General features: G+C 34.1%; 1 long non-coding RNA gene across 1 annotated transcript; it reads right to left on the bottom strand.

Annotated features, from left to right (window-relative positions):
- Positions 1-554: 554 nt before the first annotated feature.
- LOC143230791 (uncharacterized) lies at positions 555-47,384 on the bottom strand. Its single transcript, XR_013016631.1, has 3 exons — positions 46,979-47,384; positions 35,732-36,636; positions 555-598 (listed from the first exon to the last, which is right to left on the bottom strand). It is a non-coding gene; the product is annotated as an uncharacterized LOC143230791 (long non-coding RNA).
- Positions 47,385-60,948: the final 13,564 nt, after the last annotated feature.

Genomic DNA, 60,948 nt, shown 5'->3' with positions numbered 1-60,948 from the left:
TCCTCACTACTATGGCAGCACCAGACTGTAGATAACAATCATATTTCTCATCTCTCTAATAAGGCTTTTGTAACCCTTTTCATGACCTTGATTATGTCATTTGTAGTTAACATAAACACAAATGTTTCTCAACATCTCTCTCTTCTTAGTCAAGCTCCATTATATAATTATTTTTTATGCCTTTATGGAAATATATCACATTTTTCCTTTCTGCCTATATTTATTCAGAACTTGCCCAGAAATGCCACAAATGCTTCATTCCTATCTCCTTTAGAAATTTTTATCACCAAACCTCTCTGTTTCCACCTTTCCATTTTTACAATGGGCAATATTTACAGTATTTTCTGTGATATATTAGGTTGAGGAATAATTCTTGAGCGTTTTTAAATAATTTCATTCAAGCATTACATGCAAGACTATACAATACTTCAATGCATGAACACATTACACCCAAAACATTTATTATGATACTTTATTTCATGTAATACCTAGGTATATAGTATGCATTGTTTTAAACGAAATTGCAAGAAATTAAATGCGAAAAGCAGATGGTGTCGAAAATGCTCGATTTTGTCCACTTGACATTCCATTTAATGAGCTGAAAATGAAAGCAAAAATTAAAGACATATGAAAATAAAACACACCATCTCTTAGAGCAAAAAATTATCTACCAAATGACATGAAATATTTTGTGAAAGCGTTTCATTTATGAATATATTTTTTTAACTTGAAAAAACGCTCACGAATTATTCCTCAACCAAATACCATTTTTAACCAATCTTTAGCTGAGTAAGGAACTACTACTTTTTCTCCTTTTACCCTTCAACCATCTTCAAACTTAAATTGATCCTTATTATGCATATATACATATAATCCATTTCTACTAGCAACACTAAACATTAATCATTCATACCTTGCTTGTGATTATGTCCAACAACAGTTATCACATTCTATAATATTTAATCACAATGAGCATTATCATAATGATCAATAACATGCTTCTTTTTTCTTATATCATACATACTTTTATAATTACTTCATATAATAAACCATAAAAATTAACATCACTATCTCACAGATAGGTTACTATCATTTAACTATTACATCATATGACAATCAATCAACATAGTCCTTCTTGTAAGGTTTTTGCTAATCATATAGCTGTTCTCTGACTTATCATATGATATCATATTTTCCAAACCTCTGTCGAGTATTTACGTTGAATGAAATTTCAAATGCTACTAGTTCCTGTCATAACCGAATTAACAGTTCTGTGGGAATGGTATATCTTTGACAACTATCCATTTGTCTCCTGATAATATAGTTTCCTTCTTCAAGAAAAATCATACCCATCTTATTCTCTAGCAGAACAATACTTACATTTTTTCCAGCAATATTTCTGAACATCAATAGCACAATGATCTTGGAAAACCTTTAGATATGTCTACTATTCGTATGCATAAAAATAATTGTCTCATACACTATCTTTTCACATATTTGAGTTAACACTAACTACATCATCATGTTTAGGTCTGTGTACAATCGCTCATTTCTCTGTAGGTGTAGGAATCATTTCTCACTGACTTCGTACAGGACCACATGGTCTAAAGTTATAATCGTGGGTTGTTGTATCACCTTGTGTCATTGCTGGGGTACCTGAAACATTATCTTCAAGTACTGAAACACTAACATCATTATCAACAGTACTACTTGAGTCATCTGTTATGATAACTTCATCACATAATATGTTATTAGCATCCTCTAACTCTGGGATTTCTAGCTGCCTTAGTTATTTCTTCCTCATCACAAGATAAATCAAGCTCACTTGAATCTTCAGTTTTTATTTCTAGATTCTCATCTTGATCATCTGCCTAGGTTTCATCAGTCATACGTTCATACTAGTAAGGTTTATATCTTTTTACCTTCTTTAATGTATTAACATATATCAACTGTGTACTCTTCCCATAAGCTTTTAAATCTGGTGAATCATTTGTTTAAGAACTTTTAAAGGACCTTTTCATAATTTTCAAGTTTAGTGTTTCCTTTCTTAATAGGGGTATATAACAATACCTTATACCCTGGTTTTATGTCACTAGTTTTAGTGTTCTTATTTGTTTGTTTCTCTGTGTGCTCAGTGGCTTTTGTTAAATGTTCATTAGCTAAGTCGAATGTCAACTGCATTAACTGTAGGTCCAGCATGGACAGGTGGTTAAATCACTCGACTCATAATCTGAGGGTCGTGGGTTTGAATCCCCGTCACACCAAACATGCTTGTCCTTTCAGCCATAGGAACATTATAATGTGATGGTCAATCTCACTATTCAATGATAAAAGAGTAGCCTAAGAGTTGGTGATGGGTGGTGATGACTAGCTGCCTTCTCTCTAGTCTTAAATTGATAAATTATGGATAGCTAGTGCAGATAACCCTCGTGTGGCTTTGCGTGAAATTAAAAAAACAAACAAATCAACATTCACTGTAATAGTTCTGCCTTGTAATCATAATGTTATGCATAATTCACTTTCCTAGGAGTTAATGTAATGGAAAGAATGGTCTTTCTTGAGTAAACTTATTTTCATCTCTTCTGTATGCTAATGATGGTAAAGAAACCTGCTCATCCCACATTTTCTGATCTTTTTCACAGTATTGAGAGATCATATGTAATAAATTTCTATTGAATCTTTCCACTAACCCATTAACAGTTGGATGAAAAGCAAGTTACAAATGTCCTACAATAACTTAGAAATTAAGTTACACCTTTATCTGTCAGTAAATATTGGGGTATACTATGCCTAACTGCTATGTTATTTACAGATGCCTTAGTGATCATTTCTTCTTTTCGATCAAGCAAGCATATTGCTTCTAGAAATCTAGTTGAGTAATTTGCAACTAATGACATATATTTGTTTTCTGCATGTGATGTGTGAAACAGACCTAAAATATACATAGCTATTAATTAAAAAGGCATGGTTAAACTTAGCATTTGTTGTGTGGGGGTGTTTTTAAAGTACAGTCTTGTCTTTGACATTTATTGCACGAATTGCAATAATCTTTATTGTTATTTTGCATATTTAATCAAAATAAGCTTTTATTTATCCTACTATATGTTTTTGCAAGAGCTAAATGTGTTCCAAATGATATGAAATGTTTTCATAATTGTAAATTTTAAACTGTGGTACAGTAAAGATCTGTCATTATCAGTGCTTTTACATATCTGATTCTAATGTGTATTCTGTATCTTCTCCCTGTAATACATTGTTCCTTAAGTTATTTATTACTCGTATTTCTTTTGCTCGCTAATTGTATGATAAAAATACCAAATTACTTCTAAATTGTCCTCATTTTCTGTTTTTATTTTTCTTACTTTGTTACTAGACTGTTTTTCTTTAGTTTTTGGATTTCCTTCTCTAATTCTACTCAGAGCTTCTACATTAGAATGTTTTCTATCTGGTCTGTGTTTTATTTAAATATCATAATCCTGGAATAATAATGACAATTTGGCTAGCCTAGAGGTGGAATCTTTTAATGTCATTAACCATCTTAATATTGCCTGATCTGTAATGATGGTGAACTTCCTACCACACAGATAACAATAGAAAGTTTTACTTCCATGCATTCTTGTTCTGAGACTGAATAATTTATTTCAGCTTTCCATAACTGTCCACTCTGATATGTTATAGGATGTTCTTTTCAATTTTCATTTAATTGTGATAATACTGTACCTATAGCAAAACCTCAAGTATTTGTGCTTAGGATAAATAATTTATTTACTTAAATCTGGGTAGCTAAATTTGGTGCCTTTAATAAAGCATCTCTTAATCTCTCAAGTGCTTCCTGTGTTTTATCTGTCTAGTGAAATTCTTTTTTTCTTGATTACCTCAGTTAAGGGTTTTGCCAACAATGCAAAATGTAGTATAAACTTTCTGTCAAATACTAGAAGTGCATGAATATCTCTTACTGTTTTTGGCACTGGATATTTCTTACAAACCTCTTCACTTTTAGGACAAGGTTTTAAACCATCTGCAGCTACCAAATGACCTAGATATTCTACTGTTTTTCAAAAACTGACATTTACTTGGCTTTATCTACAAGTTTGCTTCTTGGAATCTATCAAATACATACCTTAACCATTCTAAGTGTTCTTCAGAACTTGCAGTGAACACTGTAATATCATCTGAGTAGCAAAAGGATTCTGAATCTTACAACCATGATAACAGAAAATCCATTACTCTTTTGAATGTTGAAGGAATACTATATAAACCAAAGGATATTCTATTAAACTGATACTTACCTGAAGGCAACACAAAAGCAGTTTTAACTTAATCTTCCTCTTCTGTTTCTACCTGCTAATATCCACTTTGTAAATCAATAGATAAAAAGTAGTTATTATTACATAACATATCTAGTGTCTTTTGGATACTTATAATGTATAAGTGGTCTTTGACTGTTACTCCATTTACTTTCTTAAAATCTACATGGAGCCTTATTTTTCCATCCTTCTTAGGAACTAATACAGTTGTGGATGGATATGGACTACCGCTGTCCTCTTTTACTCCATGTTTGACCATTTGTTTTACACACTTTTGTAATTCAACTCTGTGCTCCTCAGGCACTATATAGAGTCTCTGTGCTAGAGGTTTATTGTCATTCAACACAATTCTGTTTATCTTTATTTGTATGACCATTCTGTTTACCTTCTTCTACAAATGTATTTCTATGCACTTCTAACAGTGTTATAAAACCTTGTTTATGCTCTATTTACACATTTCCTAAGATAGAGTCCCAATCTATCTTAATTTTTGTGCCTGTCTGTTAGTGTTCTTAACATATGCTGTCCTTCTCTGTTGCTAATGCCAACAATAAGTGTGGAGTCATTTGGGGGGTTTGAATTGTTATTTCCCTGTTTTAAAGGTTCCATTTTTTATCATATTCTACCTTATTCTATTATCACTTACTGTACTCTTGTTTTCATACCGTTATCACTTCTTGTTAGGGTTGCATTTCTCCATGCATTCTTATTCAATGGATTTCTTTATGAATACCTCTTATCTTTACCTCTGACCTTGTCATGTATTGTTAAGTTTTAGGAATTCAGATTGTTTGTAGTTTGATGGAACACCTTTATACGTATATTAATAAATATATCCAACATCTAAGCACGTACTCTATACTCCCACACTCAATTATCCAACTGCCTTCAAGCATGTGGTCAGCTACCGGTCAGTAACCCTTTTTTTCTTTGTGAACCTGACGATGACCAAATAAGGTTGAAACGTTGTTCACTCCTCTACTAGGGCTTTCTCTGCCCATACCAGCCATTTTTAAATATATAATTTTCTTTACAAGTGGGTTTTCTCATCATTGTGGATAATTTACATGATTGCTAGCTGTATTACTAAGTAAACCTCATAATTAGATTTTACTGTATTTTGAATCATTATTTCATTTAGTTACCTGTATACTCTATGTAATCTATTTCCCAATTCTTGCAACTTGTGCCCAAATGCTTAAACTGACTTACCTTGCTATTGAGTTAAATTACTTGTGCCAAAATTGTATTTGGTGTTTTTCACTTTCTGTATTCCTCTGTTAATCTCTGTGCTAAAACCTGAAAGTCTGATTCTCACACAGTTCATCATAAGCTTTAATAAAATGTTTTGCTTCTCCTGTGGTTCTTAGTTTCAAAATATTTGGATATTCTGACAGCTACATTCAAAGCATCCTATAACTTTTGACATCCTCATCGAGCCCATTAAATGCATAGTTCCAGGTGCACTTAATTGTGCTGGTTAATCTGCTGCAGCTTTAACATTACCCTCATCTGTAGAAGTATCTACACCAGCAGTAGCCACATTCACTTATTTAAACTTACATGTTACTTAAAGTACTTATTCTACCTTAGGCTAACTTTTTTTACTTTTACTCCTTTCTTTACTCTAACCAACCTGTCATTAGTTGCTCCAAATCTGTGCCAGTTGTGATGGGCAGGCCAGGTAGGCTAGCTATTGGATTTTAAACTATTACTAGCAGTCACAAATTATTTATATTAAATTGAGGAATGTAATGGTGAATGAAGCACACAAGTACTAATTTGAGAAAATCTGCAGTTAAAGTAAAGATCTGACTCTGATACTTTATAGAGACATTTGTAGTTAGCATAAACAGGAACGTTTTTTAACATATCTCTCTTCTGAGTCAATCATTAGTGTACAGTTATTTTTATGCCCTTGTGAATGTATATCCTTATTGCCTTTATGTGCTCAATACTTGAGACACATTTGAAACACCCAGAAATACCACAGAGTTGAAACATTGACCTCCTGTCGATTACACCATGTAATACAAATTTCGTTTCTGGATAGTATATGTTATTTCTTAACTGCTTATGTTGTAAAAGTACAGAAAATGGCCATTATTCCTTTCAAACTTTGCTTTTGTGACCTGGATAATGAAATTTAAAAATTAATCTATTTTCTATGTAAAAATGAGCAAATTTGCACATTGTTTTTTACACAAGGTCTAAACAAAATAACATATGAATCAAAATTTACATGTATTTATGCTAAAGTTATACAAAAATGTTTAGAAGTGAGTAGTTTTTTGAGGTTTGCAACTGTAATGTAAATCACTTTCACATATCAGCCCCCAAATGTAGTCTCCCATCACGTTTTTCTCATATGCTCCCAGGCCACAAGCAAATTTTGAAAAGAAAAACAGGTCTTTTCCATTCACTTTAGGCATAAGCAATTGGGAAATAACACTTTCTGCCCAGGAACAAGAAAAGGTAAAAATATTGCTACATAGTGTTATGTATCTATAGGCCTTTAGCTAACTTGAGATGGATATAACCAGTTGAGATTAGAGAGTACAGAAGACCTAGCTACCATGAGAAAAATGGGAAAATCCATGAATTATATAGAGCTTAATAATAAAAACTGCAATAAAAAGTTTGAGTTTTGATCAGTAAGAATGAAATAACAGTAAATAAAAAAGGCTACTTTTGCATCTCTCCAAGTTGGTACAAACTATGAGTGTGGAAGACAACACATATCATAGGTGTGTTTGTGGGTTGTTGACATTCAAGTATTGTGTGCATTTTAGGTATAGTAGTATGTGTGAGAATTCTAATACACACCTAATTTTATTACAGCTTGTACATTACCTGGAGGCCAATGTAATGAAACTTCCCAGAAAACAAGACATAAAATTAGTTGAATATTGATGCAAAATTACCAACTAAATATTAATTGTACTTTTGAATTAATTAAATAAATAAGATACAAATATTATAAATTTCTCATAATTGGATCTTTTTTAGGGTCTTTGTACATCAATATTCTTGTAATTGAATATTTTTTTAAGGCTCATGTTTTTCTGACAAACAATACAGCCTTCTGTACAGCCTTTGATGCAGGTCAGATTGCCCTTAGGACAACCTGGAAGTTTCCTTAAAATTGAGCCCTACTTGTCAGGTATAAGAGATTGTTTAGTATAGGTGTTATTGATTTATTCTGCGAGTGAATATTTCATAAGTGTTTAGTTATTTTATAACAAGAAGGTTAAAAGCAATTTTTTTACAAGTGATAGTTATGACAAGCTTGGTTAAGTTACTCTGTAAGACTTGTACGCTGTGTTTATAATTCATTGATGTCAATGGTATAGAGATTTCAAGAAGCTCTAAGTAATAAATGTGTGAATAGAAGCAATCAGACAAAAAAAAAAAAAAAGAGTAGAGGAAGGAGAAGTTTAAATGTGAAGTTAATTGTGGAGTAAAAGTTGATATGTTAGAGTGAGAAGAATGTTATCTTGGTAGAGAATGCTCTAAAGTAACTGAACCAGACTGAGTGGACTCTGACAAAGGACAGATGATCTTTGATGTACAGGATACAACTGCGATAAATCAATGACAGTGTAAGTGAACCATATATGTAAAGTCTGGTGATAGAAATAGAGTAAATAAGTTTGACTTATCAACTGAATTCCAAAGCAACTGAATATGTCTGAGTACACTTTTGACAAAAATAAAAAACTATATGGTGTTTAAGATACAGCTATGACCTCCATAGTGTTAGGAATATTTGTACATATGTTTCACTTGTTCAAAATATGTTTACTATTTTGAAATTAAGTGAAGTGCACACTGTTGCTTATTTTTTGAATATATTGCTAACAAGTCAGAGATATCTACTTTAGAAGAATTCTTAGTCCAACACACTCGTATATTTAGCTTATATTGCTGTATTTCTACTAAAAATAAAGTTTTCTGACATTACTGAAGGACATTCTTACTTTCATCTTATATTTGTTTTCTCATTATTTTAGAGGAACTAATTGACATTTTTATTTAGGCTTGCATTATTTTTGCATTCCAAACTGTTTTGAAGAAAAAAACAGTGTATAATATTTAGAGCTGGGCGATTAGTGGTATTTTCTAATTAATTAACTGATGGCCCCATTAATTGATTAATAGTGTTCTTCAAACTATGATACATAAAAGCAATAAAAAAACTGTTTGCCTTTCAAGAGTCCAATGAAATCAAAGGCTAGCAGTGAGTACTGCCAGAAAGAGTTGTCTTTCTTTTGGTCAGCAGGTCACACACACAGACACTTTCTTTCACTGTTTGTCTGTCTGACAGTGGATGTTGCCAGCCAGGTGCTTGTCTACAGGTTAGCAACTAACAATTAGTAACAATGGTAGATAGTCTTAGTAGCTTTGCATAATAAAAACAAGGAAGGTAAGCTTGGTGGTAATATTTCAATTACTGTGTAGTTGAAATAATCAACAATAGTAATACTCAAAAACCTTTAATTGTGATTAGTTTATAATATTTGTGGCAGTCAGTTTAACCTTAGGTCTGATTAATTAAATATTGAAGTAACTGAAAATAGAAATGCTGCTTAACTGTTTGTATCACTAAGAGCTATTACCTCACGTGTAACTGCCATGGATGTACCTGCCAAAGAGTCTTGAAGAAACTCAAATGCCTATACGTGTCTGCATATATTGTGCCAGCCTGTGACATAATTGTTACAATTCTGTAGTTTTTTGCACTCTAGTATATGATCATAAACTTACTTTCTTCAGTATTGCCTGTGTTCAAACTTGTTTGTTCCCATGCTTTTTGAGTTTCTAGTCAGCTTAGTCAAATAAATACTGCTTTTTTTTTTCTTAAGTGCTATATTGCTTTTGTTACATCTACTTGTTTGCAACTTTGTTTTTGTACCATATTTCCTCTTTTTCTATATGCTAAGGTTATGAATCAGGTATGAAATATTTTATCTTTTTTTTTTTTTACCTTTATATCATGATGTTTGTTTTACATTGTGTACTTTCTTCTGTTCCAACTCTGTATTGTTCTACATTTTTCTTGTATTCATGCTTTGCTATGGCCTTAGGCCATTGTTCTTTTATATCTTGTGATTCCCAGTCTCTTTATCTTTTCTTTCTGCTCAAGATTGCCCTCTTTCTTCTTAAGTATCTGTTCATTTTTGTTTATCTTTACCATACCTTTTTCCTCTCTATATCCACCCTTCTCCTCCTCCTTGAAGCTTTCCATTATAATCCTATTACTTTTAGTGAAGATATCTATTATTTGTTTGCCACTTTGATTTCCATTTCTTCCTCTGCTATATGTTTTGTCCTGGTTTATTTATTTTGTGATCTCCTAGTGTTTGTGTCTGCATCCCTTTCTCTTATATCCAGAACCTTCATCTCTCCCAATTACTTAAGGACCTGATCTTTGTGGTGTTCATAACTTCTTGAACCTGGGCTTAGACTGCTCCTCTGCAATCTTCTGTTGATTTCTTAATTTTATGCTAATTGGTCCATGGGTGCTTCAGATTACTTCTCTCCTGTTTCTGTTTTTGCCTCCCCCCCTCATATGGCTACTTATCACGGCTGTTGGTGGTGAAATTTCTTTGGAACTGATTCCACTGCACAACAAAGGTTTTGCTTCTTGAACACTGTTGGGTGTTCCTTGTAGATTTTTGGCTGCTGATCATGAAAATCACATTCAAATTTGCCCATCACGTACCGTTTTATCGAAATCTTCAGTTTTGTCTTATATTTGTGTCAAAAATTTTCATTTCTGTAAGAGACCTATGAACAATGTTTTGTGCAGTCTGGGCATGTCCAGGCATGAAAAATCAAGCCAGGTTGGAAGCTGTTCTCTGGAAGTGTGCAGCCCAGGCAGGCCAGAGCCAGCTTGACACTGTCCCAGCAGTCTATAAAAGTGACTTTGCATATGCAGATGCTGCTCATTGGATTATTATAGACCTTATAGTATGTACATATTGTTTCAGAATATAGCATTACCTCAGTAGCACTGTAACAAGCATGTTAGATGTTATAGACGTTATACAGGATGATTGGTGTTGGTCAATATATCTTGTCAATGTCGTAACAGCCACAATACATTCTGTATTTGTGGCAAATTTTTGCTTGTTCATGAGAGATGCTTAATGCCTGCTCTTGTGAAGAAAGCATATCTTCTGTACTTTGGCAGTAAAATTGGTGATCAAGACCAGGAATGAGCACCTCACATTTGTTGTGCAACATGTGCTGTCTGTCTGAGAGCCTGGCTCAGAGGCACTCAAAAGACAATGTCGTTTGCTGTCCCAGTGATATAGTGAGAACAGAAAGACCATGTGATGGACTGTTACTTCTGTTTGACTAACGTGTCTTGTTTTTGGCAGAAGTAAATTGAATACCCTAATCTGCCTTCAGCAATGAGACCACTGCCACATGATGACAGTCTTCCAATTCCAAAACCACCAGAGGAATGGACCTTAGACAAACCAGATGAAGAAACTGCAATGCAGTGACACTGATCTGGATTTTGAACCATGCTCCTCAGGCGATCTACATCTCATTACACAGTCAGAATTAAATGATCTGGTTTGAGATTTGAGTCTGTCAAAAGCAAATGCCGAATTGTTAGGTTAGAGAATGCAGGAATGGTGTTTACTGTCACCAGGTACGAAAATTTCTGATTTTCGAAGCCGCCAAGATGATATAACCAAATTCTTTGCACAAATTAACAGTCTCTGTTTCTGTATTGACATCAAAGGATTGTTCTCTACTTTGGGTTGTGACCATGACCCGCAAGAGTGGCGTCTTTTTATTGATTCTTCATTGTTAAGCCTCATAGCTGTTCTGTTACACAATGCCAACGTTCACCCTTCAATACCTGTTGGTTATGTAGCACACATGAAAGAAACATATGAGAACATGGAAATGTTGCTGAACCACATCCAGTACAGCAAGTACAACTGTAATATCTGTGGAGATCTGAAAGTCGTTACTCTGTTACTGGGACTGCAGCTGGGCTATATACAATGTACTGTTGTTTCATCTGTGAATGGGACAGTCATGCCAGAGTCATTTTATTCTAGACAGAGCTGGCTACTCTGTAAAAAGTTAGTTCCAGGACAGAAACATGTGGCACATGAACCACTTGTCTATCCGGCAAAGATTTTTTTGCCTCCTCTTCACATAAAATTGGGACTTATGAAGAATTTTGTGAAAGCAATGAACAAAGAAGGTGAAGGTTTTCATTATTTAAGACAGATGTTCCCAAGAATAACTGAGGCCAAGATCAAAGAGGGCATTTTTGTTGGCTCTTAGATCAGACATGTTATGAGTGACAAGCGGTTCGAAGATCTGATGGTTGGGCCAGAAAAGATTGCCTGGAAAGCCTTCAAAGACGTTGTTGACAATTTTCTTGGCAATTACAGAGCCTCACATTACATTCAGCTGGTAGACAAACTTCTCAAAGCATACAAAACAATGAAGTGCAACATGTCACTCAAGATTCATTTCTTCCACTCACATTTGGATTTCTTCTCCACAAATCTCAGTTCTGTTACATTACAGTTATAATTATCCAAAATTTACTAAAATAACGCACTAAAAGCACAATTAATAATAAAACAGCATTGTACACACTATGTATTAACAATTGCAGCATTATATAATATTTTCTAGCCTTACTATAACGTAAAGGACACGGCTTGCATATCTGTGTCTATGTGACTGAAACAATAAGTACACTGCATCACTATCTATTAAATGGCACTACAAACAAAAATCTAAAAAAATTTCCACTTTGGCATTCTAAATTCAGGTAATTATAAAAATAGTTACGATACAAACAACAAGCCCTTGTTTGTCATAGAAAAAATATTAAATACTCTTTGTATAACAAGAACCCGACTTTCACTGGAACTAAACCTGACCATTTCACTATATCTTTTTTATTAATATAATTTATAAATATTGTTTTAAGAAATGAAGTTTTAAAAAATTATTTTTTCAATAAGTGGTATCATATTTAATAGATAAAAAGTTACTGTTGTATCAACACAATCAGAACACATTTACCCTGCAGTTCTTGCTGCAAAAAGAATCTTTTTTGTCCTTAGAAAATGTTCAGAAAAATGAGTATAACTTCCATATATTTATCTCTTCGATATTTGATTTACCGTAGGATCAAAACTTTAAATAGGTTTTGTTTCTCTATTCCTGAGGTTCTGTTTTTGTATAGGAAGTGTTCTGCTGGGGTTGTTAGCCATATGAATATAATGAACTAATGTGTTTTTAGATGTGTATGAAAAGGTCTTCTGGTTTCCCCTATAAGTTTCTCTGTAAGATTCATTGTCAAAAGTTAAAGTGAACTGTTTTATTTCTCAGTCACTTCACCCTAACAAAGGATTGGAGTTTTTTTTCCTATATAGTAGAGTTGAAATTTATTTTTTCAAATATTTTGACTCTTTTTATGTTCTTTCTAAGATATTTTCCCCATCTCTCCACACAATTTCTACTTTTTCCCATATATCCTTATGATATATGGTTTAATATCTCGCACTGTCAAGGACCTGGAAGTAATGTGAAAATATGGTCAGTAAGAACCATACCCACATTTTTTGTTTTCCCCATTCATACATTAGACTTGAAAGACCTACTTGGAGGACTACAACAAGATGTTAATGACCATGAAAGTGAGTATCATTATGAAGATTGATACAAAAGATGAGTGATTCTAAGTAGGGGAAGAGAAGTGTGGAGCAGCTTTGATGGTTTTCCTGTTATTTATTATGTTTTGATCTTTATTTTCCTTTGGAATCCTGGAAGCTCTATCTATTTATTTTAATATTATATAACAGTCACAGCCTGATATAAATGTTATGGTAGAGAGTTAATGTTTTTCTTAAAGGATACACAGTTCTATAAATCTATCAACATCCGGGGATTCTGATATATAGGAGTACATTCAAAGATTAAGCTATTGGTTGGAAAGAAAAGAAAAGAAACCTGAAACTCTTTATAGTTTTATCATCAATGTTCAGATGTAAAATACGTTAAGGAGTGGTATTTGAAGTAATTGATAAAAATCTAAATAATTTCAAATGCGACAAACGCCAGAATATTTTTTTTAATTTCTATCTTACCACTCTTAAAAAGATAGAATTGTTTACAAAGTAAAAAAACAACAAATATTTCACTAAAAATGTAAATATTTTCCAAGTTTTCTAGATACTCATATGCTTATTTTTCTTCAAATTTCAAAATAGTTTTTACCATTTATATATGTAAAACCTACTGGTATGGATAGAGAAAGCTCGATGTAGTGGTCATCGTCAGGTTCACAAAGAAAGAAAGAGGTAACTGACCACATGTTTGAAGCGCTTGTGTAATGGAGTGTAGGAATGTAAAGGGCGTGCTAAATGTTTGATAATATTTATTAATATCAGTATAAATGTGTTCCTTTTTATTGGTTTATTTTAGGCTTGAATTGTTGCGTAAGTTAGGTTTCTTTAATTTTATGTTTGTTTCTTTATTTAGTGTGTGGGTGTTTTCTATGGTTTTGTTGTGTTTATTTGATTTGCAGTGTTTAAAAATGTGTGAAGGTCACTTTTTGTGTTCTTTGAATCTGGTTTCCATTTTTCTACTTGTTTCTCCAATATAGAAGTGGCAGTTATCACACTGCATTTTATAAATAATTTTGGTGTGGTGTTTGTCAGTGTAGTTTTTACATAGTATAGACCTTACTTTTGTGCCTGGTTTTTGAATAAATTTGGTGTTAACTGGAATGTCATATTTTGTTACTAGTTTGTGCAAAATTTTGGTTATTTTTATGCTGATGTCTGGAATATATGGTATGTAGCAGTATATGGTTTCGTGATTTTTTGATTCGTGAGATATATTTACTTTTGTTTGTTGATTTTGCCTTTTGTCTAGATGTGTGCATATAATGTTTTCTATGGTTTGTATAAAAAACTTATTGATACTGATGAAGTATTGTTTTATTTTGTCTGAGTCGTTGTTAATTGTTTTAACCACTATTATTTTAACGTCTGTGTTATTTAATTATTGTTTCAACATATTTATATACAAAGCTATTACTCAACAATAACCATTATTCTTCCAACAGCTGTATGATTAGGAGTATGAGTGTCTTAACCACCTGGCCATGCTGGACCTATTCATTTGAGAAGTAGCCAGGTGGGTTAATAAGGGGTTCGATTCGTAATCTGAAGGTTGCAGGTTCGAATCCCCGTCGCACCAAACATACTCGCCCTTTCAGTCGTGCGATCGTTATCATGTTTCGGTCAATGATAAGTGTTAACAATAGGTAGAGTTTATGTTGGGTAGGTTTAACTTAAATATCAATGATAGGTTTTAAAAAGAAGTAAGAAAGTGAAATTTAAGAAATTTCTGCCCTGAATACGAATGGCCACTATTAACAACTAATGAAATTTGTTAGGATAACAACCTGAATGTCAGTGATAAGTGTTTTACGTCAGAATGGAGTGACGTTGTTTAGGTTGATAGTAGAAAAACCAAAATCAAATTTTAACTCAGTGAAAGAGCAGAGTTGGCCAGATTGTATATTAAACATACACGACTAATTTGCAAAATACGATTAGAGAATTTAGTTTTTAAATGTTCTCCTGGTGAACTAACTTATAAAAACAAGGGGAGAAGTTATTTTTTAAATGTTCACCTGGTGGACTAATTTATAAAAACATGGGGAGAAGTTATTTTTTAAATGTTCACATGGTAGACTAATTTATAAAAAAAAAAGACAATTAAAGTCCCCTTTATCTCTACTGTTTCCACCGTAGATAATCAAATTCCAAATTTTAGAGCTGTTAATTTAAAGACTTATAACTCCCCTATGGGTGGGGAAAAAATAAAAGAACAAAACTTTAGAAAACATCCATACTTTCATAGAAAGATGTTTATAATCATATCAGTCATTATCAACCTTATAAATCAACATTTCTTCTCTTATATCACAAACTACAGACGAAAGTTCCAATTAGAACAAGAAAAGCCTGTTTATGTGATCTATTAGCTTCTCAATCACATCCTTGTTGGCAATCAAGTTTTTTTTTTTTTGTTGAAATAGATATTGTACTTGTACCAAGTTTACTGTGTTTTCGAATTTTGCCCAAAGCTACACGAGAGCTATCTGCACCGAGTGTCCCTAATTTAGCAGTTTAAGACCAGAAGGAAAGCAGGTAGTCGTCACCACCCACAGCCAAATCTTGGGCTACTCTTTCACAAACAAATAGTTGGATTGACCATCACTTTATAGCACCGTCACGGTTGAAAAGGCAAGCATGCTTGGTATGACGGGAATTCGAACCCCCAAGTCTCAGATTACGAGTCAAGCTCCCTAACCACCTAGCCATGTCGAGTCGTTTGTACCACATACTGAGGTATGTTATGTGTTAAAATATCTTATAAAAAAAAAACAAAAAAACATGACTTATGATAGAACGTGAAGTTAAATGAAGCTACTGATGCACTTGCAAATAAAGTCGATTAAGGTCCGTCTCTGTTATACGGAAATACGTCATCAGGGTTACATAAACAACTCGAACGTCAGTGTTTGGTTTTATTTCACATTATTATTTTTAATAAACTTCTGCTGTAGTATACTTAGATCAGCCCAGACACCTTAAATCGCGTGTCTTTGACGAGTTCCATTTCAGCACCGGAAGTTATAAAGTTCATAATGATGACGTACTTCCGCGTAGCGTCAGACAAAATTTCAACACAGTGTACTACTTTTGGTAGTGTTAAAATTTTATCTCAAAGCCATACAATTTTTATCTAAACATAGCCATCATTGATTTTGAACTGCAAAACTAAGAAGAAGGCAACTACTATGCAGTCAACAACACGCACCGTCAACATTTGGGCTACTCTTCTCTAATTGAATAGTACACCTACGGCCATGGGATTCACAGTACATAGTAATATTGTAAGGCACTAAGATCCATCGGAAAAAATATAACTATAGGATATTTTCTGTTTAAGATTTCTGATTTTGAACTCCATTGCAACAGAGATACATATTTACGAAATGGGCAAAACATATTTATTGTATTCATCTTTATAAAATATTAACTCACTTGGAAATATTCACATTGATCATTGTGGCAATTTATTGAACAGTGACTGACGTAATACAGTCACTTTTCTCTTTACTTTCACTTGTAAGTTCTTAAAAATGCTATCATTTCCACACTTGAAAACTCCTGAACAAAAAAACGATAAAATCTTTGCCATCACTTATCATGTCACACAGTGGTGCAGTGTAGGAACATCTTAGACTGGTTTCTTTTTATCACCAAACTCATGAGGTATTAATGGGATCGAAATGAGCTCTGAGCTTAGCTAATGTTTTCCTGTGTTGTCATGAAAAATTGTAGTTACACCTGTCTTGATCATTTCAAATCAGTTCTTTATAGAAAATGTAAATAGATATTTTTGTACCCTTCAAAAATAAATGACACAAACAAAATTGTTTATCATATCTGAATTAAAGACAACAGAACATAAAGTTCAATACTGAAGAAGGAACAGACATCATTACCTTTATTACATCTACAAGTTTCGAGAAGAGGAAGACATTACCTGTATCACGTTATCTTAAACCAAATTTATCAGTTTTATATTTCAATTACTGCAGCTTTATTATTCATGTTTTCATACATCATTTTTACTGCCTTACAGAGCCGATTCCATTATAAAACTCATTAACAAAATCCTGAACAAATGTTTGCTGATGGTGAACAATTTAATGTTACAGTTCACTGAGAGTGGTATTGAATTTTCAAGTATATATAACTTCTTCAAAATAAAAGATTCAATTTTACCACTGGGAATCGCACGTTTAGAAATTCACTTGTACTCGTTGCAAACAGGTTTATGTTGGATCTATGATATTTGAACTAGGAACACAAATTAAAATACATCTTAATGTAAATAAAGGAAATAGTTTGGCATTTACCTATACGTCTACTGTTATAAGATGTAATTGAAAAGTCTTAAACATTCTTTGGAGAAAGGATTCTTCACTGTTCAGACAATTAAAACCAGAACGAAGTGAAACTTCTCTTATTCTATACGTAATATATTGCGAGACATTAGTAGTTATAGTATTAATACTACAAATAAACACTAATCAGAACAATAACCAATTAATATAACCTATCTGATTTTGATCACAGAACATTTCAGGATACACAGAACAGGTTACACAACGAAAATACGGACGATTACTATATATTACAGAATCTGCGACAGGACTCCGATGATTTAAGCTTAAACTCTGATGCACTGCTGATCGAATAGGACCATAGGATATTTGTTTTATTTTATTTTAAATAATAAAACTGTTTATTTAGATGTTGTTGTGGGTTGAAGCGAATCAGTTTACATCATATGATATGATACAAATCAACATTTGTTAAGATCAATCAGATTTTGTATTTATTTTCAAGTGTAAGAAGTTGGAAGTGTAAGAACTGATTTTTTCTTTATTTTACATCGGTTAAAAAAAGACAAGCTTCTTCAATAAAAATGTCAATCGAAACAGAATATCGAAAGAATTTGGATAAAATAAATTGAAAAGTTCCCAAGTACGATAGTAACATACATAGTAAAATTATAAATTCGTAAAAACAAATATCATGCTTTTAAATTCTGTCCACTCATTTCTGGAGAAAAACGCCGGTAATTCAAAATCCATCCAGTTCCTGTGATCAGCTAACACATTACGTTATTCGAAATTACGATCCTACAGTCAGCATCAAATGTTCTCATGAAATTTTCTCACTAAAATTAGTTGCATCCAGCCCTAACCTCTTTCTATAATCATGTATGCTCCTATTCTGTGTTTATAAGTTATAAATCACTATAACGAACTAATATATTCATATATTTATTTGTATATTGAGTTAGTGTTTATATTAAAATCTTAATTAAAAACGTATAGATCTATATTTGTTTCAACCAAAAGAGCAGGAACATGTCAGGAGGAGGTATACCTAACGTCGTTGGGTCCAATTTAACCACTGTACATTTTCCTTACCTTAACTACAACTACTATAAAAGTGAGCAAGATATTGTGCAATTAATAATTTTCAACATAGCTGTGATGATAAATAAAATTACAAAAAATGTTCCGGAACATGTGAGTTTATTCTTTATTTCTAACCTCTAGTCCGTCTTTCCGTCATTGCGACGAATTTTCCCATTTAACGTTACAAAAAGTGTAATTTGTGTGTGATAGTGACAATATATACAAAATGTTGGTAGCCAACGTTTTTTCGCAATTTCCAAAATTATCCTGATTAAGGATTTTCACGTTAAACTTGTTATGTATTTTAACCCCCTCACAGGCAAAGTCATTTTCCCCTTTTACTTAATTATAACGCCTTTCAGGAAATTTAAAAACTTCTAGTCTTGTTGGGTAAAAGTCTCTAAACATGCTTTATAGATCACTTACGTACTTTTCTCTCATGTCACAATATAATGTTAAAACATCTGTTGCAACCTTTATGTTTTTGAGATCCTACAGAATACATCATTCTTCAACACCAAATTTAGAAATTCAAATCATCATCTCAATTTTCAAATATTTACAATATTTCATTTGCAATTAGGATAGGATTTTGGAATCAAAAGTAAACATGCACTATCCGAGGACACCAGGAACATTAAACCTGTAAGCCCCCTCTCAGGTATAAGGGAGCGGAGCAGTTAATTAACCTGATTAATTATATTTGCATATTGATTAATTCAATTTACAAATTACGTATATATTAATAATTCAATTAATTAATCAACCTTTAATTTAAAAAGCATGAGTTAGTTATTAATTATTAATTTACATGGTATGTAATGATAGATAAGTACAGAAAATGATGTCAATTATTGACAGTAATTATAACGTTGAACCAGTTTTACATGAACCAACCATATATAATTACACTATAACAATTAGTTGAATATTTGCTGATGTGTATCGATGTTTTTTTTTAATATGCATGAATTATTCTGTTCAAAAATAAGAAAGGAGGACACTAGTAAAATCCTTCAAGAAACTTTCAAAACAAGGTCGAACACACTCTAAACTTCTTAGTGATGCTGGAACATAACCTTTCTAATCATGTGTTCTAACGTCATCTCTAGGAACAAGAAATCAACTTCTTTACAACACATAAAATAAAGTGTTTATGGTTGAACGTTTTAAGAACACTCTTAAAATTAAAATATGTGCTGCTGTGTTATTCATTACGAAATATACAAATACATCACAATGTTGAAAAAATGTCGGTCACGTTTCTTGTCGCGGAGGGCTTTGTTTTTCTCCATTCTCAGGAAGCAGATATGCTTCATAAACACTTCAAATACGGAACTAGTACTGTGTTTCGTGATAACGAGACGGTCACTTGAAGTAAAAATGTGTAAAGTTTTAATACTTACACTGGCCGTCTTGAAAATACAACAGTATTGTCTGTTGTATATCTATCCGCAGGGTGTGGATATACGAGTGTTTTTGCGTTTGTTTTGTTTTTTTACCACAACTTCGCCTCTGTTGATGAATCTTCACCAAATTCGGCATGAAGATTTGTGTTTCCATGAAGAGATACATGTAAATTTACGGGTTTACATTTTGTGTTTTGACTTTTCTATGAGAGTTTTCGGTTTTAAAAGAATATATATGAAATTTATAAATATAAATAACTTTCATGTCCTAAGATAACCTTTTATTAATCATGAATTTACATAACTTCCATCCAGCTAGTTTCATTAAATGGACAGGTTGGTTCTTTGTTTTTAATTTTGTGCAATCTACAAACGTAAGTTTGTTTGAGAATTTCCGCAAAGCTACTAGCTATCTGTAGCTGTCCCTACTTTAGCAGTGTAAGACTAGAGGGAAGGCAGCTAGTCATAACCACCCACCGCCAACTCTTGGGCTACCCTTTTACCAACGAATAGTGGGATTGACCGTGACATTATAACGCCCCCACAGCTGGGAGGGCGAGCATGTCTGGCGCGACTCGGGCGCGAACCCGCGATCCTCAGATTACGAAGCGCACGCCTTAACGCGCTAGGCCATGCCAGGTCTAGCAGTGTAAGACAAGAAGGAAGGCAGATAGTCATCACCACCCACCGTCAATTCTTGGGCTACTCTTTTACCAGCGAATTATAAGATTAACCGTAACTTTATAACGCCCCGAAGGCTGAAAGGGAGACAAAGTTTTTGAGATAGGGATTCAAATCCATCATCCTCAAATTAAGAGTCATTAGTATCGTAAATTTCATACTTATTAACATTTAATTAACTCCTCAATCAAAATTTCCCAGTATTTCAAATTATAATACGTAACAATATATCACGTTAGTATTGCTATATAAGTTTTACTCTAATATGAGAACAATTGAAATTTATACATTGTTAGACGCACGTTACCACAGACTCGAGAGATAGAACACTACAGGTAATAAATATTCTAATATCAAATAGTTGTGTATATTAACCCTAATGAGAAGTAAATGCGAAAGTTTGTGAAATTTTAAAATACCTTAATATGTGTGTACTTATATATATAGTTACATCTCTAATTTTAAGGTCGTTTTATTTTCTAAAGTCAAATAAATTCAAGGTTACTGCTGTTCGCTGATTTGAAATTGGTAAAATCAGTTTACTAATATTGTTTAGATATAAAAGCAGTATCATAGCATATTATTGCAATAAATATTGTCTACCCCACAACAATACTCTCTTATTATCCGTTATCAACGGATTTGTGTAGAATGAGTTCAATTTGAAATAGTTCGAAAGCCAAAGAGAAACACTTGACATGTTGCAAAACGTTTATACCAAATCTAACATCTTTTTCGGAGTTCTTCTGGTGTGTCTGTTTGTTGTTATTAAAACAGACACCCAGGACATGATATTTTCAAAAAAAAATTCAACAAAAAGAAAAATACATGATTTAAATGAAAATAGCAAAACTTCAACTGCTTATACGATGTCTAATTCACAACGGCGGGTCTTTATATGGAAATTGACCAACACAGGTAAAAAACCCAATTCTTCCTGTATTAAATCTATTAAGAACCAGCAGAGTTTTAGCCAACCTGACAATCAAAATCAATAATGATTATATTCTCATGATTTTAGTTTGGTCTGATTGTGCGTCCCGTTGTAATACACATATGTAACGGCCCCAGTGAAACACAAACGTCTTTGACGACATACGCTAGAAATCGGTGTTTAATAAAATAATTTATGTATAAATTATAAAATAAAATATATACTTCCTATATATATTTCAGGAACTGGAAAATTTCAGGAGAAGGAACTACCAATGGAGAAGGAAGATCGAAACAGTGAAGGCGAAATGTTCAACAATACGATAAAGAATACAAGCAGGATATTCCATATATTTGAAAATAAACCGTTATTTAAATTTCTAATCCTTTTAATTGTTTTTCTGTTTATTTATTGGATTCTGCGCTTGGAGAGGGTAAAGGAAGGATATACCTCTGAAAGTCTCTTGATTTCTACGTGTATACAACCCATACTTCGCTTCATATTTTGGTAGTGTTTTTACTATTCACTTCGAGTTTCACGCTAGTTGATACAAAGGCAGAAGATCTTTTTACCATTTGAATTAGCCCGAGACAGGAAGTTCAACTTCGCTAAACAACGAGGCGACATGCCGGCCGGGGAGTCGGAGACCAGGGAAAACGATGTAGCGTCTGAAACTGAGGGAGCAAGCCCGTCTATTTCAGGGACAAAAAGTAAGTCTAGTGACTGTGGCCAAATAGAAAATGAAAATGTAAAATTAAAATCTTTAATGTTTATAGCAGAAAAAGAATTAAAAGCAAAGTTAACGCCTATTAAAGAAAATACTGTTAGGACTAGAAAAAAAAAGAAAACTAGTAAAAGATATTATACTTTCAGCATCTGAAGATAATGTAGCTAAGACTACGGTTATAGACTATAATATGCCAACAACTAGCAGTTGTAGCAACCCAAACCCCACCCTGGATATTCCACAACAAACAAGTTCAGACAAAGACGAAGTTCTTTCTGACGACGAAGGCTTCACGCTTGTGCAGACTCGAAGTCAGAAAAAACAAATTAAACAAAGAACAACCACCACAGACACATATACACAACTCGCACCAAAATCACCTAAGCACGCAATTATAATCCAAGGAGTTCCTGGTAATTTCAACCAACCACAATTAGCCAAAGAAATATACAGGTGCAAACCTAACACAAAGATTACTAATATTAAGCGTCTGCCCAGAGGCGGTGTTCTGGTTCAAGGACAGGAACCCACTGACTTAAACAGTCTACTAAAAGCTTGGCCTTCAGACGCGTTCAAAACAGGAAATATTACAATACACCTACCAGGAACTAAACCAACACCGAAATCTTTTGTGGTGCGAATTGTACATAATTCAATAGACATAGAAGACATTAAGGAAGCGTTAAGTACACAAAACATATTTCAGTAGACTGTATAATTTCAAATATTACTAAAAGACCCACAAACCTAATCAAAGTAGTCACAGACAACAGCCAGGATATTACACAATTCATTAATAATGGTATCACTATGTGGTATAAAAAGTACACAGTAGAACAAACAAAAACACCAGCAGTGGTTGTCACACAGTGCTACCAATGCCAAAGGTTTTGGACATGTAGCAGCAGCATGCCAAGCAAACGCGCGTTGTGTGGGCTGTGGGAGAATCACCACATTACACAGTGTACAAAACAGAACCCCAAACCAAAATGCTGCAATTGTGGGGAAGAACACACGGCAAATTATAAAGGTTGTCAGAAATATAAATCCATTAAATCACACTTGTACGAAATTAAAAATCCCAACATGAACAATAAAGGAATCCACACCTACCACTCCAGCACCACAAAGTACAACTACACAAACAAACGCTTATGCTGCAGTGGTTAAAAATTCATCATCCCGACAGGAAAAACCATTACCAAGTGAAGAGGAAATACCAAAACCACCTCAAAATACACAACCAACAACAATTGAAACAACACTGACATCTGCCATAACTTCCACTTTCTCGGAAATAATGGCAGAATATACAAACACCAACAGTCTCACAGACATAATAGTTAAAATCATTTTGAAAAACATACACAAATTCTTGCCGCAAATTTTAACCTCCATCATAAACTCTACTAAACATGGATAACTTCACAGTTCTACACATCAATATCCAGGGTGCTCTTGCTTCCAAGAAACATGAGATTGAAGATACAACAAACTCCATAAAACCTGATGTAATTATAATTAGTGAAACTCTCCTACATAACTACCATAGTTTTAAATTAAACGGCTACTCCACTATTAGACATGACAGGAAAGATAATAGAGATCCAAACAGAGGTCTTTTATTATTGTATAAGACTGAACTTATAGTTCAGGAACTTAGTATCCCATCCAGCAGTGGTTCTCAACCTGCGGCCCGCGAGCATGCGATGTGCGGCCCGCAGATCACTTTCCAATGATGACATCCTAATATAACTCAAATAATAAAAAATAAAAAATATGCACTGTATATAACATGTACATGTAGGCTACTCACTGTGGTATGTGTGTGTGTGTGTGTGCAGATAATAATCTAAACCTTCAAGTAAGATGAATAGCAATTACTTTTAATATCTCTATGATGCTTCGCGTTTGCGATTTGCCTCGGCCTTTGTTTACGCTTTCCTAGCCATTGCCTTGACCCATATGCAATGAAACTTAACTTTGACTCGATACCGCGTCGACAATAGTGACGATATCTCTCCAACGTTTCTACCGCGTCGCCAACAGCAACGAGCTTTCCTCCGATCACGTTCGTTCTGGTTTCACCGCCCATTGCGCCCGCTCCTGCGTGTATTCGCCATGACTCATCTTCTCTCCATTGTTTCCTCTAAGACGCTGATTAGCTGTTCGAGTTCGTGACGCACTATTGTTGTGACCTACTTCTCACTTCTCCCCGTTTGTCGGCTACGGCTGTCGCGAATCTCGTGTCGCTAAGGCGTGTCGCTTGAAAATTTGTTATTTGTAAAAGACCCCATTAAGATGAACATGCCGCTGCCGAAGAAAGCCCGCACTGTTTCAGACGAGAATCGCCGTTTCAACACCGAGTGGGAATTAGATTTTTCTTCATAGAAAAGAAGGAAGATGTTGTTGTCTTCTGTGCAATAAAATCATAACTGTGATGAAGCGATCTAACTTAGAACGCCACTATCGTTCGCTTCACTCCTCAAGCCTGGATAAATACAAGGAACATGCACGTGAGGCCAAACTCGAATCCCTGAAAAGGAACTATCGAACTCAAACAAACATATTCACAAGAATTGTAAACGAATCACGGGATGTAACTCTGACGTCCTACAAGCTTAGTCATCTGTTGGCAAGTCGCATGAGACCGTACACCGATGGTGAGATCCTGAAACAAGGCATTCTTCTATTCACTGAAAACTGCTGCCCGACTTCAACTCAAAAGGCAACGAAACTGCAGCTGAGCAACGACACAGTGACCAGACGGGTTGAGTGCATTTCAAACGACCTACGAGAACAATTGATGAGTGAATCAAAGAATTTCGTTTGCTATTCGATTGCCCTTGACGGTACGAAAGACATTGCCGACATCGAGCAGCTCGCTTTTTTCATTAAGCCTGATTTTACCATCACCGAAGAACTTCTTTCTATTCGCTCTCTTCATGGTTCGACTAAGGGTGCTGAGATCTTCCAACAGATGATGACTGTCCTCAAGGATGCGGAGCTTGATCCAGCGAAGTTAGTCGGCATAGCAACCGATGGTGCTCCTTCTATGCTTGGCCTCGGTGAGGGGCTGCAAGGTCACATTACAAGATGGCGTCAGGCCGAGGAACTGAAACCTGTTGTATGGCACCACTGTATCGTTCACCAAGAAAACTTAGTTGCAAAATCGCTGAAATTTAAGCATGTTACGGACATAGTTTTCTCGACCGTGAACTGGATCCGTACGAATGCGCTTAATCATCGCCAGTTTAAGCAGTTTCTTGTTGATATCAACGCAGACTACGGCGACGTCATCATTTTCACGGCAGTGCGCTGGCTGAGCCGATCGTCTGTCATAAAAAGATTCCATGCTTTACTCCCAGAAATACGGACTTTCCTCCAGGAAAAAGGTGAGGATGTTCCTCAGCTCAACGACAATCAGTGGCTTCAAGAGCTCGCTTTTTTTGTTGACATAACAGGTCACTTGGCGCATCTTAACCTGCAACTTCAAGGAAAGGATAAAATGTGTCACGAGTTGTTTGCCACTTTTACTGCATTTACATCGAAGTTAGAGCTGTGGATATCTCAGCTTCAGCGCGGCAGTACTCTTCATTTTCCGACTTTGGCTGAATTTGTGCTTCGTCGTTTTCATATACAGAAGTACTAGTGGATCTCAAGGTTGAATTCGATCATCGCTTCAAGGATTTCAAGACATCAATAGAGGAACTGCATTTTTTCTTCGCACCTTTTCAATGCAACCCGAGTGATGCACCCGCACAATACCAGCTAGAGCTGATTGACCTGCAGGCAGATATTTCGCTCAAGACTGCCTTCCATGGAAATTCTCTCATCGATTTTTGGCGACGCATGCCTCAAAAAACTTTTCCTCAGCTCCTTGAAAATGCTTACCGTCAGGCGTGCATATTCGGATCAACATATACTTGCGAGATGGTTTTCTCGAAATTAATTCGCATAAAATCGAAATTCCGCAGTCGTCTTACTGACAGTCACATGACCCAGCTCCTTCAAGTCCTTCCAACAACAATGACTCCTCGTTTTGATTCCTTGGTGGACTCGCAGAAACAATTCCAACAGTCACATTGACTAATTCACAAAGACTTGCAGGTTCATGGTTGGGTGTTTAAATTTTATTTTTGGTTTGAATAGCTTCGAGTGTGCTGGATATGACTTGGAATATTTTTGTATATATTTTCAATAAATCCATTGTCTGTCTGGTCATACTGACATTTTACTTATTTACACCTCTTAAAATAATTATTACTTATAATTTGTATCGGTATACAACTTAACAACATACTAAAGTGGACCAAAGTGAAACGATATTCAGCGTTTTTTCTTTGGCTTCCTCCGCACAAGAAATAATTCATAACATACGTTGCAATGCAACTAAAAGTGTAATAGGAGGTAACCACTCTAATAATCGAACCATTCAATCAGATGTAAAAGGACGGCATCAATTTATCAGAGAATTTACTACAATTTAGTGACTTGCGGCCCGCGAGTCCAGATCGGGTCATCATGTGGCCCGCTGACAAAAAAAGGTTGAGAACCACTGCCATCCAGTAATGAATCTATAATTATTAATGTAAAAACGCAAAATCATACAGACGTTACTGTGGCGGGCATCTACTGCTCGCCTAGTACAGTGTTAGATGTAAATCTATTGAATATATTGTATAATAGCAACTGTAATCTTATTATTATCGGCGACCTAAACAGTAAACATATAGCATTCAACTGTCGTAGTACAAACGCAAATGGCAATTTACTTTTTCAATTTCTGGATGAATCAAACATGACTTTATTAAACGATGCAACACCGACACATATCTCGTACGCACACGGCACCAGTGAAATACTGGACCTATGCATGTGTTCGTCAAATATGAGTCGCAAATTCGTAAATTTTCATGTTGGTCACGATATAGATAGTGACCACCTCCCAGTTTGGTGTATCTTCAATCTCACCCCCCACTTAAATAAAATCATAGTGAAAGACCAACTGAACTACAAAAAAGCTAATTGGCCAGTTTTTCAAACTATATTAAATGAAACCTTACCTCCAGAAGTACTACATATTGCCGCGGACGCATCAGATATAGATGCATACTGTCATATCATTTCTGAGTGTCTAAAACATGCAGCCAACAGTTCTATACCGAAACAAAAACACTTCACAACAACTCATTCATGGCAACCACATACAGATATAATACACTTAATTGAAAACAGACGTATACTCCGCAGACAGTACATTCAAAATCGCAACCCCACACTTAAAACTCAGATAAACACAATAAGGAATAAAATACGAAACTTAATCAGACAACAGAAACAAGAAAACTGGGACACCTTCTGTTCCGATCTAAATCACAAAACTGATCCTAAACAATTCTGGACACACTTGAAAAGATTTACAAATACAGGAACAACAAACACAGTATATCCACCACTGAAACTGGATGGAGAAACAGCATACACTAACACAGAAAAATCCGAGATATTTAAAAAACACCTAGAAAACACGTTAAAGACACATCATGAACCAGACATGAACAGATACTTTTATAATACAGTCACAAACTTTACTGATCAAAACAGAAGCATTTTTACACCTAAATTTCCAGTCAACACTATTTCACACCAAGAAAAAACAAAAGACTGGAGCACTCATCAACTGATAAAACATATCACTGTAACAGAAGTCGTAACCGCCATTAACAACACAAAAAACAAAGCCCCTGGAGAAGATGGTATTCAAGCTATCCTCCTAAAACAAGGCACTCAGAGATTATATGAACACCTAACAGCGTTGTTTAATCTCTCACTATCAGCTGGATATATCCCTGTTTCTTGGAAGGAAGCAATGATATTAATGTTCCAGAAAGAAGGAAAGCCAGCGAATAAACCAAACAACTACCGCCCGATTAGCTTAACCAGTTGTATTGGCAAAGTATTAGAGAGGATAATTAGTAATCGTCTGTCAGTTTACTTAGAAGAAAATTCAAAATTACCAGAAATTCAAAACGGATTTCGAAAAAACCGCCAAACTACAGACCACCTGATTCGACTTACAGAATCAATTACCGACAGCTTCAACAAAAAAGAATGCACCGTAGCTTGCTTTCTCGACATTGAGAAAGCATTTGACACAGTGTGGCATAACGGCTTACGACATAGATTACTTGAAATGGCATTACCCCAGGAAACTATTCGCTGGCTGTCCAACTTCCTGGATAACAGTGTGTGTAAAGTAAATGTAAATGGGGCCCACTCAGGGTCCTTTTCACCCGAAGCAGGAGTCCCGCAGGAAGGGGTTGTTAGCCCTATATTATTTATCATGTACGTGAGTAATATGCCTCTGTCGGACCTAAATTTAGGTTATGCATCACAGTTCGCTGACGATGTAGCAGTCTGGAAAAGTGCCCCCACTCCGTCAATAGCAGCAACGAACCTACAACCAGTCCCAAATAACATCGAAGAATACTGCCAGAAATACAGAATCAAAATTAATATTCCAAAAACCCAAGTTATAGTATTCAGCAGACTGAATAAGCTGAAAAAAGATCCACCAAAACTCTATATGAATGGATCACTTTTACTGACTGCTACTTCTGCTAAATTTCTAGGTCTAACCTATGATTCAAAATTAACGTGGCTACCACATATTAAAAATGTACTGATACGAATCTGGAAAAGAGCAAACTATGCAAGAAGTCTTTCAGGTAAAATCCAAGGAACATCACCAGACAACATACTTAAAATCTACAAAACGTACATTAGACCAACAATAGAATACGCATCACCTGCTTGGATTAACATAGCACCCACACATGTACTGAAACTTCAACGTATACAAAATTCAGTACTAACTTCAGCATATAAAGTACCACGTAGCACCTCAACCACATTCATGCACAAGTATGCAAACATAGATACAATAGCTGAAAGACTCTTGCATAATTCTCTAAAATATTTCAATAAGAATTGGCATAAAAATAACTTAATGTGTGATCTCGACAGATATCAAGTACATGATGTAAATAGTCCTAAATACCTCTCCCCTTTTAACATATATCTAAGAAATGTAACACAAGCTGGCCACTATGCACTAGACACTTAGTCCTTGTTTCTTTTTATTATCATAATTATTTTCTTTTTTTTTAATCATTATTGTTATTTTTTTCTCTTTCTCTTTTTAAATTATTATTCAAGTATTGAATGATAATAATTATTATTACTTTCTCTTTTCTTCTGTGTGTGTTACTACAAGTAGTAGTAGCATTCTCTCAATCGAGAAAAATACAAAAAAATATATGTAGAAAAAAATTAAATGAAGAAAAAAAAAACTTTTGTTCGTCCATGCATGGACTGAGCCCTGAAATGGACCTGAGTATGATGTTATACTTTTACTCTGGCCCAAAGCTTAAAAAACAAACAAACCCCTAAAGATAGACGCTATAATCGTTCGGGAGGGAGGAAGAGGTCAAATGTACCTGACCCTCCTGGGTATTTAACAACATCAATACCCAAATACCGACACAGTGAAACTTTTCTGTTTATTATGATTCTAATAAATGTGTGTTTCAAGTGTTATCACTTTGTATTTTAAATGTTGTGTTATTTTTATCATTTTATCACTTTGTATTTTAAATGTTGTTGTGTTATTTTTATCATTTTATCACTTTGTATTTTAAATGTTGTGTTATTTTTATCCTAATAAACGTTTGTGAAAATCATCATACAGTTAAAGTGCACGAAAATTGTATATAACGTAGAAGAACGTTACAAAGTGAATGGTCTTTCACACCCACATAGATATGAAGATCTAATAATTTATACTAAAGAATGAACTATCCAATCATGTCCTTTAAAGATAAATACAAAAATATATTTAGTCTAAAATGAACCACAAATAAGATCTGACATCTAATGAAGTGAATTTTAAATATAAAATTATTTTTGAGGTGTGTTACGTTAAGTTGATTGTTTTTCATTTTTTAAATGATATACTTCATCTTTAACAATTTTCAAAGTGTTCTATATGTAAAGCATGCATATTACTTACTACACTCTAACAAAACCAAAGTATTTTTGATATGAGCAGAAAACCTATGTCTGTTCAAAGTGGGAGGGTGTCGAACTTTAACCCTTAGGCGGCATTTTTTTTGTAAATTATGTAACCTTCACATGTCAGTATAACTTACAGATCAGGTAACCGTTATGTAACTCTTTAATATCCGCTCATCTGGTGTCCTATAAATCATACGATATACCTTGGGCACGATAACTACTGTTGTGTCTTTGAGCATAACACTTTACCCAAATTGTTTTTGTTTATCCAGCTGAAATTTCAGCACTGACTCCTATGAACGGTATGGGCAAACGATGTATATTTCACATGTTGCATATATCCCAAACTAGAATATAAACCTGCGTACATTATATGCGTGGTCTGTATCCAAAATTAATATACATGCCTATGTAAATTAAATACACATTTACTAATGATTTCACATTTGAAAATTTCAGGTCAACATGAAATGTACACTAGACTAAAGTATAAAGAACAGGAGAAACTAGCCTACTATAGATATTACATCAATAAAACTTGGTAATAAATTGTACTAATCATTACTCTTGATCACATGTGTTTCAGTAGTAAACTCTGGGGCTTAAAATGTTACAAGCTACTGATTGGGCTCAGAAAAGGTTACTCACAGTGTAGATCAGTGCTTCAACATGAACAAGTAAACTTATGTGGGACAAGTGTGATCTTGTTCTTCCCACTTAACGGTCAGGTTTCTTTTAAATGTGTTGTTGTGTCCTTTACCATAATACTTTCTGATAAAATAAGTCCTTTGAATCCAAAATTCAGCCAAAGTATTCCATCAATTGTAACACAGTGGTTCCTTAAGTTCACATTTGAACCTGAAAACATCTAGTTTGAGAGTGATCAAAGAAATAGTGTATGTAAAGCGTGCATACAGCATTACAAACAAAGGAAGTGACTACAACCTCAACAATACAAGCAGGTAAAGATACTCCTGCAACAGAAATTAGCAAGAAGCAGGATACCGACTATACACAACCATAGTTGTTGGTAAGCTATTCCAAATCCACAAGAATATCAGACATATTTTTGTGAGCCACAATAAAAGAAGCAAAAAAACAGGAATATGAGAATGAGAGAGTGTAGAGCACATAAACTCCCAAGAAACTGGAAAACATGAACTAAAAGGTTACAAATAAATAGAAATTCAACATATCACTGCAAGTGGAGTTGAATAATGATAATCTATGGATATCAGAATACCTTGAGAAGGATTAGAGAACAGTGGTTCTAGTTGAGTGAAAAGAGGATTTTGGTTATTAACCAAAGAGTTATTGATTGAAGATTATGTAGCAGTGTAGTGTCAGTATTTGTTCTCTTTCATTTTTTAAAAAGTTATATTAATAACACTGGTTATTTTTCTCATTTGTTGTTATCTACAAAATAGATATTATTCTGCTTTTAATTTTCACAATAACAAAGTATCTCAAAAAATTACATTTCCAACTATTCTGTGTCACAATTTTAAATTTTAAGCAGCTTTGTTAACAAAAAATAATTTTATTCCAAATATCTGGTAAACAACAGGACAATAAAAACTTTACCATACTATATTCTTGGATTTCTGTTTGATTACACAAAAATGTATATTAACAAGTGTATTCTATGAAAGAGTCTTCTGTATTTGTTGTTAAGAGTATCAACTGTTTAGGTGAAGAAAAATTTTGATCATGCACAACTTTTGCGTAAATGAATTAAACATTTTATACAAACATGAAATATATCTCAAACATAACATGATATAGTAGTTTGGGACAACATGAAACCTATTGATCCATCCTGTTTGTCTCATCCTCTAAATTAAACTAAAACTATTTATAAATAAATTTTTAAAATATCTTAAAGCTAGCCCTTATCATTCATATACTTTTCAAAATTTCTCTTAAAATTACTTTAAATTACTGCTTCCACATCATCAGGCAACTCTTCCAAATAACTACTACATTAAGAAAGTGAAAACGACTCCTATCCTGCAGAAATTTACATTTACGTCTCTCAGTCCTACCATTCTCACCATGAAGTACAAAACAGATGTTGCATCAACACTATCAATTTCATTAGTAGTCTTGAACACTTCAATCAGATTCCCTCTCACTATTCTCTTTTTTCATGATAAAAACAACTGTATCAAGTGGCTCACATATTCAATTTCTAACCTGCATCAAATTCCTTGGCTAAATATGTGCTATATTAAAATCAAGAATGTTGGTGAAACAGGAAATTAAGACGTTGGAAAGGATGAAAGCAGAAGATTGGCTGAAAATATAAAAATAACAGTTTGGATTTCTTTAAATATATAAAGTGTAAACAAAATGCTAGGATGCAATGGCACCCTTAAGGGGTGATAAAAAAAAAGACTTGTATATGATGATTACGAGATGAATGGGTTGTTAATTGTTTTTGCTTTTTATTCTGTTTCTACTATTGAAGATTTAAGCAGTATTCTACATTTTGAAGATGGAAACAAAGATGGCTGCATTAATTCTGGGCTAGTCAAGGCAAAATTTCGAAGTTTAAAGGAAAATAAATCTATTGGTTAAATAATATTTTCCCGAGGGTTTTGAAGGTGGTTAAAAACTGGATATGTCAGCCACTTGCTACTATTTTTTGTCAATCCTTCAACATTGACCATGTACTAGAAGATTGGAAGTTAGCTGATGATGCTCCTCTTTTTTAAAGGAAGTGAAGAATATTGTTTCAGTTATTATAGGTCCATTAATCTTAAGTCAGTTATGTACAACTTTTTGGTAAGTCACACAAAAGAAGCTTTGCAAAACCATTTAACAAAGTTTAGAGTTTCATTGGATTGTCAACATGATTTCACTAAGGAAAAGTACGGACTTACAAATCTTTTAACATTCTTGAAAAAAGGTTACTGTTGTAGAAGGGGACTCTTAACATTCTTTGAAATATATAGAGTGCAAATCATTTTCAATTCCTTAGGGAAACTTGCAGGCATCTATCAATAATGCATTTCAGGTCAGGTACCTATTCGTCTTCTTATAAGACGTGGATAATAATGCTATAATGAATCTCGGAAGAAACCCCTCATAATTTCAAACATTACAATATCATATTTCTTGGCAGTCAACATGGATGGAATGTAGATTCACAAATGCCCTTAACATCAGATACATATGACTATTTGTATTCACAAAGCTATGAAGCATCATTCAGATGAACGAGAAAACAATTTTAAGATCAAGAAATTGTTACAAATCACAACGAATACTCAAGAGCATAAACATTCTTGCCATGCAGATTTTGGTCAATTTTAGAAATTTATCAGTCTAGAAACATCATCACCGATATATGAAAAGTAATGAACATTATACATATTTATTCTCTACTCTCAGAAGATTTGGGTACGCAAAATATGCTGGGAATTGTGTTTGCCAGTAATCAGTTACTTAACTTTATACACATCAACAATTTGTATCTAAATTATAAATGTCGAAGTCACTGGATCTGTATCTACTTTGTCGAAATAAAATAAAGAATATTCTGATTTCCTTAATATTTACCAAATAGAACTATCTAAAATGGACTTACAATATGAAGGTTGAGGACCTTATTAGACAATGTGGCGAATATTGCATATGACATGGCTATTAAAAACGTAGACATATATCCAAACAAAATCTGTTATCAGAATTTGAATTTCATAAAGATATTAATATGTTTGTTCATAATTTTCTTACAAGGTGATTTAGTGTAAAATGTTTTACTAGATATGCCTTTTCACATAGATCAAATATCCAACTGATTTTTCAACGAAGATTAATAAAAAGGTTTAAAATGAAAATACTATCAGAAAGCATTACATTAATCTGTTTTATATAGCAGGTATGAATCTTAAATCATAATAGCCTTAGTTATAGATCATGTGATGATTTATACTCTAATTTCCTAGAGTTACTGCTAATAAATGGCTTCACATCATAAGAAGCTGTCACTACATAACATAATTAGATTTGATTTATTCATGCAAAACTGTAATTATTGTCAATGATTCACATCACTTCCTCTAATTATCTGTCATTTCATTCTAGCAAGTTAAATTTAATATCTAATTAATCAGGTTAATTAACTGTTTCAGCCATTATGCCCCAGTGGGACTTCAGAGTTCAATGACTCTTGTGCCTAATTAATTAAAGAGTGATTAATTAATTGGGTGGTTAATGTATACAAGATATGCAAATTGAGATAAATAACTGTTCCATTCTTTACACCTTTATGTCCTTGGGTGGTGTGTACTTACTTTTGGCTCCAGAGTCCCATACTAACCATTCCACTAGAAATCTGGTCTCGATAATTGTGGTGGGCAGAGCACACATAGCCCCTTTTGGGCTTAACTTCAAACATACAAAGAGTCACAGACTAGGTATTAAAGTATTGTCAATATTATAGCCTCATTTTAATGTGTAATAAAAACGTATTTCACATAGAGAAGCAAATTATTGATGATTTTTTTATTTTGATGGTTCTTAGGCCTTCTATAATTCATGAGATGTATCAGGACAACAACATTCTAGCCTCAATTTCTATAGGCTACTTCACTAGTGTGTCCTCATTTTGAGTAGCATGATATCCACATAATTGTCCAGCTGCTTCAGGTATGAGAGTGCCAAAAATCACATAATGTGGAATCAACTTGTGTACATGCGACTTGTGTCTCTTTACTCGGTATCATGTTACATGTGACTGGGACATGTGGATAGATTTTGCCACTAACCTTTGTGTTTGTGAATTATTCTTATCACCACATTTTCTTACCATGGTTGAGACACAACTTATTGCAGGTGTCTTTCTGAATGGTCCTGGTTACCCAATTTCATCTATATTCCCCTGTTTTCCGTGTTGTCCAATACCGTAAAGCATAAGTTAAATATTGGCCTTGGAAATTCCAAATTCTTGATCTGAATAAATTTTATGATTTGATGTGGGAATATACTGTGCAGGATAAGGCTGTTACATACTCTTCTCAAAAGTGATCATTTTAAATGACATCACACTACCTACACACCACCAAGCAATTTTAAAAAGTAGTTTTGATGCATTCCGTTCGATTGCAACTTCTTACGAGTTGAAACTGTCAAATGGCTGGCTGAGTTGCATATTCAAATTGTGAAGTATATGTATAAAAATTAACATTTACAGACAAAGCAATGGACTTGACAAGAATAATTATTACACTCTCATACATTTCTGGTAAAAAGGTGTCATAACAAATCGTAGTGCCTTATTCACTAACGCAAACGATGGTTATTTGCACCTTGCAAGAATGATACATATTATGTCATGTTTTCCTCTTGAAATTACTTCCTTTGTCATTTACTGTGCTCATTATAATACCAATAATTGACCTATACAGTAACAACTTTATGTAAAAGGCTTGAAGTTGATTTTAGATTTCACATGTTAACAAATTTATCCCAAACTTGGCCTTCATGCAAATGGAAGACAACATAAAATTCACTTACATTGCACTAGGGCATTTGAAGGGCTTGTGGACAAATAGAATAGCTTTGATTGTCTCATCTTTCATGTCCGTTCTCATGAAAACTGATGTTTATATGAAGGTGTGACTAGAAACTTGTGATCTTTCACTCACTTCATATTCTTCACTACCAGAAGATGTAACCAGATGAGACATCGCAGCAGCTTTTTATGTCACAAAGTTATATTCTGAAACTTTATTTTCTTTCTGTTGCTCCGTATTAACTCGAATGACATTTTGTGATATTTTATTGTTCTTAACATTCTATTGTACAAGTGTTTCTTCTTCCGTGTAGAGCATTGCAACCTCTAGTTTTCAGACTGCTGTGGTTTCGGCTCTGTATAATTTATCAATCTCTCCATGCTTATATCTTTCTTGGGAAATTGTTGTGACATATTCCCCTACCCATAACAATACCAGTGTCATTACATTAATACTGAATATGACATATATGCTAAATAGATTGCTCATAGAGTATCAGTTCCCATCTGCACAAAAGTCAATGTATTAATATATGCAAATCCTTCTTGTAAATTGCATGTGTATATATGAACTATATATGTTTGATCGTTTTTGTCTGTTAATATAAAAAAACCATGTACATTAGTATCACCTTGGTGGGGACTAAACAACCACCCTCTATGTTATACGAACCAAGAGTAGCATAAAGTGTAAAGTGCTGGACAACAGATCTACGGGTCCAAAGCTCGATTCCAGTTCTGCCAAAAGAAAAAGGAATACCGTGTTTCGAACTTTAGGACTATAGAGTTATTAAAATTGGTGACGATGAAGTCACACAGTTCGTTCAGGAGAGAACAGTCAAAGAGTTGGCGGCCGGTGTTGTTGAGTCGCGACTTCCACTCTGGCCTATCTAGCCTTTCAGTGTATCTGTAAACAAACAATATTTGTATTAGAAAGTTGCAAGGTACTAACTGAATCTACTCACTGACTCTGTGTATATTTCCATCATTACAAACCTTGTGGTCCCCCGCTAGTAAAGCGGTAAATCTATGGATTTACAATGCTAAAATCAGGGGTTCGATTCCTCTCGGTGGACTCAGCAGACAGCCCGATGTAACTTTTCTATATGAAAACACACACACACAATCCTTGTGCCAACTTGTAGTTTCTATATTCTTAATTTGTTCATTTGAATTTGTTTGTTTTGAATTTCTCGCAAAGCTACACGAGGGCTATCTGCGCTATCTGTCCATAATTTAGAAGTGTAAGACTAGAGGGAAGGCAACTGGTCATCACCACCCACCCGCCCGCCAAGTTTTGGGCTACTCTTTTACCAACAAATAGTGGGATTGACCGTCACATTATAACGTAACCACGGCTGATAGGGCGAGCATATTTGGTGTGATGGGAGTGTTATCAGAAGCACATATAATACAAAGAAGCTTTGCACAAAATTAGTCAAGGGTTATCAGCGCTAGCCTTTCAAAATTTTAAAAGTAAAGCCGTAGTAAAACTTGTCGCTGGTAAAGGTGAGTCGCATAGATATCGGGGTTAGATCTGAAGTTATGAATTGTTACCTGCATAAATAGTATGATAAAACACAGCAGGATCATTTTAGGTCAACCCACACTATATGCAAAATGAAACAGTGTTAGCTAAAGATTCTTTCTGCTCAGCCTAAATCTATATTTGTACCCCAAGTTCTATAATTCTCGCTGTTAAGTATGCAAATTGTTCATGCATCAACAACGTCTGTTCTTGTCTGTCTGAAGCATTTAGACCACGAGTGTGTGACAAAGCATATAAATTCGTCAAACTGCCTTTGTATTTATAATCTCTCAAAGTAGTAACTGGGTGATAATTTGTAACCCTTCTTGTGGATTATTATTCTTTTTCACTTTAATTTTTTCTTTTTTTCTTTTGTGATTTCTATTCTTACTTCCCCCACCTCTCTTTAGTTAACATGTTTGAGGACAACAAGGGACCTTTTGGTCCAACCCGGCTGTCCCACCCTCTAAAATAAACTAAATCTATTTAATAAATAAAGAAAGAAAATTTTAATTCCAGCCCTTCTTATTCATGTATCTATCAAGAGTTCTTTTAAATTAACTCAAATTTATTGTCTTCACAACATCCAAAAGCAATCCATTCATAGGTCAACCCACACAATATGAAAAACGAAACTGTCTTAGCTGAAAACGGTTTAACAACACTGTTAAGGTTATTTCCATTAAAATTACACTTATAATTCAAATTACGATAACCCACATGCATTATCTTGCATATATTATAACTGAAACCAATCTGCCATTTATTTACCCGACTCGTAGATGATCTAAATCTTTTAGTAAAGCAGCATCCTCTTCACAGTTAACAACACTAAAGACCTTAAGTAATTTATTGACCATTCCTTCATTTATGTCATTAATGTAAAATACAAAAAAACAAAGTTCCTAAAACTGAGCCTCAGGGTACACCACTTGCAACATTAATCCAATTTGACTGAACTTCATTTGTAACAACTAGCTGCTTTCTTCTGTCCGGTGCTCTACTATCTAATTAGTTAAGTTATTCCCAACACTTACAGTAACAAGTTTTTTTACAAGCCGTTTATGTGGCACTTGTAAAATGCTTTCTGAAAATCAAGATCCACCAAATCTACATCATTTACCATCATCCACATATACAGCAACAGTTTCAAAACATATCCATATATCTGTAAGGCAAGATTTTTCTTTAGTTAACTGTCCAATAAAATTCTAATCTTTGTTAAATGACTTTGAAAATATCTTTTATCAAACTTTCTAAAACGTTTCCCACAACTGGTGGAAAACTGATAGGTCTATAATTACTGGGACAACTTCTGTTACTTTCCTTGAAGATAGGAGTGATATTAGTTAATTTCCAATCTGTTGGTACTTGTTTGTGTATTCTGGAATTTACAAATCACGACACTTACAGTTTATTTGTTTTTAAGTCTTGTAGCCGTTTGGAATATCAATACCGTCATCATCAAGTATCTAACTTTAGAAGAAGCTAATCCCTAGGCTACTAAGCAGAGTTTAGTTAAAATATACTTGACTAAACATAAGAGACTGACACGAACTTGTTTCACTATGAAATAAAAAACAACAACAAAGGACTTATTCACAGCTGAACAACAACGAAAAGATGTTTCCTTTATATGAAAGACTGGATCTTCAGTTCTTTTGACAGCAATAGAGGAGCTAGACAGGTTCACTTATATACAGGGGCACTTCTGGGTTCAACTGATAAGAATTTGAACCCAAAATGAAATGAACCACGTGCTAACTTCTTGTTATTTAGAAAGTAAAATCACTTCTTATTTCACAGTGTACAGTACACATTCCTCGCGACAAGAAAAATTAGTGAATTGGTCATATGCAGAAGTTAAGTACCTTTTATAGGCTTCACCATACTCTGAACAAGCATTGTTCATAGCTGGGGCACATCGCTGGCCCTTAGAGTGGACAATCTGTCTCAAAATTTAAAAAAAAAATACCTGAAGATCATTTTAACTACTGAAAAGGTTAGAGCTATAATATCTGTGTTGCATCAACAAAATGTATAACTTACTCTAAGCCCTATGAGATACTGAAAATGTTCTACGTTACTCTAAACGGGAAGCACCAGACCAGTAATAGTGTTATATTACTCTAAGCGCTATGTGATAGCAAAACTGTTGTGTTACTCCAAACGCTGAGCACAGGACTAGCAATACGTGTATGCTACTCCATGTTATAATTTTGTTCAAAAGTAAACACAGCTGTCCCTAACGTTGAGCTGATAAAGTAACAGGAAGGCAACTTTTCAACACCACCTGAATATTTAGATTTTATCATCACTTTAATAAAGCACCCACACCCTATTTTTATGGCAATGTGTCACGAACTTTGAATTCTCGGATTCAATCCAAAGTAATAACTCATTATTGATGATCTAATACCTTCAAATTGTTAAAAACTTTGAACAGTACATATTACGATCCCAAATCTTTCGATGGTGTAAGAGAGAAGATGTAAAATCATGTTACATAGTGATTTAATAGTTTACACTCTTATGCAAATTAATTGAAACAAATGGTCATTTTACAATATTTCCAGCATGGCGGCTGGTGCAGGCTCGTTGGACCCGCTGATTTTCTTTGTCATTTTTTCACACAGACGGCATCATTAGCTGGGTTTCGCAGTACAGTCGATCTAGTTTTGGGATATATCACGAAATTTTCAGGAATATTATGTCATTCGAAATTGCATTAGAAGGGAAAGGAGACCAGTCAAAAAACAAGTTGTTACCAACTCAATGATGAAAAAACGGTATCAATGAGGTCTGAAATGGATGCAAGAACAATGGAGGAAGGTGTTATTCAGTGACGAGACTTATTTCTTCATACAAAGTTAAAGAAATCTGCATGTTCGCAGATCTCCAGGTGAGAAACTTCGAGAATCTCACATTAATCAGTTTGTAAAACATCCCTTGTAGAAGATGTTTTGGGGCTTTTTCAACTACTATGACGTCGGAGGATTACATATCGTAAAAAGTATGATGCGAGGACCACTGTACATCGAAGTTTTGCAGAGAAGAATCATTCCAGATCTGGCTCCTTGCCACACATTGAAACTTGTGAAGAGTTTTATGACTACAATGCGAATAAAGCTGCTGGACTGGCCTGGAAACTCTCCGGACTAAAATCCTATTGAAAATCTTTGGGCGATTTGTAAAGAAAGACTTCAGGGAAAAGACTGTACTACAAAAGATAAGCTAATTGAGGTGTGTTTCCGTGATCCAAAAATTAGTAAAGATTGCAATCAACTCGTGGACTCGATGCCAAAGAGTATTAATGATCTTCTGAAAAATAAAGGTGGTCATTATCATGTATTAATTTGTGAGTAATATTTGGATTCTCAGAAATAAAACGCAAAAACTTGAAGAAATTGTAATTTTCCGTCTTGTTTCAATTAATTTCCACAAGGGTGTATATAATGACAACCAGAGGAACTAAAAGTTGCATATCTGTTGGTTTTGATAGATGTCTTAAACATCAGTGTAAATATGGAATGCGAACTTTAAACACCCGGACTCACTGCCCAGACACGCTATTCTCTATCCCACTTCTTTGCACAGTTTTAATCTTACCTAATGGAGAAAAACAAACCTATACGTGTATATAGCGACGTAACTTTGGTTTCACAAATGTGGGGACCCACCTGTGGCACAACAGTATGTCTGTGGATCACACGGCTAGAAACCATATTTCAATACCCATGATGGGCAGAGCACAAATAGCCCATTGTGCATTTTTGTGCTTAATTCCAAACAATCAGTCAATAAGAAATGTGGAGACATGTTCATCTGTAACAAAAAATGCAAAGAAGTGTAGCCCATAAATGTATACAGGGACGTAACTTTGGTTTCAGAAGTATGAGGGCATGTCCCCCACGGCTACCGTTGAAAATTAAGCATATACATGTACAATTCACCTTTCACTGTCGTTATTTTTAGCACAGATTTGAAATAATTTTGTTTATTGGCTCGTTACACACAGACCCAAGAAAGCCTAGTGCTGTTTCAGGTTTTAACCCATTTCGAAGTTGTTGTTTTTTCTCTTATCAATTCTGACGAGGTATTACATGTTTCTACCATTTCTTTCCCCCTCCACATTTCTTCAGGTTCTTTCTTCTATAAATTTCGTGTCGTTTCTTGTTTGTTCTATTTTGAAATTTCTATAATCCTGCTAATATCACAAATGAGCGTTTTTAAGGTAATTACTTTGAGACATTTCAGAGAACAAATTGAAAAAAAATGTTTTGTGTAAACCTTCGTCTTTCGCTGGACTACCGGCGAATTTACATCACTCAAATCTGGAGTTCGATTCTTCACGGTAGAAGGAGAGGAGAAAGGGGGGAGGTTGAACGTTTATTTTTTAAAGTGAATTCAATAGTTCGAGTCTGTGTTGTTTTTCTTACTTTTCACATGCATCTTTAACAGAAAATTCGATGTTTTTATATACAGCTCAACAATCAATAGCATCCGAGCTTTCCACAAGCTGGCCCAAAAAACCTATGGTTGCCTCGTTCCACGCATTGAATCTAATGACGTCTCTCGCGGCTGTGAAAGCACGAACCAGGGACGGCTGTTCCTGAAAGTGCTGCAGAAGTCTCGAGAAAATGTTATCTTTCTCAAGAGTTCTGTCTGCCATGACCAGAGGCGAAGCTAGGATTTTCAGCGCCCGGGGACAAAGTCAGTTATCGCGCCCCCTCGTGACGAAATGTAAGCCATAAAGGGGTCCATCATGCTTTCTCGGAAATTTATGAGTTTTAAAACATGAAAACCTGCATTTCGTGGTGTATTTTTAGGGTATGAAGGAGATGAAAAAATTAAATAATTGAGGCAACAATGGTACTTTGAAGATATAATTAAGTAACAGAGAAGGAGTGAATCAGAAACAAAAATGTATATAAAAAATTAATGCAGAATTATTTTATACTAAAATAATAGTGAAATATAATGTTGCAAAAACTTAAAACATTACTTTGGATATAGTGAACTGAAAAGTTAACATAAAGTAAAAGAAATAGTTTGATATCATGCTTTGGATGTAATTATGTAACTTCAACGAGAAATTCTTCTTGCCTTTGCTGCTGCTAATTTATCGATTAGTTACTCAAAATTTATGCTGTCGGTAACCTCTTGCTCCTAAATAAATTCATTCCTAATTATGTAACATCAATTTTGCGCCCCCACCCCCAATGCAGCGCCCGGGGACAGATGTACCCCCCTAGTTACGCCACTGGATGTACATGGGTAAATATCAACCCAAAGCCTCTTGTCGTTCGACGTTTTGGCATTCCACGTCTTGTTGAAACTTACCCAAATTTCAAATTCCATCAGAAATCGTAATAAAAAAATACGTGCATTACACTTACTGATGTTATAAACGTTGTGGCAGAAGACTGCGGGGCGATGTTTGTGTGGAAAAAAGTAGCATCGACAGTAAAATTTGTAATATATAAACACACTTTGAAAATTAACGTTTTATTAGTGAAACAATAACATGCAAAGAGCTTATATCTACTTTTAAATGAAATTTTTCGAATGCTTCTACAAAATTTAATCATATTAAGTGATTTTTTTTGTATTAATTACACATATACTTTTAAACTAAATGTTAGCATTTCATCTAAAATAATTTTTGGTTTCAATGACGTGAAAAGGAACGTGCAAGGTTTTAGCAGAGCTGGCCCTAGGCAAAATTGTAGGCTGTGCTGAACTTTGTATTCTGAGCCCTTGCCTGTCCCTGAAAAACTGACAAGAACTTCTAATTGCAATGTCGATTTAGGCGCACGTCACCCACCCCCAAAGCTGGCCCTGAGTTTTAGTTTTTATCTTGTAACATTCAACAACACTCTTATTTTTCTTATATTTTGACAATGGGCACTGGTATTTCTTACATATAGACAGTGACACACAAAGTATGTTTGGATTTGTACAAAGACAGCAGAAAACCTATGAAGGACCAAAACAACAATGAAATTTCCATTCGCCAAAACAACAACAAAATAATTATCTTACAGTGCCACCAGTTACTCAATAATAGTAATGCACATCATGTATAAGTGCTCTCTGACAACTTCAGGTAACGTTGAAATTTCTACGCCTTAGTAAAATGAATTTTCTATACCATTGAACACTGCCATAATAAATTTTGTGTCCAGCGTATTTAGACCTTTCAGGTATTTGTTTGTTTGCAATTTAGCACAAAGCTACACAAAGGGCTGTCTGTGCTCTGCCCACCATGGGTATTGAAAAACCGATTTCGAGCTTGTAAGTCTGCAGACACATCGTTATGCTACTAGGTTCGTCTTTCAGGTAAGTTACTAGTATTTGTTTTTGAATTTTGCGCGAAGCTACACGTGGGCTATCTGCGCTAGCCGCCCCTAATTTAGCAGTGTAAGACTACAGGGAAGGCAGCTAGTCATCACCAACTCTTTTACCAATGAATAGTGGAATTGACCATAACATATAACGCTCCCACGGTTGAAAGGGCGAGCATGTTTGATGTTACACGGATTCAAACTCGCTACACTCAGATTGCATGTCAACTTGCCTTAACCACCTGGCCATGCCAGGTTAGCTTACTAGTAAACATCTGCTGTACTACCAACAAAAAGGCCTAGATGGTAGTAGAGATTAATACTCGCTGAAGAAATGTTTATGCATGAGTGTTAATTTTCGAACTCGAGAATCAACCTGTTTTCATTAGAAAAATAAATACAAACAGGGATGTCAATTTATTTCCAAAAAAACAACAAATACATTGAAATTAAACCGTAACTTGGACATTTTCACTTTCAATAAAAATGACCTAACTTTAAAAAATCGATAGATTATAACAGGGTTCTGACAAAATCATACTGTCCAAAAGACCCGTGGCAACAATCAGAAGATTGTCTGGCTGTTGGTTCCGTAAGAATCACAACACTCAGCCATAAGTGCGATGTAGTGGGTGGTTCAGTTCTTTGTTTATTCAATAGAAATTATTCCTGAAGTTGATATTATATCATTATACATAATTTAGTACGAAATTTATGTTGGTGTTATAGATTTGTGTATTAATACACAGTTGATAGAATGTAAACATGGAGGTTGGCATAGATACTTGTAACCTCCTCACTGAAATCTGTCTGTTCTGAGCACATGGTTACAAAATCTTAAACTTTTTATGCTAGTTTAAACATCTGAGAACCATTTTGAATCAAGTGCCAAAAGAACTTGATAAGATTTTTCACCTTATTTACATCATGGTTTGTTTCAAGCCAAATTTGTTTCAAAGGTTGTTACATTTTCTTCCTAGGGCTTTTAGTCTTTTGCCCTGTCAAAGTCTCCATCACATGGGAAATGTGTAACTCATAGTAAAGGTTTTCCAAATTTCTTATAAATTTGGCAATCGCTCAGTTGTCCTGACGTGTGTCAGATAAAGCAGTATCGCAACAAACTATCATGACCTGACCTGTGATATCATAATATTCAAGAAGACTGTAAAGGCCAACTCCTTACTCATGACCTTTTGAAGAAGGTATTTGGATTGTTCCTAGAAATACATAAATTGGATCAAAGAATGAAGAAGTAGCACTAACTGCAAGCCTCTCAACACCAAATATAATAATTCTCTCCTCCTCCAATTTCCTCACTATATTTGTGGCAAAGTGAAGATCAATATTATCGCCCTGAATTTTACTTTACATATCTTCTCTGATGCCTGTACTTCAGATTCTATTATTCCCCATTTCTTTCTTCGAACATTTGACCGAGAAAGACTGACATTATTAATATTCACTCCACTGGATTCCAATTATTACTAGAGTTTTCTTTGTTTTTAAGGAGAATGATATTCTTCACTGGAACTGTCACTTTCACCAGTACTTTTATTTTCTTCATGCGGGGCATAAACATCATCATCTTTTGTCTGGAGTTGTTTATTTAAACTGGTCTCCTGCTTTTCTTTTTCATTTTGAAAAAATAGATTTGCTGTTTTCTCGTGATTCCACTATTTCACCTTTTCCTCCAAGATTTTTATTCCCTTTTTACTCTTTTAGATCTTCTCGTCAAATGTTTGTCACATTCCAAAGTCACTACTTTTTCCCTCTCTACAATATTGTAAAAAAAGAATGTCTTCTTCCTTATCTTTACTGGATCTGAAGCTGTCATTTTTTACTATTTGAACTACAAGTTTGGTTCCAATGTGAATTATTTGTCTACTTTGTCAAAAAATGTTAGAGTTTTCTTAGAAAATGTATAGTGTTTCTATTGGAGTGTCTTACTTCTTTTAAGATCCGTATATTTTTTAAAGTAGTTTTCATTTTGCTTCTGATTGCTTTTCCAGACAGAATAAAACCTATTTTAAACCTTGCCAACTCCCACAAAACTGTTATCTCCTCTACAAGACAAAACTTTGAATTGCCTATGGCTGATTCACATCTACCATCTTTGTCTTGACAGATCAGGTCATTTGAATTGCATTCTTGTGGACAGGCAATTTTCTCTTAGATTGACTTGTACTTCAGTTTTTGAACATGACAACTAATCCACAAATACTTCTTAATGATAAAACCTAGAGTCAGCAATCTGTTTTGTAGTAACTGGACTATAAAGTGGTATAGGAGGAACATTTCTTTTCTCTCTGAATATCTGGGTTTGGATAGCCCATTTTCATATTTTTAGGTTGCACATTTATTTTAAAGTTAAAAATATAAGTTAGCTTGCTTATAACAAAAAAAATTAAAATGGTATAGACAGTACAAGTACAATCAATAAAATTAACAGTAATATTTTATGAAATACTTCACTAACTTATAATCATCATAGAAGGGCAAATTATGGCTTTTTAGCATAATTGTGTGAATATAAATGGCAATCTACACGATTCCAAAGTCGGGTTCCATTTGGGACACCCTAGTGGATTTTTTATTTTTTGTAAAAGAATTAAATTTCATGTTGTCTAAAGATAAGGTGATAATTTTGAAGACATGCCCTTTTAGCAGCGTGTTCGTTTATTAGTCTGTTTTCGAGAATAACTGGAAGGATTTGGGAATTCGTTTGGCATGAATAATCATGTTAGTTTTGTTGCAGGAAGCTCAGAAAATGTGGCATTATCATTATTATGATATAAAAGGCTGTTAAGTGTATATGTAGTTAAATTATTTCGAGAGTAAATATTTTATCATTGTTTAGTGTTGTTCGTAACATGATATTTACAAGCAATTAATTATAATTATCGATTGTCACGTGAAATTTATTGATGTCTAGAATACAGCGCACAGACGATTAAGTAATAAATATAAATAGTGAGGAATAAATTGAAAAAGTACACAGACAGACAAAGACACAGCAGACGAGAAGTTACGAAAATGAATTAAATAGAAAGCTAATGGTCGTGGAAGGCCTAACGGTTGATATATTATCGTATGTTGAAATAAAATTAAAAAGAATCATTTATTTCATCAAAGAGAGTTCTGAGCATATATTTATATTGTTGATATTTTAAAATCAAAATTTTAGCTCAATTTCCCTATAACGTATCTTAAAAAGCCATTAACCGACCTAAGCCTTACCGAAAGAATCGGACTTATGGCGAGATAGAAGAGAAAAAATTATTTTATTACAAAAAAATTGATGAAATTTAAAAAATATGATGTTAAGTATAATATTAACAAACTATAAATGAATTGAATCTCCGCAGCAAACTTACCAGTTTAACTTCCTCTGAAGATTACAACTTCCGTCAATACAAAAAAGCACCAACTATAAAGGCTTAACTATCAACTAGAGGCTAGACAGAGAGATGAAAAATCTTCGCCTGCAAGTAAAAAATATGAAAAATCCAGAAACTAAAGAACCAGTTTGTGAACTTTCAACTCAGTGAACCTCACACTTCCGCCCTAAACAAATGTGTAAACTACGCAATAACTCCTTTTACCATCCCAGTATCAGATTTAGAGAACAGCCTTGAAGATCTCTGCAGAAACGTAATAATAGAATAAATCGCAAATTCGATCAACAAAAACTATTCCTAGTCAAAGACTATAAAAAGAATCCACGTCTTATTCAGCTGTGGACAAAGAACAGCCGTCAGAAATATTTAACATTCCAAAAAACAAGAATAATGAGCAATTTCTCTTCCCCACCAAAAGCAGGTCGATTAATAAATTTCGTAGATTAATTTAGTAAAATAGTCTTCAAAAATACTAAACAAAAGAAAACCTATAAAACAAAATTGGACATCAGAAGAAAAAAAAGGCCTAAAACCTTTTAGGAACAAAGAAAATATAATTTCGTAGATTAATTTAGTAAAATAGTCTTCAAAAATACTAAACAAAAGGAAACCTGTAAAACAAAATTTGACATCAGAAGAAAGAAAAGGCCTAAAACCTTTTAGGATTGTTTGTTTGTTTGTTTTTGAATTTTGCAGAAAGTTACTCGAGGGCTATCTGTGCTAGCCGTCACTAATTTAGCAGTGTAAGACTAGAGGGAAGGCAGTAAGTCATCACCACCCACCGCCAACTCTTGGGCTACTCTTTTACCAACGAATAATGGGATTGATTGTGACATTATAACGTCCCCACGGCTAAAAGTGCGAGCGTGTTTGGCGCGACGGGGATGCGAACCCGCGACTCTCAGATTACGAGTCGCACGCCTTAACGCGCTTGGCCATGCCGGGCCTACCTTTTAGGAACAAAGAAAATATTGTCATTGAAAGAGCCGATAAAGAAAATTCAATCGTTATTTTATCAACCAAACTGTATTATTCCTTAATGGTAAGTATATTGAATGACACATTTAAGTTCATAAAGTCAAACACTAGCATAAACCCAATATACAAAAAAAGAACTAGAAATTTACTCAAAATACAATTAAAGGAGAAAAACTATTATATTTAAACTATAATAATTATTTTTTTGCATACAAACCAAGCGAAAACACCAATACCATACCTCAATTATGTACCAATATAACTTTCCAAAATGCAACTTTAATAAACACGTGAACCGCATTAGCAAGTTATTTTTCGAAAATAAGCGCCCAGTTAAAAAATACCACATCTTCTTCAACACTTATGTAGTTTATTTAGTAACGTCATTATGTTTAGATTTGGTCTTTTACCTATTTCTTCAAACCCCTTGTCACGAAGCAACACAACGTACCCGAAGAAAGTATTTCACAAGATTCCAAAAAGAGAATCTATATAAAACAAGAACACCAAATCGAACTGTTACGACTAGCCAGATTTATTTATTTGCAATTAAAAATTGTACATAGTTCAGTTACACAGACTAGCCATGGGAAATACATTGATTGCTCTGTACTTCGACTGTTTTTTTTTTGTATCACATAGAATAGCATGAATAAGTTACTTCCAAATAGAAACCTGCAATTTTGTTTAGATATACAGGTGAAGTTTTCTGTGATTCTACTTGTCAATATGAAAAAATACAATTTATCTACCATATAAACAATCTACAGAAAGACAAACTTTTCACAGAGAAAAACGAAAACAACGATACGATTAATTTTTCAAACGTTTGCATTATACGACTCGCCCCTCACATCCCAAGGTTTCACCATTTAAATTCACAAAAGAAACACATACAGCAGAAATAATACAAACTGATTTTCTAATCATGTAATCCACCAGAAACTAGACACTCTAAAAGTATTTATAAATTTAGAATATACTATGTGCAGAACATAAAACATCGATAAAGAAATTATACACTGAACCATGAGTTCCCAAACTTTTTAGACCTGCGGAACTTCACATCAGAAAGAAAAAAAAAATTAATAGAAAAAATACACTAAACATAGAAACACTCGGTCACTAGCACCAGATAAAGTTTACTTCAAACGTTCAGAATATAACTTTATTTAAAATATCAATATTTAAAGAAGTTCCCAAACTTTTTAGACCTGCGGAACTTCACATCAGAAAGAAAAAAAAAATTAATAGAAAAAAATACACTAAACATAGAAACACTCGGTCACTAGCACCAGATAAAGTTTACTTCAAACGTTCAGAATATAACTTTATTTAAAATATCAATATTTAAAGAAACATTTTTTACTTCTACTTGTTTAAAAAATTCTGCTTCCAAAACTGCTTCAGTAAAAGTACAGTGTGTTTATTTATTTATTAGTGGCTCGGATGGGCTTGCTTTTGTTCACAAAGTAGTTCAATATTTGGAGTTATGGTTGTTACCTGTAAGCGCAAATCATCTTCAATATTTAGCCTGTTTCTAAATCTGGTCTTTGTAACTGTATACAGTGAAAATGTTTGCTCACAAAGATATGTTGTTGGAAAACATATGAAAATTTTCAAAGCTCTGTTACTTATTTCAGGGTACTTCATGGCCGTTTGAATCCAAATTTATGTAATTTCTTTCTGCTGAAATTTTGTTTTTAGGGTGTAATCAATTGAAATTTCTATAAGCTGTTCTTTCTCTTTCAAAGAGCAATCGTTGGTATTTGCAGAGTCAACGAAGGAATTTTGAAACCACAGTAATTTTTCTAAATGAGGAGAGAAGTATTCCCCAATAGTTGTACACAAATCAGATATGTGCTGCAAGACTGAAACGTTTGCATCTTCACTTAAGCAAATTTCATTCATAAGTAAAAAATCACTGAGAATTTCAAAGCAATCAAGTTCTTCCATAAATATATATTCACCCCAAAGTTCCAGCTTAGGTTAAAGCGCTTTCATTTTACTCTGAGCTCTGAAGTACGTTACCCTGGTACCTTAAATTGTAGCATTCACTTTATTTAGATCGGCAAATACGTCTGAAAGGTAACCCACTTTTATTAACATTCTAAGATTTCCTGACGGAGCCAAAAGCTCCGAGGAGCATAGTTTGAAAAACTATGCACTAAACTGAATATTTTACTAATGTTAACTAAAGTAGTTATTGAAACTGTGATACATTCTGAAAAACACATACAACAGGCGCTTAACGAACAAACAAAGTTAAACATTTTCCAAAATTAAAAAACAATTACTTGCACCTAGAAAATATTAGTGGACTATCAGAAATTTTGAAAATACCAGCATATATATATAACCTTAATATAACACCTAAGGTGCTCCTCAGACATATCCGTCTTCATAAGGATTTATTTGATTAAAGATCTGAGAAACTGGAGTTGGGTTAGTTTCTTTTATTTGTCTGAACATTTTTATACACGTCTTACTGTATAATTTAGTCATTAGATTGGTTTTCACCCCTGAAATATCAAGTCATCTCATAAGTAATGTCCAAAAATGTAATACAGAAAGTGCATCATCATTTCTGTCTTTGTAGAAGGCTTTAATGATTAAAATATACAGCAGGACACGTATAAAAATGTTCAGAGTAATAAAAGAAACTAACCCAACTTCACTTTCTCAGATCATTAATCAAATAAATCCTTATGAGTTTAAAAAAGGCAATAGTGCAGTAAAAACTACACGAAACATTCAAAAGTGGTTCAAGAAGTTCAGATCAGGTGACTTCAGCTTAAGTGATGCGCCACGTGCATGTCGTCCTGTTGAATGTTATGATGTCTTGCTTCTGGCTGCACTTGATGAAGATTGTGCTATAACAGTTGAAGAACCAGCACAGATGCTTAATTCAATCCATTTCACAGATCGCCGTCATCTGCAACAACTTGAAAAGGTATCAAAACTTGGAAAATGATTTCTTCATGATTCGACAGAAGCCAACCTCAGAACAAGAAGGAACTTTTGTACTTCTCTGCACTCTCGTGAACGTAACTCACCTTTTGGACAGGTTAGTGACTGGAGATGAAAAATGGGTGTATTATAAAAATGTTCAGAGCCATAGACAATGGCTCAGTGCAGATAAACTGGTTAAAGCATAGCGCAAAATGAACTTCCATCCTAAGCAAGTCTTTTTAAGCGCTTGGTAGGGCATTGTTGGTGTGATCAACTTTGAGTGGCTGCCACTCAATGTAACGATTACATCAGACTTCTACTGTCAAAGAAATGAGGCCTGCTTTGATCAATCGTAAAAATGTTGTGTTACACCAGGATAATGCACGGTACCACACAGCAAGGATCACATCTGCAAAGATTGAAGAGCTGGACTCGGAATAACTTCCACACCCTCCTTATTCTTCAGACCTTTCCCCATCTGATTATCATCTATTTCGAAGCTTGCAGAACTATCTTAATGGAAAAGAGCTTGGATAACATGAAGATGTCAAAACTACCCTCTCTACATTCTTCTCCTCCAAACCCCAAGAATTTTAAAGAAATAGTATTTAGAAGCTTGTAAATTGTTGGCAGGAAGTAATTAATAATAACGGAACATACGTTATTGATTAAATGGCATTAAAAGCATTTGAAATGCTTTCCATTTTGCGAACCTAAAGTCGGACATTACTTAAGGGATGACGTGATAGAAAGAAAACACATGTTAAGAAAACATAAAACATTACAAAATACATTATAACAGTTGCTCACCCTCTTATAAGTTAAACAAGACGCAACTTGAAGCTCAGGTTAAAAAAAACAACAACAAACAAAAACACCTTCCCAAGTCCATGGGAATATGACTAAAATAAACACAGTTTTTTTAACAGAATATCGCAGTACTAAAACTGACACAAACAGAGAAAATATCAGAGAAGCTTTATTAACAAAATCAAACAATCCACTGTTAGAAAGCACCCAAACATATCTCCATATATCTTTGATCGTTCTTCCTCATACATTCCTTAGTTTATGTAAATATTTTACATAAAATATTACGTAACTTTGTATATTGATTCATCTTTCTATTGTTTTTGCTTAACTATACCGAAATAATTTTTAAAATTCACGCGGATTAATATTTATATGAATAAGTAACTAGAAATCAATTCTATAATTTAAATAAATTGTTAGATTTTCAATGTTGATATAAACACAAAAACGTTCTTTACTGTAAAACTTCCTATTTTATAATGATAGCTCCAATGATCGTAACATCGCACCAGTTCTAACAATTAACATCACTTACTAACAAGATTGTACATAACTTTATCAGTAACAGACAAGCTTCTTCAATAAAAATGTCAATCGAAACAGAATGTGGCGGTGGTGGAAATTTTCATTTTTCGAAAGTATTTGGATAAAATAAATTGAAAAGTTCCCACGTACGACAGTAACATACAAAGTAAAATAATAAATTCGTAAAAAAACAACAACAAATATCATGCTTTTAAATACTGTCCACTCATTTCTGGAGAAAAACGCCGACAATCCAAAATCCATCCAGTTTCTGTGATCAGCTAACACACTACGTTATTCGAAATTACAATCGTACAGTCACCATTAAAAAGTTCTCATAAAACTTTCTCACTAAAATTAATTGCATCCAGCCCTAACCCCTTTTTACAATCAAGTATGCTCAGATTCTTGTGTTTATAAGTTATAAATCACTATAACTAACTAATATATTCATACATTTATTTGTATATTGATTTAGTGTTTATATTAAATCTTAATTAAAAACGTATAGATTTATATTTGTTTCAACCAAAAGAGCAGGAACATGTCAGGAGGATGTAAACTTAACGTCGTTGGGGCCAATTTAACCACTGTATTTTCCTTACCTTAACTACAACTACTATAGTAGTGAGCAAGATATTGTGCAATTAATAATTTTCAGCATAGCTGTGATGATAAATAACATTACAAAAAATGTTCCGGAACATGTGAGTTTATTCTTTATTTCTAACCTCTAGTCCGTCCTTCCGTCATTGCGACGAATTTTCCCACTTAACGTTACAAAAGCTGTAATTTGTGTCTGATAGTGACAATATACGAGGGCTGTTCAAAACATACGCGGACTGACGTCATAAAACAAAATCTACTTTATTTAGAAGTTACAGGTCTGGAACCCCTTCAAAGTACTCTCCTCCCCAACGCACACACTTATCCCAACGGTGTTTCCACTTGTTGAAACAGTCCTGGCACGCTTCTTTTGTAATGTCCTCCAGCTCCTTCGTCGCATTTGCCTTAATCTCGGGAATCGTCTCAAATCTTCTTCCTTTCAAGGCTCTTTTGAGTTTGAGGAACAAGAAAAAATCGCAATGAGCAAGATCAGGTGAGTAGGGGGGTGGGAAGAACAGTGATCGAGCGTTTGGCCAAAAACTCACGAGTTCTGAGGCACAAATTTCGCAGCAACGCGGTGCATCTTCAATTTTTTGGTCAAAATCTCGTAACAAGATCCAACTGATATCCCACACTCTTCAACAAGCTCCCTAACAGTCAGACGTCGATTTGCCCGCACCAGGGTGTTGATTTTGTCGACGTGTGGGTCGTCAGTTGATGTGGAAGGACGTCCAGGACGCTCATCATCTTCAATGAACTGTCGACCATCCTTAAAACGTTCATGCCACCTGAAACATGCCGTACGCTTCATAGCAACATCACCGTAAGCCGTGTTAAGCATAGCAAAAGTTTCAGTCGCATTCTTTCCAAGTTTAACACAAAATTTCACAGCAAGTCGTTGCTCCTTCAGGTCATTCATTCTGAAATCCGCCAAACGAAAAAAAAAAATCGCACTTCACTTAAAACCGCGTAGCTAATACACAAATGAAGATATCTGCAATCGAGAAATGGCGTCGTAATCAGCTGATCTGTGCGAACCTAGCGACACCAAGCGGATTCCCCTGGAACCAAATGGAGCCGCGCAATTCAAACAGTTCGCGTATTTTTTTAACAGACCTCGTAATACAGTCACAAACTTTATTGATCAAAACAGAAGCATTTTTACACCTAAATTTCCAGTCAACACTATTTCACACCAAGAAAAAACAAAAGACTGGAGCACTCATCAACTGCTAAAACATATCACTGTAACAGAAGTCGTAACTGCCATTAACAACACAAAAAACAAAGCCCCTGGAGAAGATGGTATTCAAGCTATCCTCCTAAAACAAGGCACTCAGAGATAATATGAACACCTAACAGCGTTATTTAATCTCTCACTATCGGCTGGATATATCCCTGTTTCTTGGAAGGAAGCAATAATATTAATGTTGCAGAAAGAAGGAAAGCCAGCGAATAAACCAAACAACTACCGCCCGATTAGCTTAACCAGTTGTATTGGCAAAGTATTAGAGAGGATAATTAGTAATCGTCTGTCAGTTTACTTAGAAGAAAATTCAAAATTACCAGAAATTCAAAACGGATTTCGAAACAACCGCCAAACTACAGACCACCTGATTCGACTTACAGAATCAATTACCGACAGCTTCAACAAAAAAGAATGCACCGTAGCTTGCTTTCTCGACATTGAGAAAGCATTTGACACAGTGTGGCATAACGGCTTACGACATAGATTACTTGAAATGGCATTACCCCAGGAAACTATTCGCTGGCTGTCCAACTTCCTGGATAACAGAATGTGTAAAGTAAATGTAAATGGGGCCCACTCAGATTCCTTTTCACCCGAAGCAGGAGTCCCGCAGGAAGGGGTTGTTAGCCCTATATTATTTATCATGTACGTGAGTGATATGCCTCTGTCGGACCTAAATTTAGGTTATGCATCACAGTTCGCTGACGATGTAGCAGTCTGGAAAAGTGCCCCCACTCCGTCAATAGCAGCAACGAACCTACAACCAGTCCTAAATAACATCGAAGAATACTGCCAGAAATAAAGAATCAAAATTAATATTCCAAAAACCCAAGTCATAGTATTCAGCAGACTGAATAAGCTGAAAAAAGATCCACCAAAACTCTATATGAATGGATCACTTTTACTGACTGCTACTTCTGCTAAATTTCTAGGTCTAACCTATGACTCAAAATTAACGTGGCTACCACATATTAAAAATGTACTGATACGAATCTGGAAAAGAGCAAACTATGCAAGAAGTCTTTCAGGTAAAATCCAAGGAACATCACCAGACAACATACTTAAAATCTACAAAACGTACATTAGACCAACAATAGAATATGCATCACCTGCCTGGATTAACATAGCACCCACATTCATGCACAAGTATGCAAACATAGATACAATAGCTGAAAGACTCTTGCATAATTCTCTAAAATATTTCAATAAGAATTGGCATAAAAATGACTTAATGTGTGATCTCGACAGATATCACGTACATGATATAAATGGTCCTAAATACCTCTCCCCTTTTAACATATATTTAAGAAATGTAACACAAGCTGGCCACTATGCACTAGACACTTAGTCCTTGTTTATTTTTATTTTTATAATTATTATTTTCTTTTTAAATAATTTCTTTTGAATAATAATAATTATTATTACTTTCTTTTTTGTGTGTTACTACAAGTAGTAGTAGCATTCTCTCAATCGAGAAAAAGGAGAAAAATACAAAAAAATATATATATATATGAAAATACAAAAAAAATATATATATATATAAGGAAAAAAATTAAATGAAGAAAAAAAAAAACTTCTTGTTCGTCCATGCATGGACTGAGCCCTGAAATGGACCTGAGTATGATGTTATACTTTTACTCTGGCCCAAAGCTTTTAAAAAAAAACACACCCTAAAGACAGACGCTATAATCGTTCGGGAGGGAGGAAGAGGTCAAATGTACCTGACCCTCCTGGGTATTTAACAACATCAATACCCAAATACCCACACAGTCAAACTTGGAACAGACCTCGTATGAAGTTATCAGTTGGGTTAATATCTAACTTGATATTAAATGATAATATGTGGAGATGATTTATGTGAATTATACTCCACGCTGGTGTAGAATAAAATCGAAACGATTCTACTCAGCTATGTCTGATATGTTCAGTGTTTGTTAATTTGTAGTAACGGTATAATATCTGATATTAAGGAGAAGTTTTAGAGAAATAATTATAAAAATGAGGAAGAGGTCAAATGTACCTGACCCTCCTGGGTATTTAACATCAATACCCAAATACCGACACAGTGAAACAGACCTCGTATATAAAATGGTGGTAGCCAACGTTTGTTCGCAATTTCCAAAATTATCCTGATTAAGGATTTTCACGTTGAACTTTTTATGTATTTTAACCCCCTCACAGGCAAAGTCATTTTCCCCTTTTACTTGATTATTAGGCCTTTCAGGAAATTTAAAAACTTCTAGTCTTGTTGGGTAAGAGTCTCTAAACATGCTTTATAGATCACTTAACTTAGATAATGAAAACTTAACTGGTTTAATTAAGAGCAACACCCCTACTTTGGGGTTTTGTGATATTGTGTAAAAAAATGTTTCTTTTTCATTTGAGCATTTCAAAGACCGGTTTATGGTTCCAAAAAGTACATTTGTATTTTCCTTGAAATCTTGAACTAGATATGTATAACTTTTTTTTTCTTTTTAATGATATGTTTGTGATGCCTAAACCTGCAAAGTATGATCTGTACTTTGTAAATTGTGACATTTGTGAATTTTCATAATAATAATATTGATAATATTTGATTTCAAAATTTTCTTTGCTAATTATATACGAATTTAATGTAACAAGAATTAACACCTTTACGCATACCTTACGTGCTGCATATGATGTTTTTGCTTAGTAGCAGAACTTATCAAGACAACTGGGTTTACAGCATACCAAACCTCAGTTAAAACGATCTTTAGTCATTTAAAATATATAAATTGTTATGGAATATGAGGGTATTTATATCAACTCTGGAACAGGATGAAAAGCATTGTCACCTGCAGTGAGTATTGTGTGTGTTTTTCTTACAGCAAAGCCACGTCGGGCCATCTGCAAAGCCCACCTTGAGGAACCGAACCATAAATAAACCTCAATTACGTACTTTTATCTCATGTCACTATATAATGTTAAAACATCTGTTGTAACCTTTATGTTTTGAGATCCTACAGAATACGTCATTCTTCAACACCAAATTTAGAACTTCAAATCATCATTTCAATTTTCAAATATTTACAATATTTAATTTGTAATTAGGATAGGATTTTGGAATCAGAAGTAAACATGCACTATTCGAGGACACTAGGAACATTAAACCCATAAGCCCCCTCTCGGGTATAAGGGAACGAAGCAGTTAATTAACCTGATTAATTATATTTGCATATTGATTAATTCAATTTACATATTACGTATACATTAATAATTCAATTAATTACTCAACATTTAATTTAAAAAGCATTAATTAGTTATTAATCTACATAGTATGTAATGATAGATATTTACAGAAAATTATTAACAGTAATTATAGCGTTGAACCAGTTTTACATAAACCAACCATATCTAATTACACTACAACAATTAGTTGAATATTTGCTGATGTGTATCGATGTTGTTTTTTGTAATATGCATGAATTATTCTATTCAAAAATAAGAAAGGAGGACACTAGTAAAATCCTTCAAGAAACTTTCAAAACAAGGTCGAACACACTCTAAACTTCTTAGTGATGCTGGAACATAACCTTTCTAATCATGTGTTCTAACGTCATCTCTGGGAACAAGAAATCAACTTCTTTACTACACATAAAATAAAGTGTTTATAGTTGAACGTTTTAAGAACACTCTTAAAATTAAAATATGTGCTGCTGTGTTATTCATTACGAAATATACAAATACATCACAATATTGAAAAAATGTAGTCGGTCACGTTTCTTGTCGCGGAGGGCTTTATCTTTCTCCATTCTCAAGAAGCACATATGACGTCATAAACACTTCAAATGCGGAACGAGTAACATCTATAGAAATGTAATAGTACTGTGTTTCATAATAACGAGACACTCGAAGTAAAAATGTGTTCTCAAGACGGCTGTATGGGTGTTAACATTATATTTTAATTAAAGTTTTAATACTTACACTGGCCGTCTTGAAAATACAACAGTATTGTCTGTTGTATATCCATGTAAATACTTCGCAGGTGCGGCCCGGCATGGCCAAGTGTATTAAGGCGTGCGACTCGTAATCTGAGAGTCGCGGTTCGCATCCCGTCCCACCAAACATGCTCGCCCTTTCAGCTGTAGAGGCGTTATAAGGTGACGATCAATCCCCTTATTCTTTGGTAAAAGTATCCCAAGAGTTGGCGGTGAGTGGTGATGACTAGCTGCTTTCCCTCTAGTCTTACACTGCTAAATTAGGGACGGCTAGCACAGATAGCCCTCGAGAAACTTTATGCGAAATACAAAAACAAAATTCGTAGGGTGTGGATATACGAGTGTTTGTTTTGTTTACCACTACTTTGCCTCTTTTGATGGATCTTCACCAAATTCAACATGAAGATTCTTGTTTCCATGAAGAGATACATGTAAATTTACAGTTTCATATGTTGTGTTTTGCCTTTTCTATGGGCGTTTTCGGTTTTAAAGAATATATATTTAACTTATAAATATAAATAACTTTCATGTCCTGAGATAACTTTTTATTAATCATGAATTTGCATGACTTCCATCCAGCTCGTTTCATTAAATGGATAGGTTGGTTCTTTATTTTTAATTTTGTGCAAAGCTACAAGAGGGCTATCCGCGCTAGCCGTCTGTAATTTAGCAGTGTAAGACAAAAGGAAGGCAGATCGTCATCACCACCCACCGTCAACTCTTGGGCTACTCTTTATCAACGAATAGAGAGATAAACCGTAACTTTATAACGACCTGACGGCTGAAAGGGAGAACACGTTTTTTGAGAAAGGGATTCGAATCCATCATCCTGAAATTACGAGTAATAAGTATCATAAATTTCATACATATTAACGTTTAATTAAATCCTAAATTAAAATTTCCCATTATTTCAAATTATAATACGTAACAATATATCAGATGTTAGTATCGCTGTATAAGTTAGCATAAATTTTACTCTAAAATGAGAACAACAATTGTAATTTATACATTGTTAGACGCACGTCACCACAGACTCGAGAGATAGAACATTACAGGTAATGAATATTCTAATATCATACAGTTGTGTATATTAACCCTAATAAAGCAGTAAATGCGAAAGGTTTGTTAAATCTTAAAATACCTTCATATGTGTGTACTTATGTATATATAGTTACATCTCTAATATATAGGTCGTTTTATTTTCTAAAGTTAAATAAATTCAAAGTTACTGCTGTTCGCTGATTTGAAATTGGTAAAATCAGTTTACTAATATTGTTTAGATATAAAAGCAGTATCATAGCATATTATTGCAATAAATATTGTCTACCTCACAACAATACTCTCTTATTATCCGTTATCAACGGATTTGTGTAGAATGAGTTCAATTTGAAATAGTTCGAAAGCCAAAGAGAAACACTTGACATGTTGCAAAACGTTTATACCAAATCTAACATCTTTTTCGGAGTTCTTCTGGTGTGTCTGTTTGTTGTTATTAAAACAGACACCCAGGACATGATATTTTCAAAAAAAAATTCAACAAAAAGAAAAATACATGATTTAAATGAAAATAGCAAAACTTCAACTGCTTATACGATGTCTAATTCCCAACGGCGGGTCTCTGGGTGGAAACTGACCAACACAGGTAAAAAAACCAATTCTTCCTACATTAAATCTATCAGGAACCAGCAGTGTTTTAGCCAACCTGACAATCAAAATCAATAATGATAATATTATTTAACTCTCACATGATTTTAGTTTGGTCTGATTGTGCGTCCCGTTGTAATATACATATGTACCGGCCCCAGTGGAACACAAATATCTTTGAGGACTTAACACTAGAAATCGGCGTTTCATAAAAGTATTTAGGCGAATAAATCATAAAGTTTGGTGATACTATCATTAAGTTTACCTATATGTATTTCACCAAAGTAATTTATATAACACATCAATGTTACTGTTTCGTTGGTGATAGCATGAACTTTCACTATTTTTGTCATTGTTTGAGCGTTTTAATTATATATCGATGTGCTGAATAACTCAACTTCATTCGTACTAAATTAGGTAATTCGTAACCAAGAATGCATTATCATGGTTTATAACAAAGTTGGTTTATCAGGTAAATATTCTTCTAAGGATGATACGATACCTTCCAACTGTAGATGTTGAATAAATTATGATACAAGAACCAATACATCTTGTTTTGATCTGTTCTGAAATGAAAAGCCGGGGGACTAACGTGGAACTTCAATAAAAATGATTGTGAGAAATAGATCAGTATTGATGTAAAGTTGACCAATGATCTGTGCAAAAATAAAAAAATTTTAATAATCTTCAAATATCCTGTCGTTAAACGTTTTCTTGTCTTCTCCATTATAATAAACCTTTAACTCATTTATTTTCACCAACAATTATTAGTAGCTCGTGCAGTAGGTAATTTAGCTGATTTGTACGCAATATAGTTTAGATGCTTTTCTGGATATGATTAAATCATTCAAGTGGAAAATTTAGATGATTTCAACAGTACAAAACTAACTTTTTAGAGATGATGCAGTTGAAGATATTTTTTATAATAGCTTTCACATATACTTTCTATTTCATTAATTCGATGCATGTTTTTTGTGTTTTTTTTTACAGAACGTGGTAGTTCGATGACAAAACAACACTGTCATCTCGTGGAAGAGATTTCAACATAACATACGAAAAGGAACTACCAACGGAGAAGAAAGATCAGAAGAGTGAAGACAAAACAGAAAATAATAGAAGCAACATAATTCGCTTATTTGAAAATGCACCATTATTTAAATTTATAATATTTTTAATTGCTTTCATTTTTGTCATGATCCTTATAAATGCATGTTTTAAGT

Source organism: Tachypleus tridentatus, chromosome 10 (assembly GCF_004210375.1).
Source record: "Tachypleus tridentatus isolate NWPU-2018 chromosome 10, ASM421037v1, whole genome shotgun sequence".
Classification (NCBI taxonomy): Eukaryota; Metazoa; Arthropoda; class Merostomata; order Xiphosura; family Limulidae; genus Tachypleus; species Tachypleus tridentatus.
This window is presented reverse-complemented; position numbering and strand designations above follow the sequence as displayed.